Genomic DNA, 72,089 nt, shown 5'->3' on the forward strand with positions numbered 1-72,089 from the left:
TTTTTTATTTTAGTTAAGCTTGAATCAGTTTCAACTAAATTATTGAATAAATTTATAAAATTTTTATATTCGGAGTATTTTCCACTAAACCTAGGTAGACATTGTTTTGGAAGACGACTAGTTGAAGTTGAGCCACTACTTAACGTTATATCTGCAACACCGAATCGCCTACCAGATCCAAAAAGTGAAATAATTTTTTATTCAGCAGTGATATACAAATCTTTGATTTCACCTCGACAAGTATCGGTCGGGGCTAAAGCTTCTCTTTTGGTTTGGTAAACTACTATTTGTTTGAAGTTCAGCTGACCTTAATGCATTGGTAGTTGATTCCACTATATTTTTTATACTAGTTATGCTTCCTTTGGTAGAACACCATTGCTGTTTCAAGAGTAGATTTGGTCGACATTGTAGAATTAATACCAAAAATTAGAAATGTTTTTAAACAGCAATGATAAAATCGAAAGAAATTGGTTTAATTAACTAACAAGTTTATTTTAATATTTTTATATTTTTTAATATTTTTATTCGAAATAAAATTAAAATAGCATTAGGCCTACCCTATTTCAAATGAACTAGTTTTAAGCAGGAACTATGTTTTTTTTCTTCTCCCACGATAGGTAGCGACAAATTAAGTTATAGTAAATATATGGCAGAAGTATACTCGAATAATTATCGATGTAATATATACCTACGACAACGACGAAAGGAACATGTTATTTTATTTAAATTATGTGTTGTAATTTAAATAAGCGAATGTAGAATAATTCAAAGCAGAGTTTTTTTTAGTTTTGGTATGTTACGACGAAAATTTAATCAACCAAAAAAGCCTTCAGTGCATTGATCATTCAGCAAGATCTCCCTCTACGACGAAAAAAAGCTCCTATGAGCTTTGAGCGAATGATATGTGGGCGAAATCGGGATCTATGCACTAAAATCAGTCTGATTTTAATTTTAGGTATTCTGCAACCAAATGCAAGAAGCGAGCGAGAGTACGAGTAAACGAGCAGAACGAGGTGTGGTGATGGCGGGGGCGGCAAAAACTAGTTTAGAGCGAAAGCTTCTAATGGATCGTAAGTATACTCTTTGTGAATTGTTTATAATTCTTTCTACCGATAACACTATGCTATAAGCGGATATTGACGATCGATAGACAATTTGCATGAAGAGAGTAGTATAAATAGGTACCTTCTACTCCACAAACTCGGAACGGCACATCCCAATTAGGATGCATTCCCAAGTTTCTAGTTTGATTCTAATTGGGAATATGTGTCAGTGGTTGAAACTCTAGCATCATTTGTATTTCTATTTGAACATTGGTTGTGGGATTGGATTTTCAAAGTATTTCTAGTCCAAAAATTAAATTTTTGTTGGAATATTAGTTTTTTGGTTGGGTAGCTCCTACTTCACCCAGTTTGAATTTTATTGGGAATAATTGTCAGTGGTTGGATTTCTAGCACCATTTGTATTTTTTTTTTTCATTTTAACGTTGGCTGTGAGATTGGATTTTCAGTGATAAATGTTTTTGGGATATACTTTTATAGTTGGATTTCTTTGAGTTGTGCTTGGTACCGGTTGTATTTCTAGTTCAAAAATTAAATTCTTGTTGGAATATTGCTTATTTGATTGGGTAGCTCCTACTCCATCCAATTCAAAATCTATGTCACTTCTACTCCTCCCAATACAGAATTGATGTGTGCACTGATGGTTGAGTAAGTAAGTAAGTTCTGCACCAAACCTTGCACCAGCACGGCACCCAATACATATTTAGCTGGGTAATTTCTGGCACTGTATTACCCGTGGAATGATGGTAAGTGCATTGGACTGTGGCACTTGATATTGGGTAGTCGGGATGGGGTTTTAAGCCTTGGCCGGCTTACATACTTGTTTAATAGTATTAGAGTTTAGTTTTAAGTAGAATAGACATGGTGGCACGAAAAGAAATAGAAAAAAAAATACAAAAAATACAAAAAAAAAAAAAAAAAGAACAATAAACTAAAAAAAAAAACATAGATTAAAAAAAAATAGACAATAAAATATGAAAAACAAAAATGTTAGATAGTTAGATTTGCTGCTGTGGTTGTTCTAGTTTTAAGTAGTTTATAGGTAGAATAGGTAGTTTTAGTTAGTTTTAAGTTTTATATAAGGACCTTATTTTAAGTAGTTTGTAAGCAAAAGTAAAAAAGGATATTGATATTCGTTTTTTTTTTCTCAAACTTTTCTAATAAATACAAAAATAAATAAAATTTAAATAGAAGTAAAATAGATCTTAAGGCCGAAAGGCATTAGTAATTAGTGTTATAGTTTAGCTTAGAGTGTCCGTATGGGACCATTAAGTTAGTAGTAAGTTATGGATAATTAGGCTAGTTTTATGAATTTTTGTCTAGCGTTAAGATAGGTTTAAGATTGAACTAATAAAAATGAATTAAAAAAAAAAAAAAAGTGCATTGGACTGTCATGCGAGAGGTCTTCGGTTCGATCCCTGCCTGTGCCACCTAAAGTTTAATTCATTTGTACTGTAGGTCCCTTCCATCCCTGAAAACAGTACTACTACACATTCCTGTGTACTAGTACACAGAGTTGAGAGTTGTATGTCACTAGGCCCTGGTTGTCAACGGACTGTTGCGCCACCTAACTTATTTATTTATTATTAAGGAACATATATTATTAATAAGTAAAAATAGAGCAAATTTTGCATTAAAATATAATATAAAAAATGATTGTCTTAAATATATAGATGAAAATGATAAAAATATTTGTATATGCAAAGAACTGGTCTTAGAAAGATCTATAAAAAATGAAAATAACATATAATTTTTCCATTAAAAAAAAGGGAGGTTTTTTTGCCGGACCCTTTATATGGTTTTAGCAAATTTTTCGAAAGTTTTATGATCTTCCCATTAGTTTTCACAAAAACATTTGAATCAGTTACTTTAGTAATCACAAATGGTCCTACAAATGTAAGATTTTTGACTAATACCTTTTTCCCTACCTTATATTATTGTTGTCTGTTTATTTTACGGTCGTAATTTTCTTTCGATTTAATTTTTGACAACACTAAATTTTCTTTTACTTTGTTTTCTATGGAGACAATGTGTTCATGTACATTTTGAACATAATCTTGTACGGTTGTTAAGTTCAAAGTATCTATATCATTCGGTCTATTAGCTTGTCTTCCAAACATAACCTCATTTGGACTATAACCTCGTGTCAAGTGTATTATTGTATTATAACAAAAACTTGCAAATTTAAGTGCTTCATCCCAGTTTTATTTCGAAGTTATCTGTATTTAGATATTCCTTCAGTCTTCCATGAATTATTTCAACCGATCTATTTGATTGGGGATGGGCTACACTAGTAGTTATGTGTTTGATATTAAATATTTTTGCTAAATTCTTCATGCATTGCAGAATTCAGCTCCATTGTCCTTCAAAATAATTTTAAGTATGCCTAAATTTGTAATGCAATCATTTATAAAAGCTTCACACTTAAGCATATTTATCTTTAATTGGAATAGACCTTACAAATTTAGACAAACTGTTTAGCGCAAAAACAATTTTCTTTTTTCGAAATTGGATATAGGCCTATCAGATCCAAATTAACTTGTTGTATACTGTACGATGCATTGGATACCATACACTCAAAAAAATATCCTGGTTCTATTTATCAGATTTCTTGTTAGATTTTATCGGAAGAACTGATAACGAGATTCTCCTAGGTCGTCTGGTAGAATATATCAGTCTCCCCTGGTAGCCCGTACCAGGAAAAATAATATTCCCTCCGACAGAATATTATCAGAATTTCTGATAAGATGTACCAGTTGCCTAACAGGAAAAGATAATCATTTTTCTGGTATTTGCTACCAGCATACTGGTAGTATTTACCAGAAATAATATTTTTCCTGGAAGATTGTACCTGTATTCTGGTACAATTAACCAAGCCTCTGGGTACTTTTCCTGGTACCTGCTACCAGCATAATGGTAGCATTTACCAGAAATATTATTTTTCCTGGAAGATTGTACCTGTATTCTGGTACAATTTATCAGACATTCGGGTCCTTTTCCTGGTACCTGCTACCAGCATACTGGTAGTATTTAACAGATAAATTATTTTTTCCCGGTATAATGTAACTGTATTCTGGTACAATTTATCGGGCCTTCTGGTACTTTTCATGATACTTGCTAATAGCATACTGGTATATTTAAAAAAAATTTGTTCTGGTAGAATCTACCTGTATTCTAGTACAATTTACCAGGCCTTCGAGTACTTTTCCTGGTACTTGCTACCAGCATACTGGTAGAACGACCTGTAGTCTGGTATAATTTACCTGGCCTTCGGGTAATTTTCCTTGTACCTGCTATTAAATAAATGCTATTTATTTTTCCTAACCATTTACTGGAAACTTAACAAACATCTGAAAAAAACACAAAAGACCATACGAACTTGAGAAGAAGACACCCCAGAAATTGATCTTATAATAAATAAAGTATTATTAATTTATTTGAGAATATGACTTTTTATTAAAAATACCTAAACTTAAAAAATTACAATCAGTTTAACTTTTATTGTTTCTTTATGACTTTAATAGATTTTGTGCCTTTAGATTTGTTGCTGATTCATCGATTTTGTAAAAATAGGTATCAACAAATTCCCAAAACTGTTGACATGATTTTGGATACGCTATAATTAGCGTGAAAAATATTTTAATACAAATGTTGAGTGCCCGGTCGAAGGTAAATACCCTATAGTGCGTGTTGTCGAAATCTGTCATACTTCTGTTCGTTGAAAGCGTTGCTAAAAATAACATTTGACTACTTTTGGCATACAAATTCTATTATTTTTATGGAAAGTTTCGCTTAAAACAGAAAAAATAATGCAGAAAGCATAGGCGTGCCCTAGAACTGTTTTGACAGATTAACAACTAGGTGAGAATTTTCACAACTCAACAAAATGTAAACAAAACAAAATTTATTCCCAGTAATGCAAATGAAGGTAAAATTATTTAAATCCAAAATATTAATTTGTTATTTAAATGAAATATGTATGTATATAATGAATTTGCACTTAATTTACTCCTCAAATAAAGAAGAAATCATGGAGAATGTTGCAACAGAAGAAGTGGAATTCCCTGAAGGAAGTTAAAATGCCAACATGTCTATTCTGGAGCGAAAAATTATCGGTTCAAGGTTAGTGTGTTCGTCACATTTATTTTTTAAATCAAATTATTTAATATTCTATTGTTTTTTTTAGTAGAAATTACACTTCACGACAAGATTTTGTTCCTAACAATCAAATCGCTCTATTCCGTAACCGGTCTGACATGCTTTATTTGTCGAGAAGGATAAACATGTGGCTATGAAATTGAGGTATCGCTCTATTTGTTGACACTTTTCCTAGCCATAGCTAAGCCAATCAGTTCAAATAAAAGCTGAATAAATAGAAGCATTTGGTAAAAATAAAACAGGTCATGTTTCGCAACCTGTGCAATGAATCTCGAAGATCCCAAGAAGAAGGAGGAAGATGCTAAGAAGTCCGATTTTGAAAAAGACAACTACTATATCAAGAACTGCTACACCACCACAAGTAAGTAAATTTAAGATCTAAAACGATTTGAATTGATTGAATTATTATTTAAATGTTGTTCCATAATATCCAATATCCAAGACATCAGAATTATCGAAAACCAACTGGCCCGATTCCGCCTCTTTTGCCCTAGGACCACTACTTCCAATCTACGAATATTAAGATCCTTATGGCCGCCGGTTTGGGTCCAACATGTGAAGTGATTGTAAAAAAAGTTAAACTCCCAGGCTGGGGTGGTGAATGGAATGATCCTTTGATGCATTTCAAGTTCACTGGTGGTCATGCGCTTTCGTGAGAGAATTGGTAAAAGTCGCCGCGATAGACGTACAAAGCTGTAGCAGTAATTCACTTTATTCCAGTTCAACAAGTTCAAGATCAGATTTAAGTTCTGAATTAACTCGATCTCCAAGTCCAGAGCACAGACGTCGCTACAATAGCAGTTCTACAAAAGTCCATCTCCTAAACGACATTTTCGAAGTGGTGGTTGTCTTAAAACACACAATCCCAGGAGTCCTCTAAACAAGTTGAATTTTAATTTTATTGTGGTTATTATTTTCATTTAAAATGTACTTTTATTTATATTGCTATTGTATCACATATATATCTGAATATATATTATAAACGCTCATAAAGTAACAATTAATAATAACCAAACTACCATCTTTTATTGAAATTTCTTTTCACATGTATGTTCTATATTTTAATACCATTTAATTGATAATTATAACAAAAAACGTTTGTCTGCAACTTTTTGTCTCCAACCTAATCATAAGTTTTGTACGTTCATCAGTTGCAAAGCGGCCGCGTGGACAATCCTCACCTTCTCCTATTCCATAAAAAAGAAGAGCCTACAGCCCAACAGAAAGGGAAGAGCTTCCCTAACATCAAAAAAATCTGGAACCGATAACACAAAGGGAAAGCATTGTGTTTAAATTAGTTCCGGTTGAGGTGAGAGATTCTATTTTTAAATTTATCTCTAATTAACTTTTTGCATCTTCAAAATCAAGTCACAGTCAAAAGGAACTACTCCAATAAAATTTGTATAGCTGATAAAGTAGCTAATAAACGTTGGAATCGAACCCTTACAGTATAGGTATACCTACGAGTAAGTATATAAATAAAAACTATTTTTTTGGCTTACATTAGTTAAACTACATTAGTTAAAAGTCCTTAACAATAATATTGTATTCTTTTTCTTTTGATAAAGAATTATTTTAATCATTAAATACATAGACTTCTTGGTTTGTTAATCATGATTATTTATTAAAATAAAATTAAATTAATAAAAATATGTTTTAAAATTCTATTCGGCACTCAACCTTAAAATTACTGACACAATATACATACTATAATTATAATTAATAAACCATAGGGACCTTAAAACGTCGAGAAATGTAAAAATTTTCAATTCGACAAATCGGACCCATTACAATAATCAAAAAGAAACACGTTCTTTTCATACAGTTATGTCAAGGAAACATACAAATCTACAGGAAGACACTTATTTGAACAGAAAACAGTACATATTTTATTTTTGCTGCACAAAATGTACTTGTCCATTTTTGAGGAAGTTATCTTTTTGAATAAAACAAATAAGATCAGGGTAGTCATTCCGTAATTTCCAAAACGATAATCGTCAAAACGATTATCATTTACGATATCGTCAATAATTTGCTTCACGTAACTTTATCACTATCGTCTCGTTCAATCGTTTTCAGTATAAGTTCGTTGAGTATACTATACTATGACTGAAATGTCAAATTGAACTCAACGAAAAATAATGCTTGTTCAATAGCTTGAAAATGTTATTAAACTTGGTTTTTCTCTATGAGAAATTTTGAAAATTTGCAAAAAATGTATTGTAAATAAACATGCCCCCTATTTTGTGATGTTTATTGTTATTGTCACCTCTTGTGCTTTCATTTGTTGACGCGGAAGATAAAACTATAATATCAAAATGTTTATCAAATTTCTGATATTTTTGTAAATCAGCTGCAGTAATAAACCCAATTTCGTTCTTTGTCCAAGGGAAGGAAGTGAAGAATTCACTTTATCCACAGGGAACATAACTTAGCTTCAAAAATATTTTTTGTTTCCAAAACTCATTTGGATAAGTGCTTTGTGCAAGAGCGATACTTGAATAGATAGAATGTCCCATTCATCTCTTAATTTTCTTCGTAACCGAATTCATTGTATTTTTAAGAGTTTTTAGTTTGATTTTGTAACAAAACTTAACTACACCGAATTTTTTTGACTTCAATTTGCTTAGTTGTCAATGAAAATTAAAACCAGACGATACCTACTTAGCTATCGTGCAAACGATATCGTTTTGACGATATCACTTTGACGATTATCGTCTTACGTGAAGTGAGACTATCGTCGAAACGATATCGTCAAACGATTATCGTTTTACGGAATGACCCCCCAGTTCTTTTCAAACTAGAAAAAAAAATATTATTTTAATTGTTGACACATTATGTACAATGAGGTACATACATGTACATTGGACATACGTATGTAGGTACGTCATCATCCAATTGACACCAGTCAACAATACTTCATTACGTTTAAAAATATATAAAACAGAAAAATGTATTCGTGGAGATTTACATATCCGATTATAAGAACTCGAGCTACAAAGACAACCTTGTCCTAGCTTTGTTTCTATTTCCAAAGGCAACTGTAAATATTTTTTTTTCTCGTCGTCGACAAGCGATCAACTCTCCTGCACCTATTTTCAACGCATCACCACCATCCTCACCACACCACAAAAAATCAAATAAAACGAGTTTTGTTTTTATTTGCGAAGAATGATCATGGTGTATTATGTGTTACTGTGCATTAGGATTATGAGAGGAAAAGAACATACAAAAATGATTTGAGATTTTAGTTTGCCTTAGTTTTCATTCATAGGAAAGAAGACGAGCAACATAGCTTTCGTGTATACATTTTGTAAATGTGTTGAACTTTTTGAAAAAGCTCTTTTTTTGGTTGATTTCAGTTTCATATATCATTTCTCGCCATAAGGGGAGACATCTGTATAAATTTATTATTTGTGCTATAAGGCTTTTCGAGGCAAGCTTTTTTCAAAAAAAAAATTGTGATGATTTTCCAAAACATCCTTCTTGGTACTATTTCGTACTGTTTATTACGAATTTGTAGTCTTAGGGTAAAACATCATATTGAAAAAATACAAAAATAATTTTGAATAATAGTGTTTATCAGTTTCAGCATGTGTAGCTAAAATCGAAATTCGGATTCGTAATCAGCATTGAAAATAAACTCTTAAACTAACTATTTAAAACCATAGAAGGATTACAATCAAGGTTTTCAAGGTATAGTTAAATGAAGACTCTTAAGGCTGTTGACCACATGAAATCGCCAACACACGATGAACCAAAACATAAGAAGAATAAAAAATAAAAATATTATGTTTCCAATTTTGTTTAATTGAACATATGACTAAATAAAAAAAAATATACAAACTTAATACAGTTTTATGTTTTTATTTATTATTTGCCAAAAATCCAGCACAAATAAAAATTTAAATTGAGTAATTTAATATTTGACTTGAGTAGAGAAAATTTAGGAAAACCATAAAGAAGTGTTTATTGAGAAATATTTAATATTTTTTTTAATTACTCATAAGCTAAGATACATTTTAACATCTAGTTTTCTGTTTTGTTAACAACATAAATAATAGCATTAAATTTTTAAAACAAAAATTATACTAAATTACATACAATTTTGAAAAAAATTATTCACATATGTAAGTATTGTAAGTATTCTTCAAATTTTAAGGTTCAATTTGATTCTTACTTTATTGGACTTCAAGTGATGAATCTATGTATAAAAAAAAATTGAGTAACAACATAGAATAGAAATTTCCAATTAGATTTATCAATTACTAACTTTGGTTTCTCTCATTTAACTTGAACTTCTTTGTCGAATTCCGTTGAATCGTCGCGTTGATTTAGTACAACCGAAGAATCCAACATGTCTAGAATGGCGTTATTTGGACTCTTAACACAACGTGGTTCCTCGGTCAGTGATGTCTGCCTCGATAGATTCCTGTTTGATGAAGTCGATGTTGCTGCAGGCACGGTCGCCTGTAGTTCGATGACATCGTGTTCGCATTGGCTACAACGCAGAGATCGCTTGATCCAAAAACACTTCCTCTGCTTATAGAGGTTATTCACTGTGAATGGTTGATCTTCAGGTTGGGAAAGTTGATGAAGTATCATTTTTCGTAAAACTTTTTTAAATCTGATTGTCGAACATTAAAAGTACTCATCCATGCTTTTATTCTTTCTTGTGCATTCATTGCAAGGAAATCGTGTTGATGACATTGTGCTCGCATTGTCGAAAACGTAGAGATCGCTTGATCCACAAACACTTCCGCTGTGGATAGAAGTTATTCACTGTGACTGATTGATCGGCAGGTTGGTCATGACGCTGCTGATTATATTATATAAAGAAAACTTCCATTTGAGAAGTTGACTTACTGGATTCAACTCGCTGGACGCCGACATCGTCATTAGTTGCCGAGGGACTGATGTGATTCTGTTTGGTCTTTTGGGGATTCTTGTCGGGCCAGCCCATTTGCCTCGGAATGATTGCAACCGTTAAGCCAGTGCAATCCTTAGGAGCAAAATGCGTGGACTCGTTTTAGACTTAATATTTTAACTCATCTAATTTACAGTAAATGTTGGAAATTTTTTGGAGTCAGACTAAGACAATTTTCATTTTAAACGTCTACATTCCTCCAAAAAGTTTGGAGTCTGTTTATAACGATCTATCCTTGGCTTGGCATTAGACTATCTTATAAATTTGTCCAACTCTGACACCAGGTGATTTTAATTTATCACACATTGACTGGATCTGAAGACGAATCCTGCCTTGAAGCCTCTTCTTCTTCCTTACAAATGGAACTATCTCTTCTCGATAAAGTCCTTCTTACTGACTTACAGCAAACAAGCTGTATTAAAAACTCAAAAAATCGAATTCTCGATTTAGTCTTTTCTTCTGAAGCTATTAGTACTCTTGTTCTTAAATCAAGATCAGGAACTACTAATATTGATAAATATCACCCCCCCCCCCTTTTGACATTTTTTTACTTAAGTAATTCCCTTACTGAACACAGCAATTCCTTTGATTGCTTATATAATTTTAATTTCAAAACAGCCAATTGCCAGCAGTTGTCTGAAGATTTCACCATTTCTGGAATTGCTGCTACATTAGTATTTTCTTACATTGACGAAGCAGTTTCAACTTTTATAAGATCCTTAATTATTGTTTTGAAAAAAAATGGACCCATAAAGAAATCAAGATATACAAACTTTAGCCATCCTTAGTACACGAAATAATTGCTTGTTATGTTACTGATATGGGCACCTCTTTTAGAAAGAATCCTAAAAATGTTAGAGTTTTGTAAACTCAAAGAAAAAATCAGATGCCTTTCCAGTTAACTTCAATTACATGAACCTTTCATTAGATAAAATTGTTGATATCTGTAACGCTTTCGCAACAAATTTGTGTGAATTGTTTGTTAATAGGCCTGAACAAGTTGATGAAGTTTTTTTCATAATCTTCACTTCTTTTCTCAAACTATCTGTACTCACATACCTGTGCTACAGAGTACCATCGTTGATCTTTTATCTGCGTTAAATGATGACTGCTCAGCCGGTCCCGATGGTATTCCCCCGATAGTACTAAAAAAGTGTAGCAATGCTTTAGTTGAACCCCTCACGTTCTTATTCAAACTCTCTCTAAAAACAGGCAAATTTCCCAGCATATGGAAGAAGTCATTTCTAACACCAATTTTCAAGAAAGGTAACAAGGCGGATATAACAAACTACAGGCCCATTGCAAAGCTTTCTTGCATTCCCAAATTGTTTGAACAAGTTTTTTGTGAAAGTGTAGCATTTTTTAGTAAAAATATCATTTTTGGACAGCAACATGGTTTTGTGAAAAAAAGATCAAACGTTACTAATCTCCTCACATTCTCAAACATATGTTCAAACTATTTAGAACAAGGTTTTGACGTTGACTGTGTATATACACTGAATTTTCTAAAGCTTTTGACCAACTTAGCCACGGAATTATTTTATTTAAACTTAAGGCTCTTGGTTTTCCACCATTTTTCTTAGCTTGGATTAAATCACACCTTGAAAACATATCCTATGAGGTAAAATTTAAATTGAAAAGTTGTCATTTTGAACCTTTTGTTGCTTAATCTGGTGTTCCCCAGGGAAGCCATCTTGGCCCTTTTCTGTTGATCCTGTCTATTAACGATGTATCGTCATTCATTTCAAGATTTAGGTGATCATGTAACTGTGGTGCGAGCAGCGGTATAAAAATCACCGAAACACAATCAGACCATTCAACGGACCAGTGGGCAATAGTGAAGAGAAAGAGGCAATCTCCCAATTTGGTGAAGCGAACCAATCCAGCTAAGCGGAACCCAGATAAAAAAAATTGAAGAAAAAACGAAAGGTGTGACGTCAGAACACGAAACATCAGAGAGTGACGACTCTGGGAGCCCATATTACGTCTAAGAAGGTGGAGAAGGGCAGTTTAGGTTTCCGAAATATGGGAACAAGATCCTTTCGGAGCCAGAACCGCCAACAAATAAATCGTTATAGGGGAAAAGAGGCACTGCAAACTAAATAGGCCGCCATCAGTAAATTGGAAGACAACCTGAAAAAACTAAAGGAGGAAATGGAGCCATTCCTCAGCCAACTTAAGCTAAAGCAGGAAGGGCGCCGGCAGCAAGAGGCAGCGCAACTTGAACTGCAACAAAAACAACATCAGCAAAAACAACAGCAACAACAACCACAGCAACAAAAACAACCACAATCCAAGCCCGCTCCCAAAAACACAGGCGTGGAACAAAGATGAAGTTACAAATTTCATATTTCAGAACAATACATTTATTTAAAAATTACATGAGAGGTATAATTTATAAAATAAAAACGTGATTCAATAAATAAAAGAAGAGTAGAGGCTGGTCACATTCAATTAATGAAAATCACAGCAAAACCACACACACACATGCGATCACACTGGATCGCCTTTAAAAATCTATTATGAAAAAAGACCTCATTTATGCATCATACGATCGAAGGTGTATGTGTTGGTGTTGGGAAAACCGATTGTGTATCTTTCTAACCTTAGGTATGTCAGGTAAGGATTAAAATGGATACATTCGACCAGTTTTCACTTATAATAATTTGTTGTTTTGTTTTATGGTTCATTTTTAATTGTATTAGTAGAGTGTCCCTACTCATTATTAGATATACTCTGGCTGAGCCTACAATTAACTCTGTTCTAAAACCGGTTTCACTCTCATCAATAAATGATTTTCCTATGCTCCCACTCCCGCACAAACGTCGTGTGTTGATGTTCCGAATAAAAGCTGAGTGAACTCAAGCTCGCATATGCCCAACTCTTCTCCCACTCATGTCGCGTGGGATTCTCACTCATCACTTACTCAACACTCTACTCCAACTGTCAATGCAACCACAACTAGCAACATGGGTGACAACAACAATGTTGATACGAATCTCAATCTGCTCTCTGTTTTATATTCAAAATCAAATGCTAAGTAATATGACAGATACACACATAAAAAATTCCAATTTCAAATATTTTCGGTTGGTTAGTTAGTTAGTTAGTTGATCAAATGGGTGGTCGGGTTGCAATTTTTGTACGGAAGTCAATTCGACATTCAATTTTACCAATAATTCCGACACGAGTTGTTGAAAGTATTGGTATCGAAATTATGCTTAAAAACCAAACATCAATACAAATTTTGTCTGTGTACTTTCCTGGTAGAACTTCTTCTGACCTCAAAAGAAAATGGTTAACACAAGATTTAAAAAAGCTTTTTACAATTAGCGGTTTTGATAGGCGGTGACTTCAACTGTCGCCATAGAGACTGGGGATGTTTAAGAGCTAACGCTTGGGGAAATATCTTAGCAAGTCTGCCCTTGTCAATTCCAATTAATATTTCTTACCCTCCTTGTCCAACATTATTATCCTTCAGGTTCACGTGGTAGTCATTTCGTTCTCAACTTGTTTGTGTCAATTGTACCATGTTTTATATGCCAACCTCTCAGCTCTCAGCTCTGACCATAATCCTGTTTTTTGTGACCTTTTATGGTCGGGTGAAAAAAATGTGCAATACTTTCAAGATTAAAAAAAAGCAAACTGGTTTTGCTTTAGAAGAAAAATCAATAAAAAATCCAAAGTAATCCTACACAGCTCGAAAATGTTAACTGCAAAGATGATTTGGATCTTCTGATTCATAACTTTACAGAAAACATAAACTCCCCAATAGATGAAAGTGTGCCTAAAAGAGTAAAGAGAGAAACTTTACATACAAAATTACCATCTAACACACTAAACCTTATTAAATTGAAAAATCTCCATCAAAAAAATTGGCAACGTTATCGTCAACCCTTCTCTAGAAGAATGGTTTCTTATTTCAGTAAGATGATATCAAATGAGCTAATGAAACATCTCAACCATGAATGGAATAAAAAGCTTAGTTTTCTAGATAAAAACGATAAACCATTTTGGAATATCATTAAAATTGTTAAAAATAAAAATAGAACTCTTCCTTTTCTAAAGGACTCGACGTCAATATACTTCACCGACAATGAGAAGGCTGAAGAACTTGCAAGGAATTTTTCAAAAAACCATTTGGTTTCATAAAACTTAGGTGACAGAGAGACAAATGATATCGTCAAAGTTCAAATTCAAAATATAAATGCTCTAAACGTGACAACACCATCAAATGCGGAAAGCCAGAGGCTAAGATGGTATAAAAAATGTTTAGTTGAAAACTCCTATCAAAGAACGGAATTATGTACTTAACATTTATAATCAATTCATGTCCGAAACTGGAATTTAGGAAAAAGACAAAAGTTGTGCCTATTTTGAAAGCTGGTAAGTCTCCAGATGTTTCTTTAAGCTACAGACCCATAAGCTTACTAAGCAGCATAAGTAAAATATATGAAAAAGTCATAAAAGATCAAATTTCAAAGTTTGTTTCAAATTCAAATCTCCTTCCTGACGAGCAATTTGGTTTTAGAAGTTGTCACAGCACATCCCATTAAATAGAAAGAATTTGTAACCATGTTAAACAACATCGTTTACATGGACAGTCAAAAGGAATGATAGTGTTAGATATAGAAAAAGCTCTCGATTCTGTATGGCACGATGGACTTGTATACAAAATGATTAATTTTAAATTTCCAGTGTACTTGTGTAAGATCGTTCAAAGGTTCCTTTCTGGAAGATGTTCTCAAGTGCATGTTAATAGTGATATTTCAAATTCAGGTTTTTACTGTTTGGAGTGCCAAAATGATATGTCCTTGGACCATCTCTATACAACATATATACTTCTGATTACCCAGTGCTTCATTTTTGCAAATCAGCATTATTTGCTGATGACACCGCAATTTTTTTCTTCGCATGAATTTTCTCTCAATATTGAGAAAAATCTAAAAAATGCGATTCAAATTTAGAAATATATTATAGCAAATGGAAGATTAAACTCAATGCTGGAAAAATGCAAGCCATCTTTTTCTCCCGAAAAAGAAAATCTTGCTTCCTTCCCAGCAGCCAAATCCATATTATTGAAAATATAATCGACTGGAATTAGACTGTAAAATATCTTGGAGTACATCTAGATACCAAACTTAGCTATAGAATGCATATTAACAACACGTTGATGTAATTTTTTTATCTATTATTTATTTGTTTATTTATCTATTAATTTATTTATTTATTTATTTATGTATTTATTTATTCATTCATTTATTTATTTATTTATTTATTTATGTATTTATTTATTCATTCATTTATTTATTTATGTATTTATTAATTTCTTTGTCTATTAAATTTATTTATTGATTTTCATTCACGTAATTTATTTGTTTATTTGCTGTATATTTCCTTATTGTTTTATTAATATCTTTAAGTTATTTATTGTTTGTATTTTTTATTATTTATTTACTATTTATTCACTTGTTATTTATTTAACTAGTATTACATTGTTATTGTTTTTATATAATAATAATAATATGTAAATTTGAGCTATAAACTCTTTAATTATCATGTATACATATACATATATATTATTTTATTAATTGAACTCTTTTTTTCTACACTATATGGAGGTCAATCGTGTTTTCCTTCTTTTAAAAAATTAATTTATTATTTGGTCTTTTTCTTTGTTAGATAATGTTTCAGTAGTAAGAAAATATATTTCATATCTCTGAATGTAAAACGTGCGGTCATAGGATTTTGAAAAAATTATCACGAAATAATAAAAAAAAATATTTGTCACCTCGAAAATTTAACGAACAAAAAATGATTTTATCTCCGAAATAAAAAACAGTAAATATTTTCTAAACTCAAACTAGTATAAAAACATACAAAATTAAAATCTTCCTAAAAACAGTATACGCAAAATTGGTATGTTCGGATTTCGATATCTGGCGAATAAATTATGTTTTTGTCTTTAAAATAATTTAATTCTTAGTTAAATTTGTTGTTAACTTCAGATGTTGTTCGTAGACAAATCCAATCTGTTTTTGTTTATATAAGAAATAAAAGGTTTCCAGAAATGCTACTAAAATTGGTTTTCGACTAAAAATATCGGTAACTAAAATAGATTTTAAAATCAAATTTTAATTTTACGAAAATATCGTTGGTAGTTAAATTTTTTTAAATAATTGAACTGACACCTTTTTAAAAAAAAAATAAGAAACCTACAATCCTTTTTAAAAAAGCAAATGTCAGGTTGGGAAGTTATCAGTGTGGGTCGCATCCCAGCCGCAGTTCCAACAAAATCTACCTCATGTTCGCAGAAACACGGGGTAATTTCAGTGAAAATAATATTATTCCAGTTAATGCTATGGCAAAGAAGCTAGCTTTCAACTTGAATGACCTTCCTGAATATACTCAAAGGAAACATACCAGGAGATGAACAAATTTCATACATGCATATGTATCGTAAAATAAGCTTCTGACAACCCTAAGCACAGACTTTGCTCACTTACAATTCAGAACAATTACATACACACTTTTAAAGTCATTATATCCTTTTTTATCCGGCAGAAGTTTTTGTCTTGATGTAATAAAACCAATGGCGGATCCAGAGGGGGGGGGGTCGTAGGGGTCATTACCCACCCGCCATGGGAGATAGGTTGTTTGTTTTTTTTTTTGGAGGAATTCCCTTCAATTTCCTTCAAGTTACAAAAAGTACAACTTTCAACTGAGGGCTGGCCAAGAACATAATATGAATCTGACATTCAGCCCTATTCTAAAAACTTAGCACAAATTCATCAAATTTTGACCAATGGACGATCCAGAGGGGGGTCATATGAGCCATAAAGCTTATGCAGTAAGTTGTGTAATCAAAGATTTGTTAGAAATTTAACAACATTCACCAAAAAGTGGTTTGTTGTCAAAAACATTTCAAATCCTTGTAACTTGAGTAATGCTTTAAATTATTTTCAAAATTTTTTTTCCAAGAAAAAGAGTAAAGAATCAGGTTTTTTAAGAAATAACCTTGAATAAGAGATCTTCAATTTGTTATTAAGTTCCCTTTAAATTAAAGAAACTAGCGTTCAATTCCATTTTATTTTTTGTATGCAGATAAATAGTGGACATTGAAGTGATTTTTACTTGCGACACATAGAAACTATGTATACGGCAAGTATTGCATTCGTAAAAAAATTCGAATCAAACATGACATTACGATGTTAGAAAAGTTAAAAAAAGTGGGTCCCCCAATTCATCCGTCTGTCTGTCCTGGCACCTAAAGCATAAACCACTGTGCCGATTGAAACTAAGCCGATTAGCTTAAGGCTTTTTTTTCATGTTTTAATACTAAAAGTAACATCTGTCCCCATACAATTTTTTTAAGTGTAAATTCGAAAATTCTTTTTTTTGTCAGAAATGAACCCATAGATTTTTTAGAACTATCCCTATTTTTTTTTATAATTCGGCCTGTTTTTACAAGAAAAAAATATTTTGGTATTGCTCCAGAAGAGTACCCCTCATAAAGCCGTTGTTTTGTTTTCAAATTTTCCCAAACTTAATCAGATTTCAATTATCTTGTCTTTCAATGCAAGAAATTTACATTTTTAAGAAATTTTTTTGTTTGCAGGTATTGCAGGGGGCAATATATTTATTTTAAAATTGATTTTCTGTTGAATAAAATTTTTAAGGTAGTAGCAAACTAAAGAAATCTACATTTTGAAGGGAAAAACTTCGTAAAAAAACGAAAATTCTTGATATCAGATTCATTCTCATTTTCTGATTTTTGGAATGGCAACAAAAAAGAATATATTTTGTTTTGGAAGAAAGCAAAGTTTCAAAACAATTTCATACATTTCTTCATGCAAGCAATAAAACCCTTTAAACTATTGTTTTTTTTTGGTTTGTTCTTAAATATGACATATTTAGAAAACTGTAAGAATCTTGGAATGCTTTCATATGAAAAAAGTCTACTAAATTAAATAGTTAGACTATACCTTGCGTTCTAAAATAATTTAATAACTAAAGTTGTCACTTTAGCCCTTGAAACGTGTACATTTAAGGTTAAGATGTCTTTATATTAAGTGCGTGACCCCCCTGATTAAAAATCTGGATCCGACCTTGAATATAACTGTATACCACAAGGCTCTCCCTATGTTTATAATGTAAACTGCACTTAAAACTTAGCTCGTAAAACGAAAACACAATTTTGATTTTGTACTTATGGAAAAAACTATTTTCTTTTATTTCGCGTTAACAACGTAATCTGGTTATATAACATAAGAAAGTATATCAGTACTTTTCTTGAAGTTTTAACTGAAATTTAGAGTATTTAAAGGTTTGAATTTTATATGAATCCCAAAATTTGTTTTTCTTAGAAACCTTTATTTTCAGTACGACTATTTTGTCGTGGATAGCAATATCGGATAATAAATACCTTTTCAGTAATAATTAATTTGGGTACACATTTTTAATAACAAGTTAACATATCTGACTCGACCACATAATAAAATTGCAACACTTTTATAATAGGAGCAAACACCCCAAACCATGAAGACCACACAGCGATCAACAACGAACATCGCTGACGCTACAGAAAGATAAGGATCCCACGGTACCCAATACCCAACCCAGACTCATTGCAAGATGAATAATACCAAGAAGGAGAATGAGTGAAGAAATTAACGGCAGTCTACCATCGAAACTCTAAGTACTTTTAATTAAATAAACTTTTAAAAAAGTAAAATTTGAGAGTAATAAAATTTATTTAACATAATGATTTATAAGTTCTGATATTGTTATCTATTTAGTATAGGTACAACTAAAATAAGTTTTGTTTCTATTAAAGTGTTTTGCTTTTCAGCTATATTTTTTTCTACTCAATAGAGTACGCGATTAACGACGGGGGGTTCAACTAGTATGTCATAAAAACAGCTCATTAGCTTTTCTCTAAAAATAATATATTCTGTTCTTGCCAGCATTTCTTTAAATGCGAAGAACGTTATAAAAATAAAAAAAGGAACCCAGACAGAACGTTCGCCAGAAAATTTTGATAATTTTTCGTAGGCAAATAAAACCGAATATGTTAGGAAGAATATGTTGGTTTTTAATGTATTTTTTCCTGGATCTATTTCCGAGGGTCTCATATTACTATCGTTATCAGTCTGCTTACTCGTAAATTAAAACTGAAGACAAATTCTAAACAAATTACTGTTTTGCGTGAAAATATTTTTGTATTTTTATTTTTATTGTGGAGAGATCTTGAATTTAAAGAAAAATGTGCTTTTAAGAACATTATATCTGTAAAAATAAAATAAAAACAAATAAAGGTAAACAAATAAGTTGGAAATAAACTTTTGTGTCACACTCACAAATTACATGTTTCAGAATCTCTTCAAATCCCAACAGGTTCAAAGCTTTTATCTATATAAAACGTTCATTGTTTTTCAATTAGCCAGTAGTTTAATGAATGTGTTTTGCTATGTTTGGAAGATTTATATTCGTCAAATGCGTGTTTAAATATCAGTCCTAGAGCATCAAAAGCAAAAAGTAGATTTCCTTAATTTTTTTAAGATCTTAAAAGTTTTTGTAATTTATAGAAAAACAATTTTTAAAGAAAAAAACACTTTTAGAAAGTGTTATGTGTGTCAAAATAAAAGACGAAGACGAGTTTCAGGAAGACGAGTTTCAGGAAGACGAGTTTCAGGAATTTAAAGGCAATTTAGTATCAAATTGGCTATCTTTTATTCAAAGTTTCTTCTTCAGAACCTGAATATTAGCTCTTTCTCTCATAAAATATCTTATGAAAATAATTTAAAGCATTACTTACTAAAATGTTTTCCAATTATAAATTGTGTGAAAACAAAGATTTTAGTTTTTTTTGACAGCAAACTGCTTTTCGGTGAACATCGTTAAATTACTAACAAATATTAATATGAAAGCGTTACTTCTAGAACTAAACTGTTTACCCTTGAGCCATACATTTGATCCCCCACTGAATGGTTTATATAAGTCAAAAATTTATGAATTTGTGCTGGTCCTCAGTTTAAAGTAGTATTTTAAACATCAAAGTTTAAAGTCATATCCATTAACGTAGTAGAATTGCAAGGGAAAATTAATAAATAAATAAATTGAGTGGCGCAACAGTCCGTTTGAGAACTATGGTCTAGTGACTGACAACTCTCAACCGTTCCTGTGTGCGAGTACTGTTGTCAGGGATGGAAGGGACCTACAGTTTTAAGCCGAATCCGAACTGCAAATTTAAGAAAGCACTTTTCATGACAAGAATTACTCTTAGAATTTGTCAATGCCTCGCAAGAGACAGTACACTCAGAGAAATAATTTTTTTATTTTCGTTTGTCGCTAAAGAATATCGTTTGAATTGAATGAAAATCGTTTGCAGGAAAGTTAAAATGTTTGCTGCAAAAGAATTTCATTGGTCACAAATGAATTTCATTTGATCCAAATTATAATTCGATAATAGCAAACATATTGCAAAACAACCCATTCGTTTGAAGCTTATTGTTGGTGAGTTCATTGCGGCGAACGTATACATTTCCCACATCTAAACAACTTGTTGTTTGCTATCAACTGTTTTTGTTTACAGCAAACGAATGAATAGTTTGCAAAGAACCTTTCAGATTGTTGTTTGTTGCAAAAATGTTCGCTTTTAATGTAAATGTACAGATCAATTACAACAAATGAATGAAGACTTTGTGATTAAGATTTGGAGAGAGCAAGGGAATATATTTTTTTGCAAACGAATAAATGATTGCTGGTAATTCTTTTTCTATTAAAATGGGAAAAATGATTTCAAGTTTGAGACAAACACGTTAAGCAGTTAAGACAAATAAATTATTATGGATTTGAGTTTCTGCAGAAGAAATTGCAAAAATAATTTATTTTTAATTTTGAACTGAAATCGTGTAATAATAATTTTTGCAAAAATTATTTAAAATAAAAATAAGCATTGCAATTCAATGTGAGAATTCATAATTTTTTTTCAAATAGAAATTGTCTTGTTTAAAATGGTAATTTTTATAAGTGGCTAGGTACTTAATTTATTTTGAAAAGATACATAATGATATTAAATGATAAAATAGAAAAGTTGTGTTCAACAGAGGAAAAGCATTTATATAAATATATGTACATATCGCACCTCCGGTGCAATAATGACGTAAATGCAATTTTCTTAAATGTTCAGGAATCACAGTTAAAGTTTGCTTGCTTATTGAAAATACTATATCGCCCTAAAATAGGCCTACAGAATCGACTTCAAGAGTCCTAAAAATAGCTGACTATTCAGTGAGTTAGAGTTTATATTCTTACCTTTTATATCTTTCACCTGTTTCTTTTTTGAGCTTGTGAAGGGTTTGAACTATTGTGGAGCCCAAGGTACATTACGACTTTGTTGCTCCGAAAAATTTTATAGTTTAAACTTTTGTGTCAAACAAAAAAGTGGCCTCTTTTGGGCACTAGCAAAGATACAATCACGTCAATTTTACCACCGATAAAACTTGACATTTGGAACATTATGGCGCTCTTAACTCAATTTCAGAAAAAATTGCAATTGCGTCGATATTGCACCGGAGGTGCGATATGTAGATATGTTTCTCTTGTTTCTTCTATGATTATAATAAATACAAATATACCCATGTATGTAAATATGTACATATATATATTTTTATAGTAATCAAACACTTAAAAATTACTTTCAAATTTACAAGTAATATCTGCATACCTACCAAGGTTTCCTACGGGCTCAAAAAACACCCTCCACCTCTAATGTACCCATAATGCAAAACATAACATACCATCTTACGAAAATAAACTTTCAGCATTCTTAAAAGCAGAAATCAGCCATATTATATTTTGCTTCTGCCCATCAGTTTTCTCAAAAGCAAAAACAAAGTTAACTTAACTCACCCAAGTAACAGTAAATCGTCATCGCCGTCGTCGGATGGGTACACACACACACGTCGTCGTTACTGTTTACCGTTCAACCGCAATTTTGGTAAGCAACGAAAGAAGCTAACAAACAACGCATATGCATGCAATAATTGAAATTATTTTGGGAGGGAAACCTTTATGATGGCTTCTTATCTTCGTATGAAAAACAGTGATGCTACATAGGTAAGTATTTAAAAACAATAAACAAATCCCACTTTATAAGTCGTAGGCACATACTATATGCGCAAGCAGAATTGGTTCAACAAAAACAAAGAACTGATTTTGATAAAAAATTTATCCCGACTGATTATTACAACTGACAAAAATAGTACAAATAACGGGTTAAATTTTGATCATGATAAGAGTTATTGAAGAGATTTTGCTGTAAAATGTATCAAAAACAAATTGAATTACATTGTTTCAGATCAAAAAGGTTGCTGTTTGAACCATATTTTATGTTACAATTTATCAATTACATTACCTATGCTTACAAAGAAAATTAGAATATCGTTCAACTTGTTTATTTTTGTCGATGTATCATCACTGTTTTATCATTTCTTTCTCGTGCAACCAAATAGAATTAAGTGTTACCTACCTTAGAGCTTAGAAGCAATTTGATCAATATAAGATTTTGCAAAAAAGTGACCTTGCTTGGTTTTTATTATTTAATTAGGTAATACATTTTTCTGATTTTACAAGTTAGGACCAGAATATTTGTATTCATTGTCCACTAACACTGTTCAATGAACTATTTTACAAGTTCAACAAAAACGGTTCTGTGTTAAAGAATTAATGCAAATTGATAACTAGGAAAACCAGCTTGTTACTGCATTTAAAATCTAATCCTTTTGATAGGATGTCAAAGATAAAAATTCCTCCTAATCCTAATTATATATAAATATAACAAAAATATAACATTTTAAGATCTAAAAAAAGACTTGGAGTAATAGTTTATTTTTTGCTTTGATCGGAAATCTACAAAATAGAACGTATATCTTCTAAGAAAAGATATAGTTCTTTAGTATAAATTTCTTGGAATTTGTTTTTATTGATCAAGGTATTAAGTTCATTTATAATAATTATCATTTTCGTCATTCGTTAAAGTTCTAAATGAACTTAGAACTGTGGAATAGTAATGGTTTTCTATATAATTTTTGATCATATGGAGTGTAAAACTGCAATAATTGTTACAGAGGGCAACACTGAATTATAACCAAAAGACAGTAATATAAGTATATCGCGCATGCATACAATGCGTTTCATTCGCGCCAAAAAGGTAAGTCCGCACTAGTATTCTAAAGATTTCATGTACGGAAAAGGACTTTTTGAATAGAATTCTTTTGAGGATAATGCAAAAACTAATTATGTGTATAAATATGAATAAATAATGAAAAATTGATTTATGATTCAAATATAAATCAAAATGACACACCATGTTGTATGGTATTAAACAATTATGCCAAAATTATAAAATTGGTTTTACATTCTTGATTTTTTTATTTCATAAATCTCAAATTTAGTCGGAAAACCATATGAGTCAGCCGAAGAAATTTGTTCCTTTTGTGTGGTTTTCTTGTCAACCAAAAATCCTTTCCGATTTAAGAAATGTATTCCAATACAACTAATTAAATTCCGAATCAATTTTAAATAATATTGAAGCAATACCTTACAATGAAAATGAATCTCGATTTTTGTTAGAATAGACCTCCAAATTGAAAACAACCGCCGCAAATATCTTTTTTGAATAATACGATTTGTAAAACTAAATAAAATAAGTTCTTATGCGATAAAATAACAAACGGACTAAAAAAAACTATATCAAATTGCATGTCACAATTTAATTTCGTCAAAAAGAGTTTGAAAAATATCGAACCATAATTAAAACTACTCATTTTTTATCGTCTGAAAAACTATCTACTGTGTGGACGGGGTGTTATGCCAAAAAAGACCGCGTTCAATTGTATGCCTTACGTTGCTTCTATAGTCGCAGATGCATCGTCCAAGGAATGTAAAATAAGTGTTACCTCTGTTCAGAAATATTGTGAAGAATAAAATTATATTTATTTTATACTTTTTAGAACAGAAATGAAACTTCAATTGTCTTTAACGAGTTTTAAAGTTATTATTAAATACGGCAAAAAATAATTAAGTGTCCATTTATGTCTGATATACATTTTAGTAAATGTGCTAACAAATGGTTTACGAAAAAATAAATGATTTTAGAAATGTGTATTTATAAGATTGTATGGCTAATTTGTTAAAATGCAATTGAAGTTTATAACCAAAAACACTGTCAAGCCTTGATTTGATACAAAATTAAACTATATGTGAATGTAATAATTGGATTTCGTTTTAGTAAGTGTGTACTTTATTTTGTATTTAATTAATACTTTGAGAAAAGTTAAAATATATTCATATGTACTTTTAAAAAAATTTGCAATACAAATATTTTGAATAGGCGTATGTGTGAAAATATTGATTAAGATGTACATTAAATTTCCACACGGCAACACTGCCCATCAGTTTAGAATACTTTTAAAACGGTAAAACCTTTGAGTTGAGTCGTGTCCGTCTGCGCTGAAGCAAATAATTTTCATTTTATGTCTGGCAGTGGTAATGAAAGAGTGAATTTCGGTTTTCAGTGGAATATTATTATTTCAAATTTCATTTTATCAATAAAATAAAATTGTTTTCAGTTGAATATTATTAAGAATATTAAGGAGGTATGCTTATTTTTATTACCGCCGTGTACAAAAGATTATCTTCGGTAGTTCGAATAAAAGGATCATCAAATTCAATAACGTACTCTGAGTTAGTCAAATCTGGTGAGTATTAATTACTTAAATAATCATAATATTCAACACTAAAGGCTATTTTCTATTATCTTAAGTGAAAGATCAATTCGACATCGTTGGAAATATAAAATTTTACGATGCAAAAGCTTCCGCTTATATCGCTGACGAAGACGTCGTTGATTACATAATGCAGTTTAAATCTTCTACAGGCTGGACATTAGGAGTGCTGGACCATAACGTTGATGAAATACCAGGTAAAATTTAGTTTAAGAATTTATGATCGATTTTTCTCCGTACATTTTGACGCCAAGCCGAACTTTCTATGTGTTAGCAGACTTCACAATTTTTTAAGTTTTGTAGGTCCATTTTCGAATGCTCAATCTCTAAATTCTGATTTAAACTCAGGTGGTATTGACTTTTCTATAACTTTTAAGCCAGTTTATTTACTAATTCTTTCGTTCAGAAATTGGAAAATAGCATAAATGTTTTAGATACCTGCGTAATAAAAAATTCCGTCTTATCCGAAATTTCAAAAATATTTACAATAAAACAAAAGCAAAAGTTTCCCAACACTTAAATTGAATAGCGAAGGTATGGATGGCGTATCGTTTTATTCAATATTAGCTATTTAAAATTTTACATTTTTTAATTTAATTTATTAAAATTTAAGGATCCCAAGGAAGTTCTTTGATTATAATTGATAGTGATGAAATAGCACCATCACCATCTGTTGAATCAATAGAGTTTGTAGAGTCTGTAGAAGAGTTAGAAGAGTCTGTTCAAGGACCTAACATCACGATTTTAAATACAGTTCCTCAAGAAGAAACGTCTTTGAAGAATAACATTTCAAGATTTGGTGTACAATCAACTATTGTAACAAAAATCAATCCAGAGGTAAAAATATTGAAATATTATTAATACTTAATCGATTTTCTATTTAAAAAAAGCAAAGGGCTTTTACTTTCCAATTTGAAGTTAAAAATATGTTTTTTTTTTTAAATTATACTATATACTTTTTTTTCTCTTCTCTTATTTATGTAAGTGACAATACATTTAAAAAATAGCTCGTATCGTTTTCGAAAACTAGTTTTTGTTAACATTTACTTAATTTTGTTTAGCAATTAAAAGTGATCTAATTGGGTTTTTAAATAATACATACACATAAACATATACAGTTGATAAAACCAAATTATGTGTTTTATATCTTTATATATATGTATGCATAGTTTGTTTATCTTCTTTTTGGAATATAGGTACTCAAAAAATATAAACACGTAGACTTTATTATCCTGCTTAGACAATTTGAAAAGAATGTCTTTTTTACTAATGCGCAAAAAATTAAGCTTAGTAAGCTTATGATACAGATTGTACTGGAGGATGACTTAAAATTGGAGTAAGAAAAAACCTGTTAACACATAGTAAGGGCAGCTCACTAAAGAATTTCAAAATGAGTCGTATGTCACTTAACTATTAACTCTCAGTTATAATTTTCTTATATCATAGTATACTAAGACGTTTGCTTATTGTCAAACTCCATAAACAAATAATGAGAACCAATGGAACTATTTTTGAGAATCTTCAATATTTTCTTAACTGGGCTTCAATTATATGTGTTAGTAAATAATAAAAAGTAATGATTCTATAGAAAATGTATTTATCAGATTGAATCGCCATGATTTTGCGTATATAGCTTCTGTCATAAACGCAGTTTTTCCTTCCGAGGCAAAAGAAGAATATTACAGCCCTGCGATTAATGGCCAAAAGGCATCCGGAAAGTTATATGACACCTTTGCAAACTATAGAAATTTGCTATCAAGCACCGTGCTTATTAATAGGAGATCGAAAAAATCATCAAGGGATTTAGACTCAACAATAGGTATACACTATTTTTTTTAATTATGTGCCAGGTGGATTTTGAATATTATATAAATATATGTATATAATATTCGTCTGATTAAAAAAAAATTGTCTTTGATCTTCAAAGCTTTTTGATTAGAGCTTGGTGAAACAATGCAAATTTTAGAAATTTAATTTGATATTTAGAGGTTGTTCCTCGGATTTTTATATTTTATATACAAATGTTATGGGACTATTTAAGTTGTTTTGTAATTTAAAAAACCTGTCGTATTTCACTAAGCTCTAACCTAGGTGTACTGAAAATCGACGACATTTATAATTTATATATGTCTGTAGTAAAAAAATAATTCGAAGTTTCCATGTCGAAATCCTACGCCTTGAATTTTACATAACGCTTTTGCTCAATCAAAATTGCACAATTTGAAGTTTTTACACTTACACATTTACACACTAGTGTATATTTTTAAATATGTGCTTATTCAATTTAGTTAATGTTTGCGACGACAACTGCGAAGCTTTTAAATTTATCCAAGAGTATAACGAACCATTCGATGAAGTTCTTGAAAATTGGAAAAGAAGTTTTGCAGTAAGATGGAACATTTTGGAGGACAATAAAGTTGAAACTGCTGATTACCTCGCTAAATTTCCAATTTTTATACTCAACAACAGTAATATTTTCAAATTAGTGAGTGCATTTAAAATTGAAAGCATTTATTTGTGATTAAACTGAATTTCTATTTACAGTTTTTAGAAGACTCAAAAATGTTGCACCCGGACATTGCCTTAGATATAGATTGGCAAATCTGTAATAAGATTTTAGAAAATGGAAGTCATTTGAAGGATCCTACCGTTAAAAAGTGGATTACTGCAAGCCTAAACTGTTCCGAAGGTACAACCAAATACTATTGTCAATATTTATTTGTTCTGTTTATAACATTACTTCTTTTTTAGAAAATAGAAAAGCTATTGGGCTTCTAGTACTACCGTACTTATTTCCCTCAACAAAAATAAAGGCCAGGCAAGGAAAACAAAGTTTTAAGGCGTCAAAACTTGAAATTCAAGAAAAATTTATTCTATATTTCGAAGTGAGTACTTAAATGAATGGACATTCTTTAAAAAAAAATTAATTGACAATATTTTGCTACTAAAATTAGTGTTGCAGTTTGCAATAAATAAAGCCTATTAACTCTTACAAACATTTTAATAATAGATTTGAACATTCAATTCATAATATAGCCTTATAAGTATCGAATACATATAAAATCAATGTTTTATTTTAAATTTGTAGACTTTGGGAAAAGCTGATGACTTCGAAAGACAGTTATTAAATAGCAATGTCGGACTACAACCACGAATTATATTTGTGGGAGAATTTAATTGTTTGAAGGCGTATGTAACGCTAACGGATAAAAAATATGCCTTTGAGAATCCTCTTGATGCTGTCCAACAATGTTTCTATATGTATCAGGCATAACATATAAAATATCCTGCTGAAAGCACGTCCGTGTGGACTTTCATTCAAATCTACATCTTTAATGTCAAAACCAAATTTGACCAAGTATCGTCCAGCATAAAGTCGATTTGGAGAAGTCTAAAAAAGTAAATATTATATTAAGATATTGTATGCATGACTTATTAGAAGGAGTTTGTCATTATGACCTTAGAAATGTTTTAAAGTACCTTATCTTAAAATATAATTTTTTTCCTGTGCAACAACTCGAATAGAAATATTCAACTTTGGTCGATAACACAAAAATCACCTCTTTTGTATCTATTTTTAAGAGACATCACATTAATTCAACTGAATTTTTGAGGAAAATAAACACCAAACTTTCAAAAAATGTGGTTTTACTCCAAGAAAAAGAATAAATAAACTTAAACATCAATTCAAAATTTAAAATTTATTATTAAATGAAAACGAAATTTTTTTAAATTTTTACGATTATGGCCCAACTTTTCAGTTAAAATCATCTGAATTTTTTAAATTCAATTTCAAATCATCGGATAATATTTTGAAAGTTTAATTTGTAATTCTTTAAGGTATTTTATAAAAAGAGAAATCGGTTGTAGTTATAGGACTGTAAGAAAATAATGATGTAAAAGCAAATAAAACATTTCATTTGCGTTTATCATATATAGAGACTATTTGTTTCGACAATAATTATTTTGCTTACAAAATTAAAAAAAAAAATAATTTGTTTTCAGTTTTCGATCTAGAGCTTCTTCAATACTTTCATACTTCTTGTAAACATTGTTTTCGCCATATGGCAGAACATTTTTTTTATCCTAAAATAATGAGTGTTTCTTCAGCATTTATTTTAAAATTTAAAAATCCACATATTATTTAGTGTCTCTTTTAAACTTACTTAATCTTTTCGTTATATACAAAATAATCCTCCTTTGAATAAGAAATGTTTTATAACATAGACTATTATCTAAAAAACTGACTCATTTATTTTTAACTATGAATAATGTTATTGTTATTTTCGTGAGTTATTGAATATATAGCTTTATATAAATGATATTTAAATTGTTAACTTCAAATCTATACAAGTATGTAAAGTAAAATTTGATTGTTTTAATAAAACAGGAGTTACAAAATAAAATTTTATTTATATATTTGAATCAATAGATATGTGGAATAGAAAATGTGTTTGTATTTAATTGGACTTTTTGTAACTTGAAATTAATCATTTTGGAATACTTGTAGTTGAATATGTATAACCTCTATTTTAGTGTCATAAAATAAACTAAAGTTCTGAATAACGAATTGTGTTGCGAAAAAAATCTTAGAACGAATTATTGAATTGATAAACACTTATGCACTTGTTAGAGCCCAAAATACATAATTAATTTAGTAATTTAATGTTGAAAAATGTTAGCTATGGCAAGAAAAAATATACGTAAAAGGTGTATGTATGTACATATGTAAAAGAATCAAATATATTGTCAAAATCAATCAACAGTAATTACCTGAAATAAAAATGTATTGAGGGCAATAGCAACTGAGTCGATCGTTTTTTAGATAAATAACTGATATATAATTCATTTGGCACAGCAACGCAATTCGTTTTCTGTAAAAGTTTAGTTTGTTTAGCACAAAGAGCAGATTTTCCAGAGGAGTGTAAGACAAACGCATACAATTCAAACCGAAACGAATGATTTATTTGATTTAAACGCATTATTTGTTTGCATCAAACAAATTCTATGTTCCACTCAAAAGGTCCTGTTCTTTGCCACAATCGTAAGATACGGTTGCAACAAATGTAAGTATAAAGAATATTCCTTTGAACCTACTCCTTGATTCGTTTGCCTCAACCGCGAAAATTGGTAGCATCAAACGCAAAATGTCTCAACAGCAAACGTGCAATTCGTTCACAACAAACTCTTGGTCGTGAGCCACAACTTGACATTTCGTTAGTGATAAATGAATAAATCGTTTGCTTCAAACGAGTAATCCATCTGCCACAACTTGAAACTTCTTTTGTCATAAACGAGCCAAACGATCACTCCAAACGTTTGATTCATTTGCAACAAAGTAAAAACTTGTTCGCGAAACCTAATTATTTATTTGATACAAACATTCTATTTGTTTGCAATAAACGATGAAATGTTTACTGCAAAAGAATTTAAGAATTTGCTGCAAACTAAAATGAAAAATTCTCCAGCAAACGAAAAAGTCGATTGGGCAATTTTTTCGTTTGCCGCAATCGATTCGTTCTCTCAGTGTACCCGTGAAAAAAACTTTAGGTGGAATAGGCAGGGATCGAACCCAAGAGCTCTCGCATTGTACTACGGGTACAAGTTAAAATTAAAACAAAATAATCTCGCAGGGCGGAGGGGCTGGATCACGATTCCTATAACCCCTCTCCACTAGATGTGTTATGGTACTGACGACGCTTGAAATGGTCGCAAGGCTTTAGTTCTTAAATCAATTGCACCTTTTAAGCGTGTAAATTCAAACCTTATACATAATGTTCATCAACGACATGCGTGAGAGGTTCAATTGTGGGGCACGATGACGACGAGTTGAGTTCCCATGTGCACTATTGTACGCACAATTGAACGATTAAATTGAAACCGAATATATCACGAAGTGCACGATAGACACTTTGATTCCAACGCACATTTTCATAAAAGCCTGAATAACTTTAACGCGTTCAAATTGAATTATTCTGAAATTATTAAATGTTAAATTAAATGCAAAAAAAAATTCACGTTTAGGTGTGGTTTACATTCAACATCGGGCCTTTAAATTTAACCAACTTTAAATAAGTCGCACGAATGAGGGATCCAGTTGTCAGAACCAATTCCACTTTGTCACCATATTGATTCCGTATAAAAGGATAGTTAAGCCGAATTTATGACAAGTTGTGCCTTTTTGTTTTTATTAAATGTTGACGATGTTTAGCTGATTAGTTTTTTCAATAACTTTCTTGAGGCATATAATGTGTCAGTTCAGAGGGAAACAAATATTACTACTGCATTTCATAAGTATGTACCTACTACCTAACCGCTACTACTTTTTAACTTGTTCGTAGGTATAACCAATTCTTAGTTGATTTTTTTTATTTTTGATTCTATTGATAAAACTTTAATTCATAAGTTTCATGGTACATGATATGTTATTCCTTGTTGCTGCAATATTAAGATTCCTGTATTCAGCCTGCGGTAAAAATATAAACGATTGCCAAAAATAAATAAAAATATAAAACGCCAAACAAATGCGAAGAGGTATATGTAATATTAAGAATGTATGGTGCATTAAAAAGTTGAGTAACTTGAAAATTTTCTGCTACAAATACACAATTGTATTCAAAGGGTTAGGCAAGGGCAGAATACCTACAAGCTTCGATTGATATACAAAAAATCAGAGTGGATGAAATTAAACCCGAATTTCATATGGAATTTAGTGTAGAGGGAAGTTTTTGTATTTATAGCTCCACCTACTATTCTCTTTTGCTATTGGTCAGAAAAAAAATCGCCATTCAAAGCAAAAAAGGCAACGTACATAACAAAATTGAAAATAAATTTCAGGTGCATTGAGATTGGAAGCCATTCACTAAGTGTATTAAATATTTAATATCAAGTATTTTATAATTCTAATACCTGTCTTTAATTCTACATTAATTTTTGTATATATAACAAAGAACGAATTTTGTTTTATATTGCAATAATATTCAGAATTTATAGCAAATTTTCATGGATATTAAACGTTTAGTACAACTAATAGTCTGCTAGTATAGGTAATGATTCTTTATGTTTTCTTATAACAACAGAATTGACGATACCTTGTAATATTTTATAGATTAGAGATTTATTCATCTCTAGTGTTAAGATTTTGAGAGTTGTGCTTGAAATTACTTCTTTAAAAACGTGTTTGTTTGTAGTGCCACTGCAAACATCTTTAAAAAAATTAGGGTAAAAACATGAATTCAGAAAATCTTGAATTCAACATAGATGTATAGTTTCATCTTCTACAATATTATATAGATTCTAATAATTCTACCCTTTCAAATTTGTTTATACGCGCGTTTAGAGAATGAACACGTGTTTGTTAGTTATAAAACGCAGTACTAAATATATGTCTGGGAAAGAAGAGCTCAAATATAAGAAATTATAATTTTTTGAAATTGTTGGATTGGAATCAACTCAGGATGCCAACCATATTAACACGTCGAAAGTCCCAATTAAACAAGCAAGTATACAGAAAGACGGTCTCGAAAATGAAATCAAATTTATACAGAGTAACAGTGCATAAGAACTGCACTAAAAGCTATACGCGCTAAGATTGTCATTTGTATACATACATGTATGCCTTTCCTAAGGTAATTGTGTTATTTTTTTCATAATGGATAACGATAAGGATTCAACACACTTGCGTGTTCAAACAGTTCTCTTCGTCTTTTACTAAAGCATCACTCAACCTACCCTTACAAAAGAAACAATGTGTATCGATTATAATAGTCTAGTAATTATACATATACATATGTACATATGTATGTATATCTGACCATGCATTAAATCCGGTTCTTCTGATTTTTCAGTTACTTGTTTATGATGTTGCCAACGATTAGGTATATCATTGTGATACACATTTTCTCAAAACTAGAAATTTCTGAATTCATGTTCTCACAGTATACGAGTATTTAAAAAAAATTGCTTTTGTGTATAATATCAGAAAAAAATAATTTAAAATCAAAGTTAAAAACAAAACAATTTTTTTATTTTTAATGCACTATTTTTTACATTACCTTATTAATTATTGATTAAACACCAAAAGACAAATCTATGTTCTAGTTTTTGGTCAAATTGGAAACAATTACAACTGCTATCCGTTTCCGTAAATCCGGTGGAACCAATTTCTTCTATTTTTTAGTGTGTATGATTTTATGAATTACCCAGGTTTTCGATCTAGAGATCTGAAAACAAACGCAATATAAACCGAAAAACCGCTAGAAACCTTAGTTTTTTTTAGGCATTGCCGAACCCTAGCCTAGCTTCCCCATGAATACGCTTCAGGATCTCAAGCTAACTGAATTTTCTTCATTTTGACCCCAATCCGTCTCTTTGTACCCAATACTTTCCAAAATACATGCATAAATTACAAGCTTTTCAAGTTGCATTTAATTGCATTATATTTTGTTTATAATGTTGATTTGCTATTCATATTGTCGTTATTAAAAATGTGTATTTGTTATACATTTGTTGGTGATTTCTATGATATTTTAGAACAAAAAGTACTACAACTTTTTTTTTTAAAATAGTTCATTTTCTATGGTTAGCGTTAATTAGGTATTGAAAACTATCCTAAGATTGTGTATCATATATTTTCGTTGTGCAAAAGTGAACATTTCAGTTTGTTTTATTTACATCACTCCATCAGAACCTTTTTAAATGTTTTTTTTTTACAATAAGCCAACATGATAGTTTAGGGGACTTTTGTTTTGTGCTGCTTAGGATGACATCCTGCTTCGATTCCATTCGGAACATTTCTTGAATTAGTTTAATTAGAATTAACAAACTATATTGCATATTCTTATATAAGAAAAATTATTTTGAAGCTCCGATCTTCTTTCAAATGATATTTTACTACAAGAGGCAGTACACAAATCTAAGTTATTTAAGAACTAAAGTCTAAACAAATTAGAAGTCTAAACACTTTAAAAGAATAATTAAGCTTTTTTGTTAATGCTATTGGAGAAAACGAATTGGAGAACATGTTGTTTTAACAAGACGGTGCCACATGCCACACAACTCGAGAGAATATGGCTTTATTACAAGAGACATTTCCTGGCCGCGTAATTTCTCGTCTTGGCGATATCAACTGGTCACTAAAATCATGCGATTAACGATTTGACACCACTGGACCTTTTTTTGTGGGGCTACGCGAAAGACCCTGTTTATGCTGATAAACCTTTAGCTCTTGAGCACTTAAAAACCAACATTCGTCAAGTTATGGCAAAATTTAACTCAAGAATCGATGCTAACAACAATTCACTTTGTGGTCATTTAAAAGATGCAGTGTTTCGGAAATAATGTCAATGTAGAATCTTTTGACAAAAAAGAAATATCATGCAAACAAACATTTTATATGTGTATTATTTACGTTTATTTTTGAAACCGCAAAACTAATAATTCTGTACTTTAAGAATAGAAGAATGTGAACACAATCTTTTTAATTTAATTAAGTAAGGTGTGTTTTTTAGTGGTATAGATATTTGAAACAGAAAAAAAAATGATTTTTTAAAATCACATGAAATTTACAAAATGTGTATCCAGCCAGCTCGGTCCCTAGCTAGCTGTCTGCAGTTTCCGCACCAAGTTGTTTGAGTTTCCCCCACGTGAGTCGCGGTCCTCCTGTACTGCGCCGGCCGTCCCTTGGGATTGGATTCGAAGACCTTCTGGGCTGGAGCGTTAATATCCATTCGCTCTACATGACCTAGCCATCTAAGCCGTTGGACTTTAATTCTATTCACTAGATCAGTGTCGCTGTACAGTTCGTCGTTATATCTTCTCCTCCATTCTCCATCTATGCGTACGGGACCTAAAATCACCCGAAGAATTTTTCTCTCGAGGCATCCTTCAGGATGCTATCCAGGTCCAGGCCTCAGCGCCATAAATCACAACCGCGATAATAATGTCTTATAGATGGTGATTTAAGATGCTCGAGAGATGACTTTACTTCTCAATTGCCTTCTAAGTCCAAAGAAGCAGCGATTTGCAAGAGTTATTCTTCGTTTGATTTCAGCGCTGGTGTCGTTGTCTGTGTTTTTAGCGGTGTAAAGGTAGATAAAGTCCTAAACTACCTCAAAGTTATAGCTGTCCATAATGACGTTTTGTATAAGACGTCGTTGTTGAATGTCCTTTTTTGATGACAGCATATACTTGCCTTTATTGACCACTAAACCCATCTTCTTCGCTTCCGTCGCAATGCTCAAAAATGCTCCATTGACATCACGCTTTGATCTTCCAATTATGTCAATATCATCTGTGTATCCGAGTAATTGGATGGATCTTTGGAAGATTGCGCCTCTAGTGTTGACGGTTGAGTTTTGCACAATTATTTATAGAACGATGTTAAAAAAGTGGCATCCGTGCATTTCTTGTCTAAAGCCATTTTTGTTATCAAACGCATCGGTGAGATCTTTTCCGACCTTGATGATTTGGTCGATTCTTATTTATCGGGCATATTATGCTGAGATTCCACTCATCGGGCATGCTTTCTTCCGACTACATTTTGCAGATGAGTTGGTGCATGCTTCTACCAAGTCATCGCCTGCTGCTTTGAATAGTTCGGCAGCGATGCCCTAAGCCCCAGCAGCTTTGTTTGACTTCAGTTTAGATACAGCTATCTTCACTTCGTCGAGGTCGGGTAGGTGGAATTGTTGATCTGAGTTGCCTAGGTTGAGTGGTTTTATCTCCCTTATAGCGGAATTCGGTTCGTCATCGCCGTTATATAATTTGGAGAAGTGGTCTTTCCATATTCTCAACATAGACTGCGGTTCTACTACGATATTCCCCTGATCGTCTTCACAGGTATTGGGTTCGCGGCTGGTACCCTTTGTTGGTGTTTTTTACCTTTTTGTAAAATTTACGAACCTCATTCCTGTTGTGACATCCCTCTATTTCCTCGATCACATGCTTCTCATGCTCTCTTCCATCTAAGAAGCCGGTGTTCCTCTCTCCTCTTCTGCTAGAGCAGCTCTGGTCCTTCTGGGCAGCGCCGTTTTGTATGCTTGCTGGCATTCGTCGTCAAACCAGACAATTTTAATGTTTTAATAATTAACCAGGGTACTGATCATATGTCTTGTCCAAGAGCTCGAAGAATATGAATTTGGTGTCTTAGGCTTATGTTGGCGAATTTAGCCTTGATGCGGATTATCGTGATAGGCTCGCTCACACTGTTGAAAAGCTGTCTCTGTAGCAGCCGCCGTAGTATACATCCGATTGCAATTCTTGGACGGCGGTAATATCTGCCTGGCAGCAGTTAAGGGCTTCCGCTAATTGTACGGCTGCAACTGGTTTGTTAACGGACCTTACATTATATGTACAGATCAGAAGTTCGTTGTCCTTATTTCGTATGCGTGGGTTGTCAACAGTGAATCCGTCTGTAACCGAGGCTTGTTGGTGTTTCACAACTAAGGTATTTTTTACGTGGGCAGGAAGTCACTCCGACGGCACAACCTCCAACCTGGATGGCCAGATCCTTAGTCGAAGAAGCCCTATAAGGTGTTCACTAAGTAGTTCAATCTTACTGGAACTGTAGACGCCACCATTGATCGCGAATTCGTCCGCTGCCGTCTGGATAAGGAGAGGTGCCTTAGTGAAAACACCTCTCTCTCGTTTGCTGCCCCCAACAACTTTCTATTGGGGCTAGAACCCAATCTTTAGTTGAGATACTAGGCACCCGATGTTCACCGCGGGGAAGTAAAAATAGGAGTTGATAGACAGAGCTGGGTTTTGAGAAAAACCTGTGGACGCTTTTCAATATTGGTGGCCATAATAACAACAAGAGTAATCAATTGTACACTTGCTACCTCGATTTCACATATCCCTTCAATGAATCATTTGTGGCTCGAGCTGTGTAACACTTTGTACTGAGCGCACCGTCGCGTCGCCGCATTGTTGAACCAAATGAGTTTGAGTGTCTCAAAAATGAGTTTTAAAAATTTTAGAAATTGAAAAAGCACGGGATCTTAAACTAGAAAATATATTCTTTTTGAATCAGAATTTTGTTCATTATTTCTTTTTTTGGATTAAATTGTTTATTTTTAACCATTTCAGAAAGAACAAGTTTGAAGTCAAATATTTCATACATTTCTGAATAAAGTTACTAAATGTTATACATTTTTGAAAAGGCTGTCTTTTCTTATTTAAAAGAACATTTTTTTCTGGTTTGATGAAATATTTAATTAAAATAAAGATTTGTATGTTTTGTGCAAAAAATGTAGCAAAAATTATATATTTTTTATTTTGCATTTGCAAGTTGCAGCATTCAAGTAAATGATTATATTTATACATCTGATCCTTTCATTTCAAGTCGTGTTCCTTGAACCTTTTACTAGCTGCATTCCTGGACAAATCGTAGTGTTCTATTATTTTTCCGACATGTATTAATATATTGTGGATGGCATATAGCATGTGATACCACATATTATGCAATGCCCAAGTATAATTGTTTTAAATATGTGGTGACCAAATTTGTTTGAATTAATATAAAGTCCTGAAGACATTGTTTGTAACATTGCTTTAATTTTTTTTTTATGTTAGAGGCACCATCCTCAATGACTCCAAGAGGACAACTAAATTAAAGTTGAAAGTCGTTCGCATACAGATGACAAGAACAATTTTTGCTAAAACTTATAAGCTCTTTGACTTAGATACAAAATAGTAGAGGACGAAGTAGGTAAAAAACTGGACAAACAATCAATAACATTCAATTACCTTTAATATTATTTGCAGTTCTTAAAAGATTTTTGATTCCAGATATGGATTTCTCATTCAAAAACTCTACACATAAAAATGACAAATATATGAAATTTATTACTTTTTGTTAATTCATTTAAACGTTTTGAGTTTAAATGAAAACTCTTAATTAACTTAAATATACCGAATTTTCTAGTAATTTTTTTTGAAATTAAACACATAATGAAGTCAAAAAATTCTTAGTGTACAAATAATCTTATTTATATAATTTAAAGAAAAATCTTGTATGTGTTATAGCCTTTTCAGAATTAAAGATCAATCTTAAGACATATTAGTTATTTTTTTTGATCTATCAGTTTTCGAATGAATCTTAAAATTAAAATTATATATGACAAACTTAGCTTATAGGTATATAAAAAAATAAAAAGTATTATTGAATTAAAGTAAATTTAAAGCAGGTACTCTTACAATTCGGCCATCCTGACCATTTTGATCGACTCGATCAAGTTGTAAATATTTGAATTTTACAGTCAAATTTTAAAATTATTTAAAAAAATAAAATTATTTTAAGAGAATGTGATATACTTAATCTAAATGCATTACCTTTCTAAACTAGAATTCAAACCATGTGAATCCCTGCAATCAACCCATTAACGTATACGTGAGGCTTCAATTACACCGTCGTCATAAGGAATTTGAGTTAACTGACAATTTTCAATATCTCTTATTACGTATCGATCATTTGGGAGTGCTTTAAGCACTATGGGTGGACCGCGGAATTTAGGAATGCATTTCTTATTACTACCAGCTGTTGTATCAATATTTCGAATCATTTCAAAATCTCCTTCTAAAAATATTACGTATGGTTTATGCACATTTGCGTAGTATTTAGACATATTTTGTTGATGCAACTCTATACCATCGCAAGCTTTCTTTCGTAATGCAGCTAAGTCATGTTCAGAAGCCAAAAAAAGTGTTTCGTCTAAATATTCAGAAAGTGTGTCAACATCACATCCACGTTGGTTTACACCATATAATAATTGATAAGCGGAAACACTGGTAGTAGAATGAATAGAGTTTTTAAGAGGGTATTCAACTCTTATCAAAAGTCTTGGCCAATCGGATTTGTTGAATTGGTTCAGTAATTTTAGCTAACATAGACTTAAGAGAGCGGTTGACACGCTCAACCATTAGCTTGAGGTGAGGCTGTGGCTATTTTAACATGTTCAATATAGTTTTGAAGTTAATATGAACCAAATTCAACTGACGAAAAATATGAACCACGATCACTAATAACTCGACTAGGTCGACTATAATATTCGAAATACTTATCTAGGCAAGCACATACTTCTCTAGTACCTACTTGTTGAATTTACTGCATACAATTTTACATGTTTTGTAAAAATATCTACAATGACAAAAATGTGTTTTCTTTTAGATATAATTGACGGGGGGAGAGTTCCAAAATGATCAACATGAATGGTATCGAATGGTATAAGCTTTTTTGGAGTTTGTTTTTAACATACTTCGCAATTTTTTCTTTCATTTCAAGAAACCAGTAGTGTAATTTAATTTGGTCTAGACATTTCGAAACACCCATATGATAACCTTATAATTTATGAATCCATTTCTTTCGGGACATATAACAATAAACTTCCATTATCGAACTTTCGGTAAATTAAGCCATCATCAAGAACACATTTTGGAACTTATTCTTTTTCTAACCGATCGCGTATTCGAGGTATTGGCAATTGCATGTCTATATCATCCCGATTAATTACTGAAATAACTTGCTAAAGTTTTTTGGAAGTTTGAACACAAGCTGAAGGATAGCGACCAAAGCATCAACATGACCCATTAAAAGGCCACTTCTGTGTTGAATACTGTAATCATAGTTCTCAAGTTCAAGTGCCCAACGAACTATTCGAGCATTAACACTATTACGGTTCAATGTCATCATAAGAGAGTAACAGTCCGATATAATCTTAATTGGAATGCCCTCTAAATACACACGAAGCTTTCGTAACGAATATAGTTTTGCTGGGGTTTCCAATTCAAAACTATAAAATCGAGACTCAGAAGCAGTTGTACGTCGTGAAAAATATGCAACTGAAGAACAGAAACTGGTGTTTTGGTTTCGATGATCTTTTGGTCCCGATGTTACCATATTTCAGTTGTTATTGTTTAAGCGATGTAGGATTTTATGCGATTTATGCTATTTATTACTGAATATGAAAATAGAAACCAAAGTTATTATTATTTTCTTGTTATGTTTTATTTTGTCAAATAAAACAATATACACATTTTGAAAATACATTTAAGAAAGTAAGAAAAGATAAGTTAGTTGCAAGAAATTTCAAAAATAGTTTGTATGGATTCCTATGGTAACACTGAAGCCAATATATGTACGTGCGCCGCCGCCGCCGCGCCCGGTGCGTTATGAGGCTTAGTTTTGGTTTGCCTTCCTTATTTTGATTTTTTTGTATACATATATTGAACGCATATGTGTATGTACATATATATGAAGATGTATTCATAGATAAATTAAATTTTCCTTAGATATTTTCTTTAAAAAATATAACTTTATTTGTCGAGATTTAAACTTAAGGGGGTATTCTGGTCTAGAGACATGAATTTTAGGTAATTTTTGAAGTGCTGTAAAAAAAACCAAGCAACAATTATACCATCAATAAAAAAGTAAAAAAAAATCAAAATTCTGTTAGTTATCAGCTGATGGAGTGGTGCATCTCAAAAATTTGGTGCGTGACCATACCCACGATTTTAACTCTCCTAGAAATCTAAAATCAAAAACTAAAAAAGATTATTAATCTACAATAATGTCGCAATGTCTGGAACTACGGAAAAGTTACAAACATTAAAAAAAAAATTACCACATTTTTGAACATTCTTAGATTTGTTAAAAATAGTTAAAATGAAAATTTGGAGATGGCCGTAGTTCCGGACATAGACAAGTCCCTAAAGAAGACTCTCTTAAAATTGCAAGTAAATCGGTTCGGCAGAACCTGAGAAATCGTGGGTATCAGATTCAAAAAGACAGTTCTGAGAAAAACGCGTTTAAAGTACCCCATTATGTCTTTTGTTCGATTAGTTGCAGCCCAACCGATTTGGATGGCTGCTCAGCAAAATACCTATTTCTCCGAAAATAATTTGAATTTGGGAAAATCCTCTCGTAGACATATTCTTAAATAGTTAAACTATGGAAATATGAAAAAAATCGATTTGTTTTTTATTTCTAGACCAGAATACCCCCTTAAACAAAACTACAATTGGATTCTTAATTCTAAAATCACCTATTGCCTAAGGTGAGTGTCTGGTGCATATCCGCTGTTGCCGATGCTAGTTCAGCAGAATTGATTGAAACGTTGATCTAGTTATGTAGTTTCCCATGCGAAACTCTGCTTTTCAACTTATTTAGCGTTAACTCCTCCCGTCTTAAAATAATGCGTCCTCGTATTTTTACAGGATATTGTAAAGACTGGGATATTTTTCTAAGGATGATGGTGATAATTGATGGGATTCACCTTGATTTGTTATCGTTATTATAGGTTGTGTTGTTATCGGAATATTGTTTTATGTTCTGGATTTGTATCGTATAAATATTATGACGATGAATACGACTATAAATATGAGGTAGGTTGTTATCTGGTGTACGTCTTTTTCTAGCTGTATCTTGGTGAGATGCTGTGTGTTTTTTGTATGCAATTCTTTCATAAGTTCCAGCGATAGGACTTCCTCTACTGCAATGTCTAAATAAGTTGGATATAATGTTGAAACTAAGTAATTTCCGTTAAGCGATTGCGTGTGGTTATTAGCTTCTATTGTACCGTTAAATTGATTAAGTCCTGCTGATACTTCCTCAACCTGAGAAATATATTGGCTATTTGTGGAGTTACATGATGCATTTTTATTTTCTAATAAGCATATTATACACTTATTACTATTGGTTTGTTTACAAAGGGTAATATCTTCGATTTGTTTACAATTATGTATTATACCATATACCTTAATATGATTTCTTAACATATTTCTATGATATATTTTATTTATTAGACCGTTTTCTTTTTCATTGGAATTACAACTAATTTTTCATATATTTTTTTTGTTTTTAAGATACTTATGATACAAAATAAATTTTCTGCTTTGGATGCAATTTTGACATCGGCATTTAATTGCTTGTTCTATATTTATAAATGGTAATGTTTCTTTATCCATTTTATCTTATATAACATTTAATTCATTTCTTAAAATAATGTTAGAAATTACAATAGTTTGCTTAACAAGTTCGGTTGCATAAATAATGTTCGTTGATTCTTTTTTAATGAGTTTTAACTTAAATAGTAATATTATATTATTTTTATATTCAATGGTACTGTCTTTCTTTATACTGTTATTAATTTCATTCGTTACATTAATAAGTAAATTTATTCTTTTCTTCTACTCTTCATTTATTATTATCTGTTTGTTGTTGTTATCTATTACATTATTTATTTTATTTTTAAGAATGGTAAAATCATTGTGGTCGGGCGATCCCTTAAACCATTTCCATCCTGTTCCGATGAAGTCTAATGATCGTTTAGCTCTAATTATAATTAGATTAAAAATAATAATTAAAATTTTGGATTATATTTTGAATTTGTTCTATTTCGTGGTGAATAATTGGAAAATAAGGGTTAGTTTTTGGAATTTGTTTGAGAAAAATATTTTGTGCTTTCGAAACGAAGTTTTCGTATGGAGTCAGTTCAGGTCGGTGTGAATAAGCTTAAAGTTTCTTTCAGAGATTTTGGCCTTTCTATTATTTATAGTAATGATGGGGTGAGTTGGAATAGTCTAGGATGTTAACGGTTACTTGGATTTGTTTTATTAGGTATCTGTGTGATAAAGGGAAATGAAAGAGGTTTGGATTGTAGGATATGGAAATTAGTTTCTTATGTTCGATTTGTGAACAACTTTTCCTGATTCTGTTCAAATTTTGGTAGATCTATCATCTTTAACCTTTTTTTTTGTAACGTGCCGAAAGTTTGGATCCTAATCGTTACCTTTATGAAAATAGTGTCTCCAGGGTTTTTAAGTCAGATTTTCTTTTGTTATGGTTTGCTAAATCGTTTTTTTGTTTTGACTCTAATTTTTCAATATTTTTGATACGTGCGTCTTCTACCTGATCTGTACTTGTAGTGTTTTTCCTGAAAAATATATCAATGGGTTTTTTCTTCGTCACAGAGTGAACGGAAGAATTGTAGGCATGGACGGAGGCTTCTAAAAAGTCTGTGAACGATTCATAGATTTTCTCTGCCTTCAAGCATCTCATAATTTCACCGAGAGTTGAATAAAATCTTTCTATTTGTCCATTAGAGGTACTTGTATAAGGGGTGTAGTGAAAACTTGTATTCCAAACTCGTTTTGTAACATGAATAGCAGTGATGATGAATTAAAAGATTTTTCGTTGTCGCAAACTATTAGCTTTGGCATTCCGAAGCTATAAACGATTTCTCTAATTGGTTGTTTAATGTCTTCTACAGCTCTTAACTTGACTATTTTTGTTACCACATATTTAGAGAATTTTTCTATTGCAGTTATTACTAAATTTCCTTCTGTACAAAAGATGTTGATATGCATAATTTCTTAAGGATATCTAGGAATTTGTGTTGGTTGTATCGTAACTTTATTCGGGTGCCTTTCATATTTATTCTGTTTACAAATTAGGCATATTTTGGTAAATTTCTTAAATTGTTTACTTAATGAAGAAAAGAAATATTTTTCCAAAATGTATGCTTTTTTTCTCTTTGGTTCCTATGAGCACGATTGTGTTCTACGATAACTAGATTTTCTTGATCCTGTTCGTTCACAATATCTTGTACTAGAAGTTGTGTAAATCGGATTTTGATTGAACTGAAATTATCTTTGTAAATGTTTTGTATCATACCCATAATGTGTTCAGTTGTTTTAATTCCATTAACTACGGATCGATTAAGGATTTTCTTTAAGATTTCGACTAAGTTCGATTCGGAGTAATTGGGCTCTGTAATAGTATGTCTATGGTATGTTGGAAATATTATTTGGAAGTTTTGGCTGGGAGGTGTACCTTCTAACAGAAAAATTAGATTTTTAAAACAATTTATACGTGATTCCACACTATAAATGAGTCCATGACTCGATGATTCGTCGCTATGAATGGTTGGGGTTAGAGAATTACATTGTGCTTGGGTAGCTAGTGGTGGTCTAGATAGAGCATCCGCCACAACAATAGTACTTCAAGGCTTGTATTTCAACTCATAACTGTATTCTTGGAGTTTAGCTTTCCAGCGGCGTTTTAGTTTTGTGTTTTTATTTTTACTACTGAGTGCGCAAGTTGGCGGCTGGTGATCGGTAAAGATTATAACTTTCGAAGAACCGTACAGGTAATTTCGTAATAAATTCAAAGCCCACACGATAGCGAGCATTTCCTTCTCATTCGTGGCATAGCTTTCTTCGGTTTTTTTCAAAGTTTGATCTTGACATTGATCTTCGTTTTGAATAATAAAATATCTTTATTTGTCGAGATTCAAACTTAAACTAAACTACAATTGAATTCTTAACTCTTAAAATCACCTATTGTCTTAGGTGAGTGTACGGTGCATATCCGCTGTGGTCGCCGCTAGGTCAGCAGAATTGATGACGCTCGTGTGAAACGTTGACCTAGTTAGTTTCCCGAGCGAAGCTCTGCTTTCCAAATTATTTAGCGTTAACTGATATACCTATATGACAAAAAAGTGAGTTTCAAAAAGTGAGGTGTATGTACTCATGTAAATAATTTTGATACGATACTAAAAATAGCCTCGGATGTGACCCACACTGACAACTTACTATTGGTACCCACTTACATTTTTTTAAATTTAAGTCTTCTTATTTAAGAAAATTGTATTAGTAAGTAAGTATGGAAAAATGTTAGTTAAGTTTTCTGTGGAAATAGATGTATCGAGAAGTTAAATTAATATTTTTTGAAAGAAGTATGGTTTCTGTACAATAAACATTGTCTTAAAATGTTATAAAACATTAACAACAATATTACCGTAGGATGAAACAACTTTGAAGTCAATATCTTTCTTTATTCAATTCAATTTATGAATTCAATTTTAAATTTTTGTTTTTATTTGTTTGCTTAGAGTTTTTAGTTTTCTGTAAAATAAAAAAAAAGCTTATCTTATGTTAATAACAACAATTTGTATGTTAATAACAACAATTTGTAGGAGATCAAAACAATTCTTTAAATTAAAGGAAAAAACTATCGGTTGATTAACTTTTTGTATTTAACTATGTTTTCAACATTTTTTGTATTAAATTAAATAAGTTTGAAGTCAAATCTTTCTCTGTTTTCAAGATTTAGTATAACCTATTTTTACCAGTCTTAAGTAGTTTTCTGTAGTTTTTTTTTCTAAACAAATACTAAATTTGGATGTTAAAATAGGTGCGCTAAGTTTTGTTTAGAAGTTCTTTATATTTAATATATCACTGCTCTTAGCCTATTTAAAAACTCGTAAGTATTTATAATTATTTATTTTATTATTGATCGTTTATAAAATTAACTTAGCTTAAAAAGTTTCCAGGGAAAAAATATTGACCCACCTACCACCCACTGAATTATACATTTATATATATTTATATAAATTGGTTATGTATATATTGTTTTGTCGTTTTTGTTTGAGCTGCGCGTTCATAATCAATAATTTTTTTATTTAAGTTCTAGGACTTTTACACCTTTTATCTTTTGTTTCAATTAACCATCTACAATTTTCCAAAGTAAGACTTGTATTAAAAAATATATGATGTCAATTTTATGTTTATACGTTCTTTTACAATGTTTTGTTTTGATCTCGATATAAAAGGTGATTTTTGAAGAAAGTTGTAAATATTTGAACGTGAAGACTACAAACTTGGAAAAAACTGTATTCTCTTTTGAGGTTTCGTATTCTCTCATTTTAATTATTATTTCTTTAATAAAATTGAAGCTTATCTTTTGACATTTGTTGAATACCGTTTTCACATATACTATTCATTTTTTTATTCAAATTAAAAAGGCAATAGCCTGCATAGTTTTTGGTAGCAAGATCGTCGAATTCGTACACCTTTATAAATTTAGTAAAGGATCTTTGTTACATTTATTAATATTTAAATAATATATATTTTTATGGCCTATATATAATGCTTTGAACTTTGAGCGAAAATCTACTGGTCTACAATTTTTTTTTTGAACAACGGTTTTCATTTTCTGATTCCACAACCATTTAACTATATAAAACACTTTCTGTTTTAAAAAAATCCTATAGTTTCAGAAAAGTAGGATTTGTCAGCATTTTCCCCACTGTGCGACTTCTTGTTGAAATCTGTTGAATTACCTGCTATTTTTGTTGAAATAGTTGGAAATGATACTAAAAAATGGAAAATCCAATTTTTTGATCACAGAAACAGATGAAAGCATAAAGCAGGATTTCACTTTGTTGTTGTTATGGAAATGAAAAGGTGATCTGTTGTAAAGGAAATAAAACACGGCTAAAATTCAAACTTTTTAAATTTTATCTAATTTGTCTGCAGAAGATTCTGAACAGCTTTTTATATCGATAAGTCAACTCTTAAAAAATAATGTGAATTTCTATTCTATGATTTCCACTTTTACTATATTTTTTATTTATGTATATACAGTTGTAAGTTTAAAACTAACTTTATTTTCATAATAGTTTTTCTCAATTAGTTTAATTTTACACGTTTTTGATTACTCGGCAATAATTTGTTTTGAAATCTCATTTTACAGTTTTATAAATATTCACTTTACACGTTTTGACGTTGACAATTATGTTTTAAGGTTTTGTTTTACAAATATGTGTTATGCGCATTTAAAATTAAGTGACAATTCGTTTTACGGTTTCATTTTGCAAATATGCGCCTTATGTTGGGTGTGTGGAAATATTTTGATTACAACTCTTCCACGCCTTAAAGTTTTACAGCCTCTACTAAAGGATCATTTTTTCGTTTATTTTTGTTTCAGTATTTATTTCTTTTGACCTTAATTAATTTTCTTTAAACAAAATATTTTAATAAAATGCTCGACTGGGTCGCACGAACTTGCTCCTGTATGCAAAGAGTCTGTTTAAAAAAGTAATAATATAAGATTTAACAATATATCTGTAAATAAAAGTGTATCTTCAAAGATATAAATGCCATTTGATCTGTCTAAAAACGTGTGATTCATCAAAAGACAACTTATCCTAGCACAAATCATCAGGGAAATGAAAAATAAGCATACTTAACCAAAACAATTGTTTGTTTATATGTGTATTGTTCTTTCAAAGCGATTTCCTTTAGAAAGCTTTGTTTTAATTTCATATTGAAGAACCAGGATGGAAAATAAATTATCTGAAGATAAGAAAGAGAAAGAACATGTGTTGTTAAATTGCAAGGCGATCGCTTATTTCTTGTCTAGTAAGGTAGGTGCCTAAAACGAATAAAGAGTAGTTCATTGGCGTGCTCAGGCTTATGCAGAGAGATAAATAAAGATATGTTTTGATGAAAATGTAGCAATGTAGGTAGAAGTTACTTACTACGCTCCAATCATATTCCTTCTTTCCTACAAGTTTTCAGCGCAAACGTTCAGTATATTCTTTTCGTTAAAGTTTAAAATAAACAAACATGCGCACATTTACAAGAAAATGCGATTCATGTGTTGTTTACAGTCAGGCTCTTCTGCGTTTTGGATTTTAGTTATGAAGTGACATGTAAGCGGAAGTTGTAGAGGTTGTTCGTAATACAATATATAGGTGTACGTTGAAAATTGATTCTAATAGAAAATACATATACTCTTTCTGGCCCGTTTCTTTAACTAAGTAATTATTCTTTTATTTAGGCGAAGGAAAGTAAAAGAGTAATATTTTATAATCATATATACAAAGGTACCAAGATATTATTTTTTGATAGACACTTTCAAATATATTGTTGATTAAATATATCATATTCGTTAATCCGATACAGTGGCGCTACACGGCCATCGTTGGTATTTACAATAGTTATAGGTATAAAAATATATAAATATTATACCAAATTCACTAATTTGAATAAAAGATAGGAATGTTATAAAAATGTTGTCAGAGGATTTTATCTGGTGAGATGGGAGAGGGCTACATTTAATACAGTTAAAATTATTTTAAAAAAAAAAACTATTTTATATATCATATTCGTTAATCCGATACAGTGGCGCTACACGGCCATCGTTGGTATTTACAATAGTTATAGGTATAAAAATATATAAATATTATACCAAATTCACTAATTTGAATAAAAGATAGGAATGTTATAAAAATGTTGTCAGAGGATTTTATCTGGTGAGATGGGAGAGGGCTACATTTAATACAGTTAAAATTATTTAAAAAAAAAAAACTATTTTATATATCATATTCGTTAATCCGATACAGTGGCGCTACACGGCCATCGTTGGTATTTACAATAGTTATAGGTATAAAAATATATAAATATTATACCAAATTCACTAATTTGAATAAAAGATAGGAATGTTATAAAAATGTTGTCAGAGGATTTTATCTGGTGAGATGGGAGAGGGCTACATTTAATACAGTTAAAATTATTTAAAAAAAAAAAACTATTTTAAGATTTAAAATTTTACCTGAAAATACGAGTAAGTCTGTCTTCAAAAATGTTGATGCCATTTTATAAATCGAAAAACCTTTGATTTTCCAATTTTTTTTTTTTTTTGAAATCGTTAGAGCGGTTTCTATTTAAAATAATTTTGTATATATAAAATTTGTCAATATTCTTTTAAAAATATTTTTGGTATGCAGTTCTTTAGCGATTGTAAATATACGCTTTACATTTGAATTTCGTAAAGAAACATTGACCCGTTTTTGAGATATAGAATTTAAAAAAAAAAAATATTTTTTTAAAAATGATAATCAAATATTGTTAAGGCAATATAAGAGCTTTTTAAAAAAAATTATTCAAATCAGTTCATAAGTTGCTGAGGAAATTAAAAAACAAAATAACGGTTCTATGAGCGCTACCTCTCCTGAGCAATACAAAAATACGTTTTTCTTATTTAAAGAAGTAAAGTTGAAAAATAAAATTTTAGAGAACATTTAAAAAAAGCTATCGGTTTGTTTTTGGGAAAATTCTAATTACAGTTTTTTGAGCAAAAATAAATTGTATGAATGCCACTGTTAGTTTTGATCTTAAAAAAAAGACAGACAGACAAAACAGACTGGACGCAATCGCGGGACCCACTTTTTTTCGACTTCTCTACAATCGTAATATCATGTTTGATTAAAATCTCGAGTTCGAAATTTTTACGAATGCAAAACTTGCCATATATGTAGTTCGCAAGTAAAAATTATAATCGAAATTAAGATTTTTAAATTTAAGCTAGAATTTACTTTTGTAGTTATTTTTTCTTTAAATTCCAAATACTCAATTTTGAATATTTTTAAAAAGATTTGTATTTAGACTTTCTAAGTTTAAGGTATTTACAAGGTTTTTATTTTATTAATATTTGGAATTATAAATTTCTCAGTTAAATTTTTTAAATAATTTCAAATATAGTATTTCTAATTTCAATTTTGCAGTTACTTAATTTAATCAAATTAATTCCACTAATTTGAGTTCTTTGATGTATACAATGGTGTTTAATTGTCGTTACAGGATATTTTTGTTTCGACTAGATCGTTATATATTTCTTTATAAAAGGTTAAATTCTTAAGTTTTAATTTATCAACAGTTATTATAAAAATATTTAAAAATATTTTTAATACATTTACAGTCCCTGGAAGCACTTTAGATTTCATGCACAATCTCCTTCTATTTCCTATTATTTCCTTCTTCCATTAAACAAGTGAGTGACAAACTAGCGTATATTGAATGTATTCTACATAATATGGCCTTAGGGCCAAGTGTGCTGGATGGTAACCGGTTCACTGTGCTAAATTAGCTTACCAACCCTTTAAAAAAAAGACCTATAAAAACAATTAACTCAAGTACAGTTCACAGTTTTGACATCCAATAACATTCTAACTCCAAAACCCCAAATTTATAATAATATCCCCAACAGATCCCAAACAACCGCTAACATCTGTTAGTGTCTTCCTTCTAAAAAAAGCTATTGACGCTATAAGCACATCTTATGCGTATATTACTCAGCTTCGTGTTGGCAACTTGTAAAATAGCTAACCTATTCCTTTTAAAAAAGAACCTATCAAACCTATGCCCAGTTTCTATTTCCCCTCATAGTCATTTAAATTCTTCCAAAGGCACTGTTTTCGCACTCTGCCTAAATAACTTGCCCGAAAAAGAAATCGTTGAAGAGATGAGTGACCAAGGCGTCACAGAGGTCTATAAATAAAAAAAAAAATAAAAAAAGAGAAGTTGAAGGCAAAGAACAAAATGTCGAAATTCCCTCTGGGCTAGTGCTCTTCACTTTCGATCTCTTCCGTCCTGCTACATCTCTTGATGTAAGTTGGTACAAACTCAAAGTGGAAGAATACTTCCCAAATCCTATGCGATGCAAAAATACCAGCTTCTCGGGAACACGATAAAAATCTGTACTCGAACTGCTACTTGCGTCACTTGTAACCTCCCACCGCACCCTTTACAAAATTGCACAAGCACTTTTTGTGCTAACTGAACAGATAACCACCCAGCATCATACAAAAATTGTCAACGATTCATGCAAGCAAAAGAAAATCTGAAAATAAAAACAATAAAAAGTGCAGCGTGGCTGAAGCGAAACAAATCTACGATGAACAGAATTCAACCCCCTCGCCTGCTTTATTCTACTCCTCCATTGCAGCTAACGGAACACAACCGATCCCGTCAAGCTCATTAAGCCTTTTTCCCTCCACAGCCACCCTTGCCCCTACTAAAACAAAATGAATATATTCCAAACAAGATAAAAGAGATAAATCCTCTCTTCTAAATCAATAAATAAAACAGAAACCACATTTCAATATATTGGGAATATAATACTAATCATACCAAAAAACCAACACCATGCATACCATCTTTGACTTTCCCTGCTCCGTCATTATCAAATGATAAATCTGGGTTACCAGTCACACAAAGCATTTCCAAAAATACCGACTCACTCATTTAAAATCTAAACTGCCACTCAAATGTAAATAATGCTTCAAACATCTTCTCAATAAATAATGTAGTAACAAACACACTCTCTTCAAACTTTAATTTACACTCAAACCTATCCTTACAACTCAACGTATCAAACTTAATTAAACTTACAAGCAACACTTCAAACTAACAATTAATAATAAACAAAACATTGCACTTAACTGAAACAGCTTCACCGATGTCCATCGATCACATCAGTTAGCATTAAGACAAAATTTCAGAAAACGACGACAATGATGATGAAGATATCTAAACATAATACTGGTACCAAAAAACATGACTCTTTCGGTCGAAACACTCAATAGGTTCCCCTTTGGAGCTACGGAGTCAAATAAGTAAACAGAATAATACATACGCTTATGACTTTTCACAGTACCACTAAAAATTCCATCCTTAAGATTCTCCAGTGAAATCTTAACGGATATCTTAATAACTATCATGAGCTAATAAAAGAACATAGACCTCATATCATTTCCCTTCAGGAAACACATGTCTTAGACAGCACAAATATTAGAGCTCCAAAGCAATACGCAACATATTTTCACAATTAAAGAACAAATACAACACAAACAAGGTGTAGGGCTTATGATCCATAAATCTGTTCCACACAAAACTCAAATTATACCATCAAATATCTCATCAGCAACTGTTGAAATTGATCTCGATATAAAATTAACAGTACTATCCCTTTACATCCATCCCACACAACCATTTGCAACTTCCAACTTAGAAGATATTCAAAAATTTGTAAAATCTCCTGTACTGCTCACTGGAGACTTCAATTCTTGGAATCCTCTCTGGGGCTCACCATTTTTTTTTGTTTTTATTTTTATAATTAACAAGCACTAAAGGGGTTATTAGTACCCTTTATATGTTCATATTTTAACACAGTGCTCGCGTTAGGAAAATATGGAAGGATTTAAAAGCAGATACCGGTGCACATTGATCTTAAAGTTTTGAACATCACAATGGGATGGAAAAACAGAGTTGGCCAAAGCATTCAACATTCTCGATGTGCGATTTAAGAAAGAACCTCTATACTTGACAGTACGCCCGAAGTTAAGTTCAAGGGTAAACTGATGAGCATTCCTGGAAGTGCGAGTATAACGGCTGAATAGTTTTAGGGATGGAATGCAGGTGGCTAATCCGACAGAACAGTTTTTGTAAAATATCGATAAAACAACGAAAGGCATGACGCATTGCGGCGGTGTTCTAGCGATGTAAATGTTTCGATTATATTTCTGTCGCCTATCATTTTTAAAGCCCTTTATTGTATTCTATTTAAGAGATTTAAACTTGTTTAAGGGGCACCTGCCCAGATATGCGAATTATATTCAAGCTTTGGACGGATGAAAGCTTTGTAGATTATAGCCAGATCAGTGGGGGTAAGAAATGTCTTGCATAGTGGGAGAAATCCTAAGCACCTGGCAGCATTTTTTCCGATATCGAACATGTGATCATTCAACAAGAGGTGATCTGTAATACACTTACCGAGTACTGATAGTTGATTGGTTTCCTGGATGCAAGTGTCACTCATAGACAATGGCATCGGGAGTGCGTTACGCTTTAAAGACAGCATTGAGCTATCGAAGCATTAAATTCAACACGGTTTTTGATTCCCCAAGATCAGAATTTAATGAGCTTATCATAAGCTGCCGTTGAAGTTCCACATCTGAAGGACAAGGATGTGAATCTATAAACGAATATGAAAAGCTGAGGGTACTGTCGTCGGCGAAACAGTTTAATGGAATAGAAGTGACAGACAAGAGATCATTTATGAATAAAAGGAGTCGGAGACAAAACATAGCCCTGGCGGACACCAGCATTTATTTTATGAATTTCAGACTTGAAACCATCTAATACAACTTGTATTGAACGGTTAGAAAAGTAATTTCCAATCCAACGAAGGAGTGATTCATCAATACCAAAAGTACGCATTTTCGATAAGAAAGCTTGGTGCCAAACTCTATAAAATGCTTTTGAAATATCAAGTGCAATAATCTTACTTTCTCCAAAACGATGTAAATATTTGTTCTACTGTTTGGTGAGATGAACCATGAAATCACCTGTGGACCTATTGCTACGAAAGCCATACTGTCGGTCATTAGGAAGCTCCCGTTCTTCAAGATATTTCTTAAACTGAAAATTAATCAGCGTTTTCATGACCTTGGAAAGAAGGGACGTAAGTGCAATGGGACGATAGTTTGTGGGGGAGGAGAATTTGCCTTTTTCAGAGACAAGCTGGACGAATGCAGTTTTCCATCCACTCAGGAAGGGACCTGTATAATAGGACAGATGGAAAAGCTTACGCAGTGGTTTTGCCAGCGTTGAAGAACACCTCTTTAGAACAATAGGGGGAATACTATAAGGGCAAGCGGATTTGTGTATGTCAAGGTCTTTCAGTACTCTTGCGACTGCACGAATGCGAAAGAAGATTCGTCCCATAGAATCATTATCGCTCTCAAGAACAGGAGGACTCATGACACTTTCCGGTAGCGTCAAATTAACAGCAAACTGTGCTGCGAGCAAATTGGCTTTATCAATCGAGCTTACGTAGGGAGTGCAGTTGTGAACGAGCTTTGGAACCGAGGATGACCTGGCGTTTCATACGTTTTTTACAAATGACCAGTTATTTTACCACCTTTGGGACATTGTAGTATTTTTTGCCTTAATTTCTGATCATGCAAAAATTTGGTTCGTCGAATATGACCATACAAGCCCGGCAAAAATCCTCGTTTCAAACCCTTCCAGTGGGTGCCGGGCGGTAATGATCACCGCAGTTGTCTTGCACGCTGTCAAGATGGGGATCAACTAAGGTCAGGTTGAATTGCTGAAGTTTCTTATTCCTTAATAGTAGAAAGCCTTAGCAATGCTATAGATACGGGGTCCCTAATTTCAGTGGTGGTGTGAGCATCTTACATAATCCGTGCCGAAGAATGGAAGGCTGGGGAGCAAACCAGTCGCTAACGAGCTCATTTGGATGCCTTACCAGGGTCCATCTTATCTCCTGCCTTACCCCGGCATATCGGCTGACCTCTTTTTTCCGACCTACTCGTGGGGCCAACAATTAAAACACTTTTACAAAATGGACGACTTAGACATGGCAAACGTAGAACCATCCACAGACTTGGAGGATGAAAACAACAACCTTCTGGCCAGCCGAGAAAAGGCCGTTAAGCGAAACAGATCTCAGGTAGAGATCTGCCCGTCTCAGAAAAAGAGCAAGCTTGACGACCGGACAAAGCCAGTGAAAGCACCATCTTCTGGAGCAGCGCAACTGCGTACTCTTAGTGAGGTTGTCAGGGATGACCTCAACGTAGCAGTTGTGGATGAGCTCTCCACAAACAGCAAAGGTCTGCTGAACGTGTGGAATTCTATCTCTATCTCTGAGATGGTGTTTTCATACACTATATCAAACAGTGAGAGTCCCTACCCTAGTTTTGACTCTGGTGAGATTCTTAGGGTGTATAGGGTAATTAAGTGTGCGGATAGGTTTCTAGGGATTTCCTTAGATTATCAATGACTAAGAGGGCTTGAAGCTCAAGCTTATCCCAGCTAAGGACATCCCTAGACAACCGAAGGCTCGCTTTTGGTTGCCGCTCATGAGCATAAGGCCAAGTGGACAGGACCTGATCCGCGGTCTTCAGAGGCAAAATCCACTGGTCCCCTTGTACGATTGAGCTGTAGTTAAGGCAGAAGAACCGCAGAAGACCAGCTCCTCTTACCTTCGGAGGATTAGCGAGGAGAGTCTAGGGGCTTTCGAAAAGGCCGAGAACAAACTTAGTTTTGGCAAAAGGAATGCCAAAATTAAAATTCTGCAGAGCCGGGGAACAGACACCGACAAAGCTGATGACAACGTCGAGTATTACGATGTTATAAGCAAAGTCGAGATCCCCAGCGAGTTTCCGTGCTCCAGCTCTGCAGCTAAAAATAGTTAAAGACGCGCTGAAGGTCATCCAGATTAATCTGCAGCACTATAAGTGTTCTTCAGAGAATCTGAGAGTTTTCCTAAGGGAGGAAAACTTCGACATTGGCGTTATCCAAGAACCGTGGATAAACGGCCTCATTATGCGAGGCCTCGAAGACAACTATTACGATCTCTTTTATAAAACCGCACATCAAGGCCAAGGTAATCCCAGAATTAGTATTTTAGCTAAAAAACATTTAAAATGTTTTTATGTCCAAGTTTTAGCACTCCCGATCTGACAGTTTTCAGATTTGAAGATAAGAATATACAGGGTTTGCTGTTGGCCTCTTTTTACTCTGCCCATAATGCACCATCCCCTACGGAGGAGGTGTGCAAAATCATAACCGAAGCTAAAATCAAAAAGGCAAACCTTCTGATCGGAGGTGACGCAAATGCTCAGCATACACTTTGGGGAAGTTCTGAGATCAACGAACGAGGAGAGTCACTTTTTGAATTTATTATTGAAAATACTGTGACCATTTGTAACAGAGGCAATACTCCTACTTTCGTCTTTCCGAGCTGAGAAAATTATGATGGATGGGAGGATGTGCTTGATGTTACTTTAATAAAAAACTGTAATTTATTATTGGAGAATTTAAATTCGTTTTCGGATCACAAGTGGATTCTTTTTCAAATTAATTTTGACTCGGAAAACCCTCCGTCTTACAGAAATCCCAAAAGAACTGACTGAACGAAATTCAGTCAAATTGGAGTGCATTCTTGATTACCATATTAGAGAAATCCTAGTTGGACGACCTCTCGAAAGCTCTCAGCATGCTTATCTTAAGGGCAGATCTACGGAGACTGCCCTCCATGAGGTAGTGCGTACTTCAGTTCTACAGAACAAAAAATCCATTATAAAGAATTTACTCTTGCCACCTTCCTAGACATCCATGCTCAGTAATAGGAAGATGAGAGCCACTTTAGTCAATACAATCGCAACAAAACACGTGAGTAGGGTAATGGTGTCCTTACGCCTCTTCTATGGCTTCTAGTCATGGATACAATTCTTGTTAAATTAGAGAGATGTGGAGTGAAGGCGGTAGCCTATGCGGATGATTTGGTGCTATTATTGTCAGGAAAGTACACCTCTATGATTAGTGAAATCACGCAGTCAGCTTTGAAGAAAGTTAACAGTTGGGCCGCGAGTTGTGGACTAGGAGTTAACCAAAGTAAAACTGAACTGTTGCTCTTTACCACCAAAACTAAAGTACCGCCCTTCAAGCTACCTCGACTCAACGGTCAAATCCTATCATTGTCTTCCAGTGCAAGACATTTGGGAGTTATACTCAACCCTAACGGTCAAATCCTATCATTGTCTTTCAGTGCAAGACATTTGGGAGTTATACTCGACCCTAAACTAAACTGGAAACTAAATACTGAAGTACGGGTTAAGAAGGCCTGTGTTCCCTTCTGCGGTTCTCATAGGTGTTGGGTTTTTTGACATGAGAAATTTACTGAAACGGTAGCTCACTGATTGTGTATTTATTAGGGTCAGAGTTAAGACACAACTCTAGGATGTTGGTGCATTGAACTGCAACGTCAGGGATTCGTGTTGGCTTTGGACACTGCGCATAAAGAAATTGTTGACACGGCGCGGGAATTATTTTATTATTTGATTTGAATTATAATTTAAGAAACACACCTATCCACTCATAAAAAGCTTATACACGTAGATCTCACATCTACATCTCCACAAATATTACCTAGCATTGCCTGGCACACACTTGACGTTCTCCACGAAAGTAACCATTTTCCCATAATATCCGCCATTAAACTTAAACGACTATAACGAACGTTTGTTGTTGGTATAAATCTCTTGAACGAGTTTCAATCCTTCCTTCGATATACCACTGTTATGACCCACTGCTTATAGGATCACCAGGCCTATCCGGGCAGCAGGTTAGGAAGGGTGTTCAGATTACTTTTAGGCCTGGCATGCTAGCATTGCCTAGCTCGTCGGATGGGCGGGGTTCTTGCCTAAGTAAACCTGAACGATTGTTATGATTATTCATGCCAGAAAATAATATGGATTTGGGTTCAAAAAAATTGAGGCCCTTTTTGATCTGAGTTTGGTAGACGGATCTTTCTTCCATCGCCTAACAAATTTTCAATTTAGGAGAGCGTTCGATGGATTTTGCTCCCAGAGGCGGATTTCCCACCCACATAAGTATATAGGGATATGCCCTTGTCTGTCTTGTCTTCAATTCTAAAGACAGTTCTTAACTTATAGTTATAATGTTCTTAACTTACCATGGTCTCGTCATCTTCTCCTGAAACGTCGTCGGCATGCCCACCCTAGATCTTTTAGGCTGGAGTTATATTAATTCACCACATTCAATAAAAACCCCAAAGTAATTCACTCCGGCTATGCATCCGAACTTACATCCGAAGGCAAAAAAAAATACAAATCGGTTCTTTTCAGACGTTTGAATACAAATTCGGTTTTATTTACTAACTAAATCCTAATTCTATACCTAATTACTATTATATACATATATAAAGAGATATTTGAAAACAAAAAATTACATTGCGTACTTTAGGCGGCTACGGAAGCTTAACGCCTTTATGAACTTTTATTTAGAATTTGCAAATTTGAAGATTTTAATCGTACTTTTATTTCAATTTTTCTTGTTTTTTTTCTCTTTTTTTGTTCCTTTTTTTTTGGTCCTGTGCAAATTTATTATAATATGGATAGGTATTTAAGTATATATGTATATAAGGAAAACTGACAAAACAAGTTCCCCACACCATTACCTCAAACAAACATAGATCGGGCATTTAGTGCATACCCCCAGGAGTTTAATATTTTAGGTATATCATCATTGGCCTTTTCTTTGATAATTTTTTTCTTGTTTTGTGTTCATAGCTTCTCAATCGAATGTGTGTGATTTTTTTAATTTTTTTATCAACGGATTGATATAAAATTAAATTAAATTTCTTCACTTATTCCAACTCTAGTGTTCCAGATGAGGAGGTGCACCGCTTCATCCAAATGTTTTACCTTTTGCTCTCACTTTTGCAAACACGCTCAATTCTACGAATTCACCATACTTACACCACTGCACTGGAATATAATATTTTCTCTCAAAAAAATGTACCACACTCTTCAAGCATAATTTTTTTTTGTTGTTGAATTTTAAATACATGTTTTTTGTTACTATAAAAAGAGGCGAAGGTGTGGTGAGTACACAAATGAAGGAGTAAGGAGAACTTATAGCAAAAAAGTAATAAAAACTACTTATTGATGAATACACTTTAACTTCAAAGCAATCAAATAGTAGAGGGAGTGGGAGACTATTTAACAATATTTTTGAACAAGGCATAGTGCTCCAGGCATGGAAAACTGCAATCAATATCCCAATTCAAAAAGATATCAATGGTTACAGCCCAATTCCACCGTTAGCCTGCACTAGCAAAATTTTAGAAAAATGGTATATAAAAGACTACTTTGGTTTACTGAAAAGTACAATCTCATTAACCTAAGCCAGATTGCCTTCAAACACGGCCGTAGTACGATAGATTCACTTCTTCACATAGACAAGCTTGTATCCTTAGCACTCTCTTGTAAGAATCATATTTCAATTGTGTCAATTGACTTTGAGAAAGCGTCCGAACGCATTGGAATCCATATCGTTCTAAATAAATTAATAAAATGGAAGATTGGCCAACAAATGAATAATTTTGTTAAGTCGTTTCTTACAAACCGATTTTTTAAATCTATGGTTAATAACTCCCTTTCTAAACTACATAATCTTAAAAATGGTATACCACAAGGATCTCCCCTTTTGGTAGTCCTTTTTATGGTTGCATATAATGATATAAGCGAAATTATTTCAAAATACAAAAAAATCGATCATTCATTATACGCAGACGATTTGTACTTAATATCAAGATGTAACAAAATGATACGTACAGCTAATTTATTCAAAGAAGTTGTTACCTTTATAAATAATTGGTGTCCAACCTGTTTTTGCCTTTTTGTGCAATGACGTTTGGAGCTTGAACTACTATAGTGACCCCGGTATCATCCAAATTGAAAATCCGATCAGCTGTAAAGTTAAACTTACCGAGTGCTCTCTCATAATTTGAATGAAATTCTTCAAAATTCTTCCGTTTGATTTTCTCTCCATGCTTCGGGACATTTTTGCAACAATTCAAAAGCTAATTCTCGAGCTTGAATTTTGGTCAGTCCGTTATTCATCTTCGAGCTTCGTATCAAATATTTTCTTCACCATTAGTAAAAACTTGTTGTGTTGAATATTTGCTTGAAAATTTTAAGTTTTGTGGCTCCTTATTACTTGTTAACTTTTCAATACGGTAAAACAATGTAGTTGGAAACATTCCGAAGGCAGCAGCAACCCCTCTTAACGAAATTGTTTTATCCAAAACTGCTGGCACTTGTAACATCATCTTCATTGACCAAATAAATAAATAAATTAGGGGGCGCAACAGTCCATGAAGAACCAGGGCCTAGTGACTTACAAGTCTCAACCATTCCTGTGTGCGAGTAATGTTGTCAGGAATGGAGGGGAACTACAGTTTATATGCCGAATCCGAACGGCTAATTTGAGAAAGCACTTTTCATGACAAGAATTACTCTTGGAGTTGTTGTCAATTTCTCGCAAGAGGCAGTACCCGTGAAAAAGTTAGGTAACACAGGCAGGGATTGAACCCAAGACCACTTGCATGACAGTCCAACGCACTAACCATCACACTACGGGTACTACATCTTAATTGACTACTGTGAATTTTGTTCTCTTATAAGTGCGCATCATTATTGCCTTTGGGACAAGAAATTGAAACATTGAACCCATTTATTGACTAATATACAGTGAAGGATCTAAAAATATGTAAAAGAAACTGATCGGGCAGTTTCGAACTTGTTCAATCTTGCCCCAACACACTTGTTCAAATCTGCCCCAACTGTTTCAAAGCCATAACATTTGGAGTAACTACTTTACTTAAACATTTTAATTTAAAAACTCACCGTTATTTGGTTCCAAATTTATTTACGGTTAACAAAATGTATTTCCTAGTTATATATCGCGCACTAAAATTTGTACACACCCTTACAACTAAAAAAACAAATATAACGCACCAGCACTCAAAAACCACCTTCCACCTATAAATCTGAAAGCTGACTGAAAAAAGCACGAAACGTCAATGAAGTTTAAGGATACATTGTTGCCAGTTTAAAACATTTAATATATCTACTTCTCTGTTGAGGTGTTGTTCAAGACGGTGCTCTGTTGCAATAACCAGTGTTAGTCCGTATTGCCAAGTCTACGGTTTTCTTTATAGCCTTTTGAAACCAACCTTGCCTTTCGCAGCTCCAGTGAACCGTCTTGCTTATATTTTACCTGTCTATCAGTAGGTCTGGCTTCCAACTCCCAAGTTATGTTTCACATAAGCGAGTGCAATTCTTCCTGCATGGAACTATACGAATTAGTAAAATTTTCAATCTTTCCAGCTGCTTCCGATTTGAAAGGTCAGCTTCAAGTTGCAGATTTTTTCGCAACCACCTACTGGCTCCGTTGAAAGCTGTCTTCGGGTTGAATTGCGTTTGCTTTTGAAGTTAAGTTTTCCTTTCCAGGTGGGTGTTATACCGTTCTAAATACTTTCTTTGTTTCCATTACTTCTGCAGATAAGTTCCCCCGTCGAGGTGAGCATTGTTCTGGTTCATCTAAGTTTTCTTAATTTTTGGATAAGTCTTCAGTTCAATGGTGCTTGCTTCATAGGTTCAATGTTGAAAGTGTACAAGTTTTTCCGGGATTCTTTGGCCTTCCTTTTATCACTCGGTACATCTTCCACAAACTTTACATCCCTGCTACTTATGACAAGAAATGTTCCGGGCTTAAGAAGTCTGTTGGTTGTATATTCGTTTTCAAATCCCACAACATTGTGCTATGTACTCTTCGGGTCAAATTTTCCAATGTTGCATCCTTTGTCCAGAACATAGGCCCGAGTTCCGATGAGCTCGAGTTTTGACACATCCAGCTTTTTCCTGTCCATAATTCTTCTTATGTGGTATTCCCATATATTTTCGTTGAGCACCTGTTCCTGATAAAAGCAGCTGTGCACATGAATTCCGTTCATAACATATCTGCCTCAAGCTTTAAACACCTTGCCATGTCCATTAATGTTCTTTAGCTTTTTCGGCTATCCCATTTTGCTGCGGGATGTATGGTGCAGAGAATTAATGGTCTTTTCAATTCTGTACTCGGTTCCGTTATCGTTCCGTGAGCGCAAAAAAAGTTATAACCAGGCGAAGTATACAACACTGAACACATTAAAGACACACAACTGAGACAAGAGACAAGATGCACGAGTCGCAATAGCAACTACAATTTGTATGTCTTCTTTCTTTATACTTCGCATGGAGTATGGACAATGTGAAAAAAAAACAAGGCCGACGAATCGAACGTGATCGTCGAACACGGCGAAAATTCATACCATATTCGTTTTTAAAAGAGGAAAATTGTGTGAGGTTATTTTTATTTGTGTAAAAATGAAGTTTGCTAGCGAAATTGACCCAGCACGACAGGATGTGCGTTAATTGTCTATGGGTGGGGAAGGAGAAAATGAAACACAGGTGTTTGAGTTTAGTAGGCGGATTTTTGGATTTTTCAAATGTTAAATAAGAAGTAGTTATTGTGTGAAAGCGTTTTTTATCTTGAAAGGAAAGTGACTTACGCTAGCCATAGACGATGAACATGTTGGTGTGATTTGTTGGGCAGCGGTTCGCCACCCACGGCCCAACATGTTTATAAACTTCATTTTTTGTGTGACGTCGTGAAGTCAAGATGTGCGATAGAAGTGCGGATGATACAATAGCATGTTCGATAATTTATTGTCCATAAAAGAAAAACAAACAAAGAAAACGAAAGTGGATGAAGGAGTGGCTTCTTAACAGAAATTCTCGGTCACATATAAATTTGTTAAAACAAGTTGATTTAACTTCTCCTGAAGTTTATAAAAATTTCCTCCGTATGGATGCAACAACCTACGAAGAACTGTTGATATGAACAGCGCCATTAATAAAGAAAAAAAAAAACAATAATGTGAGAAGAAATTTCACCCAATGAAAGGCTGTCTGCTACATTAAGATTTCTGGCAACGGGACAAAGTTTTGAGGATTTGAAATTTTTGACAAATATATCTGCCCAAAGCCTTGGAGGTATAAATATTGAAACATGCACGGCTATATGTTCATCATTGAAACAATTTATTCAAGTAAGTATTTATAAAAAATTTACAAAATTATTGAAAATTATGGTTATCAAAATATTCTTGAAAAGAGTTGTTAGGAATTATACTTTCATTTCCAATAATTTGTACGCTTTCATATCGTGGTGAATGGTCTACTCTTTTATCAGAAATAATATGAACCTCTGCTGGTGTAGGTATGTGGTAAATATGGTGAACTTTTATATGATGCAAGAGTAGATGATGGGCGACTTATTATTTGTTGCTGTCTTCCAAGGTTTATGCAGTTTGACATTGTTAAATGTCCTAATTCTCCATGCATAAGTGTGTCATCTATTATAAGCTTGGCCAAAAATGTTTACGTTCGGCTAAGTTTCCTAAATGTTACCATGCAACTTTCTGCATAAACTTCTGCTTCATCTTTTTCTTTTGTTGGTTAATTAGACCGCTCGAGGTGCTCAACTGCTTTTTTTAGGAAAACATTTGTATCTATTTTGGCTTTCTTCGCAACTGTTGTCTAAATAAAAAATATATAAAAGTAATAAATATAGAAAATTAAGAATAATTCATAATAAAACTTATTAAATAATAATAAAAACATTTTTATAGATGCCAAAAAATGTGCAGGAATGGAAATCATTTGCAGAAGAATTTGAAAAAAGTGGGACTTCAATCACTGCATCGGCGCCATAGATGGCAAACATGTCAATTGTGAAGCCAGCAAAATCGGGTTCAAATTTCTTTAATTATAAAATGCAATTCAGCATTGTTTTGATGGCTTTGGTTAGCGTAAAATATGAGTTCATTGCTGTATATGAGGGAACAAATGGCAAAGTTTCTGATGCTGGCGTATTCGGAAATTCCAAGTTTAAGCAAAAATATGATGACGGAGGGTTCAATTTACCAGAAGAAGAAAAATTAACACTCTCTGACGATGTATTGCCGTATGCTAGCTATTTGCATAATTTCTTATGCCAAAAAAATGAGGATATTTATTTGAGAAGCAGAACTGACGAGCATGCAGATGAGAAATTGATAGATTTGCAGACAGCGAGCTATGGGAGTGCTACAAGGGATGCAAAAAACATCAGGAACAAATTTAGCAACTACTTTAACAATTGTGGCAGAACAATTTTGTTTAAATACATATTTTTATTTCGCATCATATTATGTTTTAACATTTAAAAAATAAAACAAAAATAAAGCACAAATTTACTTACATTTTCTAGTTCAAATAATTCATCAAATGTAACAATACTCTCCAATTGGATTTCCTGGTCTTTTATAAATTCAAATTGTCCATAATACCATAACTGTGGTACATGTATGTCGTCAACTCCTGCTCCAGATCGTTCACTACTACGCAATTTTTGGAGTTCTCTCTTATAGCATGCCCGCAATCCGTTATATTTTTTTTAATAAAATCCATAGTGGCGTTGGGCTCAAATTCTTTGGATTTGGTAAGAATGTTATCCCATGATTTGTTTTTGTCCAATTTATTCTTGTACAAATCACTTCTTGAATTCCATATTGCCGGTTCACATTTTATGGCTTCAATGAAATTTTCAATAAATAATTTGCATTGCGACGACATATTTACTCATTGAAAATAACAACACAAATGAAAAATTGTTGTCCCACAACGCCATACACGACGAACATGTTGATAAACTTCAAAACGTGTTGTAAACTTGCCCATACACAGCCAATACGTTAGCCAGAACTTCACGGTTTATAAAATATTTCATAAACCGTGGATTTGTTGGCCAACATGCTCATACACGAATAATTTTAAGCCCAACACCAACAAATCACACCAACATGTTCATCGTCTATGGCAAGCTTTAAGCAAGTGCATTTTATTATGTGTTATGATTGGTATGATTTTTATGTTCATATTTCTTATTGCAATTATTATTAACATAATTCCAATTCATACATGGTAGGCTACTTGATTCCTTTAGAACAGCTCAATTCAAAACAAGCATTTAATTTTTAATTTAAGATTTTTTTTGAAATAACAGTAGTACTTACAACCAAGGATTATGCTTTATTTTAGAGCCAACAGTATTTTGTATGAAGTGAAACTGAATCGGTGATTGTTAAAACAACATGAGTGACATTTTTTACGGGAGAGACAAAAAACCTTATATTTTTGACAACACGGTCGCATTGAAATCTTATTAGGGGCAGTCCTGGGAGTTGTAAACAGTTGAAAGTTAAAAAAAAATCTTTTTAGCAAAGGAGATTTTAAAAAAACTAACTTTATATTTTAGTTATGTAATAAGTACAAAAAATAAAAAAAAAACACAGCTTTGAGCCAGAAGTTCATTAAAATACAAAATAACGATAAATATAAAGTCTATTCTTACTATAACAAAGTCAAAAGTAATAGTTTCATAATTACTTTCCATTCCATGTGGGCCATTTTTTAATATCTTCACAAAAAGTTTGGTTCTATTCAGGCACATAAGTTAAAAGTCTTAAGATATCCGCTATTTAATTTTTGTTTATCGGTCTCTTGCTCATGTAAGCCTTTTCTGTGGAATTGTAGGAGTTCTTGGTCACAGTTTTTTTAAAGCCTTAAAAAAACAGAACGTTGACAATTCATCAACGAATTCCATGCATGTCACGTTTCCATCATTATCTGTATGAAATGGGTATACTTTGAAACCTGGAAAAATACCTTTTTGTCTTTAATGGACAGACCTTCCATATGAGCAAGTTGAAAAGCAGGTTCTTTTATGGAATTTATGCCACCATTTCTTGAATTGCAGTACATCATTTTGTTGTTTTCATTTCACTGTGAAGTTTTCATGTGAATTAAGAGAAATCCTGGTTAGTTCTTGTATGTCACACACCCTGTCATATTTTTTTAAATTTCCTTTGTTCCACCCAAATGCTCGGTCAGATAGCAGAAACGAATGCCCTCTTATTGGATAAAACTGCTTAATTTTTTAAAATCTCCCAATATCTACAAGCGCAGCAAAATACCGCCGTAAGGTGTTATTTTTATTTCATCCTCCGCATCCATCGCTGAATATGAAAAGGTTTTTAACACTTTCAGGCATGTGATTGTTTACGTAATAATCAATGAAAGGAGTAACTTCATTGGTAAATTTACCGGCTATACTTTCGTGGTTAGTATACAATTTTGATGAATTCGTCTTAAGATCAGTAATGCTAAAAATACTAACAGTAAGTTGATGTAGATAAAACACCTAAAACATTCAGTTATTCACAGGTATAGCAGGTGCCAACCTGTGGCCTTCCAAAATTGAGATTAAATCGTTCATTAAAGATTTTTAAGTAGACTTAATATTTCACAATAGTTTCTAGATATTTTTCGTTAAACAAGTAGTGCATCTTCTTTACATAAAGTTAAGCATCCAAATATCGAACTTCTTTTGACGAAGAATGGCTAACTTTATGTGGAAAAGAGTTTATATATGGCCTTCGATATGTAAGCACACTTCAACAAATATCGTGGTTTTGGATACTTTCCTCTTTTTTGGCAGTTGACCTTCCTTCAATAAGTTGCAAAGTCTTCGCAGTCTTTCAAACGCTACTGCAAAAATGTTTTGAAATGCAGTCTTGGAAACCTAACAATGTATTTTGTATGTTCTGGTTAAATAATAATCTTAAAAATGTTACCATACAAATCTTTAATTTACTAGCATCCTTAGTAGGTAAAAAATAGTATAAATAAATATGGAATTCTGGTCGATGAAATCAGTCCTTGAAGTGGAATCTGGTTCGGCATGTGGTTGTCCTTCAACGCATACAGGTTGCTGCTGCTTGGATCGGCGAACTATACGAACTTTCTCAATGTTCTACTGAAGAAACATGTCCTGTTCGTTTTTAGTTTCTAACAAAAACACTCTAGTAAAGATATAAATCCTTCGTACGTATCACCCTCCAAAACCCATTTGTTTACATTGTTGTATTTGTAATGTGAACGAATTCAACGAGAAAAAATTGACGTGTTTTCACGCATACATAGACACACTTACTGAGTTTTTTGGGGAAATTTAATAAATTGGACGAGAAATTACACGCACACTATGAAAAAGTTTATGAGGCTGATTTCCGGTTCAGCCTGTAGGCAAACCAAGATGTCTACCGGGGATTTATATCTTTATATAGAGTGTTTTTGGTTTCTAATTGAAGATCATTTTTGAACAATTCCCTTGCCTCGTTGTCATCAATTAGATTGTAGCATCTTTATTAGAAAGAATAATTGAATAGGTAGCCATTGAAAAACAAAAGAAAAAAAACCTGCAATCTGAACCCATTTGCAATGCTTTGACAGGTTTCCCTTTGTGACTGGTGAACTCCGCTCCACATAAACGTTACTTTTTAATTATGTTTCTTTTGTATGAGCTAGCATTATTTGATCTTGGCCTTATATCCAAACAAGAAACTATAATGTTATTCATAATTTAATTAATTTTAACTTTTTTAAGAGAAAACCAACTCGAAAGACCTCGAACAACTGACTGAGAATAGTATTATTATGAAAGAAACTGCAAAAAACAACCGTTAGCCTACTACGTTTTTCCAGCTTTGGGTGTAAAAAGAAGTTAAATCCATGCACTAAATGTGTTTAGCATTCATTTGTCAAAATGGCATAAAACAATGTTGTTTTAATTATTCAAGAAACATAAGGCATCCAAAATAATGTGACAAATGTGTTTAACAATAATGATAGAATGGGTTTAACGGGTTATTATTAGTTTTTAAAAACCTTTCAAACAGTCTTTCTGTTGAACGTGTTTTCAAAACTTTTTTCACATTCAGATGTTCCCTTTAATACCTTACAAAACCTAAACATAGACACTGTGTTTTGTACGAACCAAATTAAGAAAATGAAAGAATTTATTGAAATATAAAGGAACGAAGGGTTTGAAGACATTTGGCAAACACCGTTGCTCACTGTCCCATTAGATATAGAGAAAAGCAAATCAATAAATTATAACATGTTCTCGAGTAAAATTAAATATACAATATTGTGTTTTAAAGGAATAGAAAACTTACTTATGCAAATATTAGTTTTGCATTCTTCCAAACTATTAAACAATGATCGGTTTGAGCACATGTGCAATGTAGCTCCCGAATCGACACACCAAGATGCCTCTTCGCTAATAATTCTTAATGCAGATTCCTCTTGAATTGTAAATCCGTACTGCCAATCATCGTCGGGTGAATGACCACCCTTTCTTTCCGCATTTGTTGAAGTCGTATTCAAATGAAACATTCTTATTAATTTTTTAAAAAATTGTTTGGTTTAAACTTCCCTACAGAATAGAAAGCTGACGATGTAGGCGACTCTTTCTTTGTCACTAATCTCAAGGAGCTGCCTGCATACAACATCAAGTTCCGGATAGATGCTTTGCGCATCGAATGCTGCCTGTACATCTTAAAATTCATCAAAAAGTCCATCGAGCAGTATAAACACCAATATATCCTTGTCGATTTTGGCTTCCAGCTCAAGCAGCCTGCTCACTGGCTAGTTCATTTGAATATTAATCCAAACAAAATTTGGAGTAAAGAATTGAAAGAAAAAATATATACTTTTAATTTGATATTATCCCGTATTTGAAACAACCCGGGCCCATAATTTGTTGAAATAAAAGACCGTTTTAACAAGAATTATTAGATTTTTGTTTCGATTGTTCGAGAATACAAAACGAACAACCAAGTTGGAGAAAGGTAAAAATTAAAAAAAAGGAGAATGGCAGATGACGAGTGTGACACTTGTCAGGAAGAAGTAATAATAGAAACGGAGTGTATTTTATACAATGTTATGAAATTCTAACAAGTAGATTCTTTGTTTTCTTTAAACGTAAATCAATAATGTTGTAATTTCATCAAATGGATAATTGGGTTTATTTTCGTTGTATAATCTTTTCACTTCTACTTCTTTCAAACTCTGTTATTCATAATTATTTTATCTATTTCCATCTATAATTAAGTCTCAAATTTGGTTGAATTTACAAATCCTCCTATGAAATTAGTGGGCCAATGTTGCAGTGGGTTGGTTTCGTTAGTCCTTACATTTAATTGCCATTTTTCCTGGTCCTCTTATCTTTCTTATTTATATAATGTATGTGTCTAAAATTCTGCAAATGTCTCTTATACGCAGATAACATCAAGTTTTTTTCCTGTTATTTATAGTGCAATGATTGCCTCCTCTTTCAAAAAGAACTTCATTAATAGCCGCGTTTTATTATCACCATGATCTGATCCGGATCTTGGATTTACATGCATTACAACAACAACACAAGATCCTGCTTTGTGTTTGGATCTCAATTTGAGATCCAAAATTTAATTCTTTTTTTCACAACAAGCGCTCTATCATTGTGATTTCACATGTAAATGTTGGTATCATTGCAAACAAATTAAATAAAACCTGTATTGCCATATAGACATTTTAATTTGACTGAAATAAAATATTTTTTTAAATAAAAAGCGAGAAGCTTTACATTTATTTATTTGGTATATAATCCATGAAATAATTAGATATTTTAACAAAACTAATTAATTGGTGAAATTCAAATAATTACGTCCAAAAAAATGTATATTTGACATAATTTATGGGTAATATTTTGCCCAAAAAAAAGGAACAAAAAAAATCATTGAGCAAAATGTTCTATGGGTAACCCTGCTTTAAATGTCAAAAAACATAAATAAAATCGAGAAAGCTGCAGCAGAAAAAAATGTTGAAAATACTTTTACATGGGAATTTTTTGAAATCATTCTTTAAATTGAAAATGGTTGTAAGAAACACTTAGGTGACATAAATTAGAACTCAGAACGGTCTAAACCATCTCAATGAAGAGAAGCGGTTTGTATGTAACACTTCCAAGAATTTCGAGAGAAAATCATACAAAATTCTTAAAAGTATTACATACAACCCACCGTCATTTCAAAACTACTCTCTTAATTGAGATGGTTCAGACGGTTCTGAGTTCTAATTTATGTCTTACAACCATTTTCAATTTAAAGAATGATTTCAAAAAATTCCCATGTAAAAGTATTTTCAACATTTTTTGATTTTTGTGATTTGCACATTTTCAGAAGTTGTGGAGCTACAACTGGAACTTGAATCATCATAGATAAGATTCAATAGGGATAAAATTGAATTTTTTGATTCTTCGCTTTCATCACTTTCAAATAAAAACTGCAAATTATAAAAGTTTTTAAAAGAGAAAAGAAATAAAAATTAAAATGAATATTTCGATCAACCACAGCAGCTTCCAATTTGGGTATTTGTTTATATTTTTTTTGCTTCGAAATGTCACTTTTGAAAGAACGAATTTGACACAGCTACCAAACTTTAAATAATAAAAAATATGATGATCCAATGCTGTTTTATTATCATGATCTGATCCGGATCAGATCACGGTGATAATAAAACGCGGCTAATATTTTAGATGGTGTAATCTAAATGATCTTAAATTAAATATAGAAAAATGTGTGTCAATAGGATGTTCAAATGGAAGGCATGTGAATTCAAGAGGACACAAAAAAACAACTTCTGGCTATTAACCCCTATTCTTACCTTTCCGTGGTGAACATCGGATGCTTAGTACCTCAAGTTAAGATTGTGTTCAAAACTCACTATATGGTTGTTGGGGGTAACAAATGATAGTGGGGGGATAGTGTTTTCACTAAGGCACCTCTTCTTTCATCCAGTCGGCAGAGGAGGGATTTCCAAGATAGAATCAACGGTGGCGCCTACAGTTTCAGTCAGGTTGTACTACTAGGTAAACAAGTTATAGGGCTACTACGACATATTCAAAGCAATTGGAGTTAAATCAAGAACTTGGGCTCTCAGGTTGGAGGTCGTGCGGTAGGGTGACTTTTTGACTACATAAAGAAAACCTAGTTGCGAAGCACCAACAAGCCTCGGATACGGACGAATTTACTATTGACAACCCACGCAAACGAATTAAGGACTTTGGATATGCACGTGGAATGTTACGTCAGTAAACAGACCACGTGTAGCCGAAGAATCACCGTAGGCCCAAGACTGTTATAAAGCAGACATAACTGCCATCCAGGAAATACGATGGGATGGCCCGGGGAAAAAATGTATGAAAAATTTCGATATTTACTATGGTGACTGCTGCCAAAAAAACCAACAGCGCTTATTTGGATGCAGCCATGTCATTGGAGCCAGACTTGGCAACAAGTCTTGATCTATAGGTGCATCAACAAGCGCCTTATGACCATTAGCATCGAGGCTAAAATCAGCAGTATAAGCATAATATGCGTGCACGCCCCACAGAAGAAAAGAGTGATAACACCAAGGATATGTTCTTCGTGCTTTTAGGCAAATCGGTGCTGCATAGAAGGGCGAGAGCTGCTCACGAGCTGATTGAGCAGAAGAGGTGAGAGAAATACTGACTTCTCAGAAGGAAAAAGAGAGAGCATGAGAAGCGTGCGGTTGAAGATGTTGAGATTTTCAAAAGCAGGAATGAAGTTCGAAAGTCTTATGAGCAGGTGAACCGGGATTCAGAAGTACATTAAGTTCGAATCAGCTGCAAAGACTAAAGTGGAAACATCACAGTGGAACCGCAGTAAATGCTGAGAATGCGAATTACGCTCTCAGTTAGGATGATCCATTCAACAAAGATGACGAAAACCAACAAAACCGTCTTCCCGACTTAGACGACGCAAAGATTAAATCCTGAGCTCTTCAGAGCAGCTGAACATAATTTGGTTAGGAGCATGCACCAACTTATCTGTTAGATATTGTTGAAAGAAAGCATGCCCGATGAATGTAACTGTAGCATTGGTTGGTCGATTCTGAAAAAAATAGACCCTCTAACCTGCACCAATTATAGAGGCATCAGTCTACTTAACATCGCTTGCAAAATCTTCTCTGGCGTAATATGTGAAAACCTACAGCCCATCGTCAACAACCTGATCCTTATCAGTGTGGTTTTATACCAGAAAAGTCCACCGTTGATCGAATACTCACATTAAGGCAAATCCTGGAAAAAAAACCAAGGAACGTCAAATCGACACGCACCATCTTTTCATCGAGGCCGTATATGACAGCATCTACAGGGGCAAGCTGTTAAGGGACATGTCTAGTTTTGGCATTGCTGCCAAACTTGTCCGTTTGTGTAGGATGACCATGGAGAATTCACGCTGCTCAATAAATGTTGGAAACAACTTGACAGAACCTTTCGAAGTCAAAAAACGTTTTAGACAAGGTGATGCGCTTTCATGCGATTTTTTTAACATCGTACTTGAAGTGCAGAGCTCACTAGAGCTGATAACATTAACATAATCGGAAGAACATAGCGTGATGTCAATAGGGCTTTTGTGAGTATTGAGTCACAGCCTGGAAAGTCTTCGAATTCACACCCACAGGACAGCGCAGTAGTGGGAGACCGCGGAACAGGTGGCGCGGAAACTGACCTCACCCAACTTGGAGCGCGAAACTGAAGACATCTGGCTAGGGACCGAGCTAGATGGAGAAATTTGTTCGGTGAAACCCTAGTTCACGCAGGACTGTAGTGCCACCTTATAGTTAAGTAAGCAAGTGTGTCAATACTCATATTTACTCACCCACACATTTATTTCTAGAACCTGAAATAAATTTCTTTGTATCTGTTGATTATTTATCATAGAATTAATCATTTGTATTTAAAAAAAAATTAAAATGTTCTGAAACAAAATAAATCGGAAGAACACATGTAGAACTAAATGTCTCGGTGTAAAAAAATAATATTTTTTAAAAGTAAATTCCCGAGAAATCAAGAAGTTAAGAAAGTAAGCAATGTATGTTTTTGGAATTTTTTCCAATAATTGCACTTCCCTATATTTCTTCTTTTAAGGAATTTAGGGCCAAATGACAATTATTAAAAGTGTCGTACCTTAGGCGCAAAGTGACATAAATTAATTGTGTTTTCTTATTAAAATCGGTTCTGTGCACCAAAAGGCTATAGCTAGTAGGTTGGGTTAATGCAAATCTATATAGTTAATACTACAGTAAATTATATTCGGCTAGAATATCTCTAGAATTGTTTCATTCCACACAATAGCTACGTATATATTGT

The 72,089-nt window shown here is 32.6% G+C and overlaps 1 protein-coding gene and 1 long non-coding RNA gene across 2 annotated transcripts; both read left to right on the forward strand.

Moving 5' to 3' along the window:
• Positions 1 to 24,988: 24,988 nt before the first annotated feature.
• LOC129953826 (uncharacterized) lies at positions 24,989 to 25,819 on the forward strand. The gene is made up of 2 exons (XM_056067307.1): positions 24,989 to 25,132; positions 25,549 to 25,819. The coding sequence occupies exons 1-2, from the start codon at positions 25,066 to 25,068 to the stop codon at positions 25,794 to 25,796; spliced, it is 315 nt and encodes a 104-aa protein (XP_055923282.1). The 5' UTR covers positions 24,989 to 25,065; the 3' UTR covers positions 25,797 to 25,819.
• Positions 25,820 to 27,566: 1,747 nt separating this feature from the next.
• On the forward strand, positions 27,567 to 28,985 carry LOC129942087 (uncharacterized). Its single transcript, XR_008780973.1, has 3 exons — positions 27,567 to 27,624; positions 27,687 to 27,820; positions 28,024 to 28,985. It is a non-coding gene; the product is annotated as an uncharacterized LOC129942087 (long non-coding RNA).
• Positions 28,986 to 72,089: the final 43,104 nt, after the last annotated feature.

The sequence above is a fragment of the Eupeodes corollae genome, chromosome 1 (assembly GCF_945859685.1).
Source record: "Eupeodes corollae chromosome 1, idEupCoro1.1, whole genome shotgun sequence".
Lineage (NCBI taxonomy): Eukaryota > Metazoa > Arthropoda > Insecta > Diptera > Syrphidae > Eupeodes > Eupeodes corollae.

What these genes read in the sequence shown, in the direction of transcription:
- LOC129953826 (XM_056067307.1), top strand. Translation starts at nt 25,066, where the DNA reads ATGCAGTTTAAATCTTCTACAGGCTGGACATTAGGAGTGCTGGACCAT. An exon ending in TAACGTTGATGAAATACCAG is followed by an intron (nt 25,133 to 25,548) that starts GTAAAATTTAGT and finishes TTAAAATTTAAG; the next exon opens with GATCCCAAGGAAGTTCTTTG.